Source organism: Macrotis lagotis, chromosome 8 (assembly GCF_037893015.1).
Source record: "Macrotis lagotis isolate mMagLag1 chromosome 8, bilby.v1.9.chrom.fasta, whole genome shotgun sequence".
Taxonomy (NCBI): domain Eukaryota; kingdom Metazoa; phylum Chordata; class Mammalia; order Peramelemorphia; family Peramelidae; genus Macrotis; species Macrotis lagotis.
In genome coordinates this window covers 22,173,435-22,245,523 of record NC_133665.1, presented here as the reverse complement: position 1 = coordinate 22,245,523, position 72,089 = coordinate 22,173,435, and the positions used below count along the sequence as shown (strand labels likewise).

The 72,089-nt window shown below is 35.8% G+C and overlaps 1 protein-coding gene, 1 long non-coding RNA gene and 1 other non-coding gene across 3 annotated transcripts in view; 1 reads left to right on the top strand and 2 right to left on the bottom strand.

Moving 5' to 3' along the window:
- LOC141494724 (TIP41-like protein) overlaps window positions 1–592 on the top strand; it is an 855-nt gene extending 263 nt beyond the window's left edge. The window contains exon 1 of the mRNA XM_074195937.1: window positions 1–592. This exon is cut by the window's left edge and continues 263 nt beyond it. Coding sequence (XP_074052038.1) covers window positions 1–562 — 562 coding nt within the window. The 3' untranslated portion in view covers window positions 563–592.
- Window positions 593–9,737: 9,145 nt separating this feature from the next.
- Window positions 9,738–9,844, bottom strand: LOC141496749 (U6 spliceosomal RNA). Its single transcript, XR_012471146.1, has one exon. It is a non-coding gene; the product is annotated as a U6 spliceosomal RNA (small nuclear RNA).
- A 3,559-nt stretch (window positions 9,845–13,403) lies between these two features.
- Window positions 13,404–43,321, bottom strand: LOC141495319 (uncharacterized). The gene is made up of 3 exons (XR_012470730.1): window positions 42,805–43,321; window positions 30,970–31,106; window positions 13,404–30,196 (listed from the first exon to the last, which is right to left on the bottom strand). It is a non-coding gene; the product is annotated as an uncharacterized LOC141495319 (long non-coding RNA).
- Window positions 43,322–72,089: the final 28,768 nt, after the last annotated feature.

The following is a 72,089-nucleotide window of genomic DNA, read 5'->3' as shown; positions in this document are numbered from 1 at the left end:
TGAAGAATGGCAAGAGAGCAGAACGGAGAGTGAACACTCCAAAGAGACTATTAAACCATATGACTGGACCTATACAACAGATTACAAGGGAACATTGCTTGGTGAAGCATTTAAATTAAAGGTTGTGCCTACAACAGATCATATAGATACAGAGAAATTGAAAGCCAGGGAACAGATTAAATTTTTTGAGGAAGTTCTGTTGTTTGAAGATGAACTTCATGATCATGGAGTTTCAAGCTTAAGTGTGAAAATTAGAGTGATGCCTTCTAGCTTTTTCCTGCTGTTGAGATTTTTCTTAAGAATTGATAGTGTGCTCATCAGGATGAATGACACAAGACTCTACCATGAGGCTGACAAGACTTATATGTTAAGAGCATACACTTCAAGAGAGAGCAAAATAGCAAATTTAATGCATGTTCCACCAGCCCTCTATACAGAGCCTAATGAAATATCACAATACCTACCTGTAAAGGAGGCAGTCTGTGAGAAACTGGAGTTTCCAGAAAGAATGGATTTCAACCTTGAGGCAACACAGGAAAATAAATGCATGGAATCCAAATAAAATGTCATACAATATAAGTTCTCTGTGGAACCCTCAAAAAAAAAAAAAAAAGAATCTGCATGAACTGATGCTGAGCGAAGCGAGATTAGCAGAACCAGAACATTTTATACCATAATAGCAACATGGGGGTGATGATCAATCTTAATGGATTTGCTCATTTCATAAGTGCGGACAATTCTGGGGTATCTGCAATGGGGAATACCATTTGCATCCAGAAAAAGAAATGTGGAGTTTGAACAAAGACCAAATACTATTACCTTTAATTTAAATTTTTTAAAATGGTATCTTATATTTTATTTTTTTCCCTCAAAGATATGATTTCTCTCTCAACACATTCAATTTAGATCGATCTCTCTCTCTCTCTCTCTCTCTCTCTCTCTCTCTATATATATATATATATATATATATATATATATATATATATATATATATCATGGAAACAATGTAAAGACTAACAGACTGCATTCTGTGGGGGTGGGGGAAGGGAAGTGAGATTATGGGGAAAATTGTAAAATTCAAAGATAAATAATTTTTTTTTAAAGAAAAGGAAGATCTTAAGGGCACAAACAGTGGTTTCATTGCAGCTACTCATTGAAGGTAGGAGCTTCAGGAAATAAAGTTATATTTAGGAAAGGAATAGATGTTCAATATGGTATATGGGGCATAATTTGGCTTCCTGGACCACTATTTAAGAAATAGGAATGATAAACTTTTGGTCAAGAGTCTATATATTTTATGAGGATGAATAACAACATATTTGCTGGCATACTTGTGAAAATTATTATCTTAGCTGCTTCTCATGCTTTGGGGACATAAGGAAGTTTGCACAAAAGAGTAAACCAATAATATTTAAAGCATTAGCTTTTATTTGAAGTATTTTAACTCAATAAGGTTAACCTAACATGAAACTAGCCAGAGCAAGGGTACCACCTGATCACTGTCACCTGGAGAGAGAGGAATTTCTGTTTCTAGGTTTCTATTACCAGAAGAGACTTAATTTCAGGCATGCTGGTCTACAGGTTTTGGAAGAAGGAAGTGAGGATCCTATGAGAAACATCTGTCAGTCTTGAAATACATCAATTTCATCAAACTCTTGGATTTGTCTTGGTCAATCTTATGGGATGCCTGGATTCTTTATCATCTCCACACAAAGATTGCTCTATCATGTTGGTGAAGATCCATGAGTTTTATCAGGAAGGGATTAGTTCTTGTCCAGGCAAATGAGTCTAATTAATTTCCTATCTCTAAAAGAACAGAAACACACCGGGGACTACTACCAAGAGAACAGTTATGCAGAAATGGGAGAGGAAAGAAAAAATTAGAAGACAAAAAGGTGTGAGAGAACATTATGTACATAGAGAATATACTCAACCTAGAAAATTTGTGAATGGGAAAGAGGAAGCATGATGGAGAGAATTTGGGTGAAAATCAATGAAGAAATAAATGAAAGGAATATTGTGGTGCTACTATAGATTACCAAAACAGAAAGCTGGACTAGAAGATGAATTCAGGAAATTGATCAGAAGCCTATAATTGATGTATAATATAGAAGTGATGGAGGTAGAGGGTTTTCTTCTTTGAACTTCATGTGGAACTTTTCTCCCCTCTCTTCTAAAAAGTAAAGTATCTAGCAAATTCTCTAATGATAATCTTGTTCTTTAAAAGGTGGAACAAATGACAAGGAGAACTGCTATTTTAGAATGGATTCTGACCTACCAAGAGTTGTTAGTTATTGAAGGAGAAAAAGAGAAATTTTTTTTTGGGGGGGGGGAAATGAGCACGTGTAGATTTTATAAAGGGGAAACAGATATACTTTAACCTTTACCTTAAAGTTTAGAAGAGTGTATTTGGAGGAATGATTGGTTAGGAGTATAGTTCTTAGGTAATAGGGAATTTGTTAAATCCAGACATACTAAATCCACAGGTTACAAGGGTAGTGGCAACATTACCTGAAGGGAAGGAAATGAGGGAGCAGAAGAACCACCATACTCTGATCTCCAGCAGTTAAAATTGGTACTCCCCCTGTCCCTCCCCCACTTCCAGTTTATTCTAGGAAAGTTAGAATTAAGTATATCTGCACATTATTTCCACATCTTTGTTCCCATCTTTAATCTCTCTTCTGAACTCTGGAACCACTTTACCAATTGCCTGTTGACTATCTCCACTTGGATATCCCACAAACTTCTTAAATTTGATGTATCCAAAGAGAATTTACCAGTTTTCCAAACAAATCCATCTTTTCCCCAAATTTATCTCATTCTGGTGAGGTAAACTCAATCACTGTCAATGTTTGAATAAAAGATCTCTGAAAATGACTGAATCAAACTCAAATTATTGCTGTAAAACACAGAAGTTGTTTTAAGGGAGGAATATGAGTAGCATCACACTTAAAATCAGGAGATTTGGTTTCAAAAATCCATCTAGGAAACTTATCAGAGGACAGCATTAACAGGTACTTTACAGGATTCTTGTGAGGAGTGATCAAAATGTTTGCAAAGTGTTTAACAAACTATAAATGTCCTCTAACACTATTTTTAAATAGAGGTAGCATAATGTAGAATAATAGACATAGAGTAAGCCTTAAAATCAGAAAATCCTGGATTAAAATCCTGTCCCTAGTACCTTCTGTTTGTATTTACCCTGGTCAAATTATTTGAATTTTCCCTGTCTTAGGCAACTCACTAAGATGATGGATTAATAATCAATTACCTATCTGAATTAATTGTTTCCTCACTAGGAATTTCCTAGGTAGATGAAATCACAGGTTCAAATACTATTTTAAAAAATTAATAAAGATAATTAAAATGTATATTTTATATTACGATCAAATATAAAGCTGAGGGGTGATCAATAATCTATTATATCCTAAGAACAAATCCACTGTATTTTGTGTTAATCTTTGGGCAGTAGTTTGCTTATCTTAAGGAAAGATTAGTAGTGCTTTTTTTTTCCCCTTTGTGGTTAGGGTCAATGGCTTTTATTTCAAAGCCCTTTGCACCCTTCACACAACATAAAAGATTGATATTTTTCTTTCTTTTCTCACTCAGGCATTTGAAAATAGCCCACAAAGAAACTTAAAACATGAGTTTTCTGATGTTAAAGGTGGCAAGACTGACAAGATAAACATAACATTTGCATTTAGGAGGTAGCTTAGGTGTCAGGGCCTTGCAGATTCAATGAGATAGAAAGAATACTCTATTATATTGGGGAAATTATTATACTGTTTAATTCTAACTTTATGTAATTAGAGGTTACTTGTACCCAGAATGTCACCTGACCTCTGTAACTCCCTAGGATTGTTGCAGACAGCTACAAGAGATTTGGGGTTCCCTTAGGTCCTGAATGAACACAAAGAATTCTTGTCCCATACCTAGGACTTGTGTTTTGGGTTCCCTTCATGTGATCTGTGTGTGTGAAACCTTTGTCAAAATCTCATATAAATGGAAACCTTCTAGAATGTGGGGGAGAGAGTCATCCCTTCTTTCTGGCTTGCTCTCTCTCCCAAATGACCTAATAAATTTGTTTCTAAATTTATTTCAGATTCAGGAATTTGTTCTGGTGGGCAACAGAAAATACGAGACCGAGAAGGTGGTTAGAGATTTAACTGACTAGCTAAATTACCATTTAAAGTAACATTAGAGTCATCACTCAACACTTTGGCAATTTCTGCTCCTAAAATCTTTTTTTTTTTGGTTTTTGCAAGACAGTGGGGTTGAGTGACTTGCCCAAGGCCACACAGCTATGTAATTATTAAGTATCTGAGGTTGGATTTGAACTCAGGTCCTCCTGACTCCAGGGCCAGTGCTCTATCCACTGTGCCACCTAGCTGCCCCTGCTCCTAAAATCTTTTTTTTCTTTTTCTTCTTTTTTAATTTTTATTAAAGATATTATTTGAGTTTTACAGTTTTCCCCCAATCTTGCTTCCCTCCCACCCACCCCCACCCCACAGATAGCACTCCGTCAGTCTTTACTTTGTTTCCATGTTGTACCTCAATCCAAATTGGGTGTGATGAGAGAGAAATCATATCCTTAAAGAGAACAGAATTCTCAGAGGTAACCAGATCAAACCATAAGACATCTGGGTTTTTTTTTTCGGAATTAAAGGGAATAGTCTTTGTACTTTGTTCAAACTCCACAGCTCCTTATCTGGATACAGATGGCACTCTCCTTTGCAGACAGCCAAAAATTGTTCCCAATTGTTGCGCTGATGGAATGAGCAAGTCCTTCAAGGTTGAACATCACTCCCATGTTGCTGTTAAGTTGTACAGTGTTTTTCTGGTTCTGCTCATCTCACTCAGTATCAGTTCATGCAAATCCCTCCAGGTGTCCCTGAAATCCGGTCCCTCCTGATTTCTAATAGAACAATAGTATTCCATGACATACATACACCACAGTTTGCTAAACCATTCCCCAATTGAAGGACATTTATTGGATTTCCAATTCTTTGCCACCACAAACAGGGCTGCTATAAATATTTTTGTACAAGTAATGTTTTTACCCTTTTTCCTCATCTCTTCACGGTATAGACCCAGTAGTGGTATTGCTGGGTCAAAGGGTATGCACATTTTTGTTGCCCTTTGGGCATAGTTCCAAATAGCTCTCCAGAAGGGTTGGATGACTTCACAGCTCCACCAACAGTGTTAATAGTGTCCCAGATTTCCCACATCCCTTCCAACAATGATCATTATCCTTCCTGGTCATACTGGCCAGAGAGGTGTGAGGTGGTACCTCAGGGAAGCTTTAATTTGCATTTCTCTAATAATTAATGATTTAGAGCATTTTTTCATATGGCTATGGATTGCTTTGATCTCCTCATCTGTAAATTGCCTTTGCATATCCTTTGACCATTTGTCAATTAGGGAATGGCTTTTTGTTTTAAAAATATGACTCAGTTCTCTGTATATTTTAGAAATGAGTCCTTTGTCAGAATCATTAGTTGTAAAGATTGTTTCCCAATTTACTACTTTTCTTTTGATTTTGATTACATTGGTTTTACCTGTGCAAAAACTTTTTAATTTAATGTAATCAAAATCATCTAATTGGTTTTTAGTGATGTTCTCCAACTCTTCCTTAGTCATAAACTGTTCCCCTTTCCATAGATCTGACAGGTAGACTAGTCCTTGATCTTCTAATTTGCTTATAGTATTGTTTTTTATGTCTACGTCCTGTAACCATTTGGATCTTATCTTGGTAAAGGGTGTGAGGTGTTGGTCTAATCTAAGTTTCTTCCATACTAACTTCCAATTATCCCAGCAGTTTTTTATCAAAGAGGGAGTTTTTATCCAGGTGGCCACACTCTTTGGGTTTATCAAACAGCAGATTACTATAATCCTCTCCTGCTTTTACACCTAGTCTATTCCACTGGTCCACCACTCTATTTCTTAGCCAATACTAAACAGTTTTGATGACTGATGCTTTATAATATAATTTTAGATCGGGTAGTGCTAAGCCACCATCTTTTGCATTTTTTTCATTAAGCTCCTGGCAATTCTTGACTTTTTTATTTCTCCATATGAATTTACTTACAATTTTTTCTAGCTCATTAAAGTAATTTTTTGGAATTTTGATTGGTAGGGCACTAAACAGATAGTTCAGTTTTGGTAGAATTGTCATTTTTATTATATTAGCTCTCCCTATCCATGAGCAGTTGATATTTGCCCAGTTATTTAAATCTGATTTAATGTGTGAGAAGTGTTTTATAATTGTTTTCAAAAAGATTCTGAGTCTGTCTTGGCAAATAGACTCCCAAGTATTTTACACTGTCTGAGGTTACTTTGAATGGAATTTCTCTTTCTAGCTCTTCCTGCTGTTTCTTGCTAGTCATATATAGGAAAGTTGAGGATTTATGGGGGGTTTATTTTATAACCTGCAACTTTGCTAAAATTGCTAATTGTTTCCAGTAGTTTTTTAGATGATTTCTTGGGATTCTCTAGGTAGACCATCATATCATCAGCGAATAGTGAGAGTTTTGTCTCTTCCTTCCCAATTCTAATTCCTTTAATTTCTTTTTCTTCTCTAATTGCTGATGCTAACATTTCTAATACAATATTGAATAGTAGTGGTGATAATGGGCACCCTTGTTTAACCCCTGATCTTATTGGGAATGCCTCTAGCCTCTCCCCATTGAGTATAATGCTTGTTGATGGTTTCAGATAGATACTGCTCATTATTATTAGGAACAGTCCGTTTATTCCTACACTCTCTAGTGTTTTTAATAGGAATGGATGCTTTATTTTGTCAAAAGCTTTTTCAGCATCTATTGATATGATCATATGGTTTTTGATAGGTTTGTTATTGATATAATTGAGTATATTAACAGTTTTCCTAATATTGAACCAACCCTGCATTCCTGGAATAAATCCTACTTGATTATAATGTATTATCCTAGTGATGACTTGTTGTAGTCGTTTTGCTAAGATTTTATTTAGGATTTTTGCATCTATATTCATGAGTGAAATAGGTCTATAATTTTCTTTCTCTGTTTTAACTCTTCCTGGTTTAGGTAGCAGTACCATATTGGTTTCATAGAAAGAGTTAGGCAGAGTTCCATCTTTCCCTATTTTTCCAAAGAGTTTATATAGGATTGGAACCAATTGTTCCTTAAATGTTTGGTAGAATTCACTTGTGAATCTATCAGGCCCTGGAGTTAGGGAGTTCACTAATGGCTTGTTGAATTTCTTTTTCTGAGATAGGGTTGTTCAGGTATTTAATCTCTTCTTCATTTAACCTGGGCAACTTATATTTTTGTAAATATTCATCCATTTCACTTAGATTATCAAATTTATTGGCATAAAGTTAGGCAAAATAATTTTGAATTATTACTTTAATTTCCTCCTCATTGGTAGTGAGTTCACCTTTTTCATTTATAATACTAGCAATTTGGTTTTCTTCTTTCTTTTTTTTAATCAAATTGACCAGAGGTTTATCAATTTTATTGGTTTTTTCATAATACCAACTTTTGGTTTTATTTATTAATTCAATAGTTTTTTTGCTTTCAATTTTATTAATTTCTCCTTTGATTTTTAAAATTTCTAATTTGGTATTTGATTGGGGATTTTTGATTTGTTCTTTCTCTAATTTTTTTAGTTGCATATCCCCTGAGAGTTGCTTTGAATGAATCCCATAGGTTTTGGTATGTTGTTTCATTATTATCATTATCTAGGATAAAATGGTTAATTCTTTCTATAATTTGTTTTTTGGTCCACTCATTTTTTAAGATAAGTTTATTCAGCTTCCAATTGGCTCTGGGTCTATATCTCCTTGGCTCAGTATTGCATATGACTTTTATTGCATTGTGATCTGAGAAAGATGTATTCACTATTTTTGCCTTTCTGCAGTTGATCATTAGGTTTTTATGTCCTAGTACATGGTCAATTTTTATATAGGTTCCATGTACTGCAGAGCAAAAGGTATATTCCTTCCTATCCCCATTCAGTTTCCTCCATAAGTCTACCATATCTAATTTTTCTAACAATCTATTTACCTCCCTAATTTCTTTCTTGTTTGTTTTATGATTTGATTTATCTAGATCTGATAGCGGGAGGTTGAGTTCTCCGACTAGTAGAGTTTTGCTGTCTATGTCTTCCTGTAATTCTTTCAGCTTCTCCTCTAAGAATTTGGGTGCTGTCCCACTGGGTGCATATATATTCAATATTGAAATGACTTTATTGTCTATGGTTCCTTTTAGGAGGATAAAGTTTCCTTCCTTATCTCTTTTAACGTTATCTATTTTTGCTGCTGCTTTGTCTGAGATAAGGATTGCTACCCCTGCTTTTTTTACTTCAGCTGAAGCAAAATATATTTTGCTCCAACCTTTTACCTTTACTCTGTATGTATCTCTCTGCTTCAAATGAGTTTCTTGTAAGCAGCATATTGTAGGATTCTGGTTTTTAATCTACTCTGCTATTTGCTTACGTTTTAAGGGAGAGTTCATCCCATTCACATTTAAGGTTATGATTACTAATTCTTTATTGCCCTCTGTGCTATCTTCCCTCTGTTTGTATTTTTCCCCCTTCCCCCCCTTTTATCCATATTCCCCAGTATTTTGTTTTTGAATACCACCCCCTTCAGTGTGTTTGCCCTCCTATATCACTCCCTCCCCTTTCTTTCCCCTTTCCCTGTTCCCTTCCCTTCCTTTTGTTATTTCCCCTTATTTCCTCCACTCCCCTTCCCTTTCTCTATCCCCCCTCCCCTTTTCCCCTTTTACTTCTTGAAAGGTTAGATGTTTTATAAGTTAACTGAGTATGTGTAGGTTGACTTTAAGCCAAGTCTGATGAGAAGAGGATTCAGGTGTTTACCCTCTACTCCCTTCTTCCCCTCTATTACCATAGGTTTTTTGTACCTCTTAGTGTAATGAGATTTGTCCCATTCAATTCCCTCCCTCCTCCCGTCTCTTTCCTGTCCCCCTTTTTAGGGAGGTAGTGTATTTTTTTTTAGATCATTCTATCTAAGTCATAAAAAATTCTGAGTGTCTGTCCCTTTCTAGTTCAGTATATTCTGTTGGATAGAGTCCAAATTCCTGAGAGTTATTAGACTCTTTCTCCCCAGTGGAGTTAAAGCCAGTTACATCCCATTAGATATCAGTCCCATGGATAGGTCATGGATGCCCAGCATTTCTGGCTAGGTATATTCTCTCTGTTAGAGTTACATTTCTCAGGATCCTCAGGATTTATGAGAGTCTCTACCCACCCCCATGCTGGGATATAGCCAGTTTCAACTTGCTGGATTGCATTGTTTTCCTTTTACTGCCCCCCCTTTTTCTTACCTTTTCATGTGTCTCTTGAACCTCCTGTTTGATATCCAAATTTTCTGTTTAGCTCTGGTCTTTTCATCAGAAATTTTTGGAATTCTTCCATTTCATTAAATGTCCATCTTTTTCCCTGGAAGAGAAGGCTCAGCTTTGCAGGAAAGTAGATTCTTGGCTGCATTCCAAGCTCCTTGCTCTTCGAAATATCTCGTTCCAGGCCCTTTGATCCCTTAAAGTTGATGCAGCCAGGTCCTGCGTGATCCTTACTGTAGCTCCTTGATATTTAAATTGTTTCTTTCTGGCTGCTTGCAGGATTTTCTCTTTTATCTGATAGTTCTGGAGTTTGGCCACAACATTCCTTGGTGTTTTCCTTTTAGGATCTTTTTCTGGTGGGGATCGATGTACTCTTTCAATAACTACTTTGCCCTCAAAAATATGGAATGCTTCACGAATTTGCGTGACATCCTTGCGCAGGGCCCATGCTAGTCTTCTCTGTATCATTGCAATTTTAGTATATGTGCTACCGAAGCGAGCACTGCTCCTAAAATCTTGATGAAAGTGACTGAACTCATATTCATTACATGTGGCCCCTCCCACCCACCCCCAACACACACATATATTCCAAGAAGGCCATTCAAAAACACCCATATATAGCAAGTTCAATAGCCAGCCCAAAGGTTCTATCTTTTTTTTCCTTTCCCTGCATGTGATTCAAGAGGAGCTGTTGTCCTCAGGGCTCCTGGGGAAAAATGCTGCTGCTCTATAGTCCCCACAGTTCAGCTACTCTGACTTCTTTTATATACTAACACCTAGTTTCAATCATCCCTTAGATAAAAGTGATTAGATATTTCTCAGCTAGTTCTTACTCTGTAAAGTTCCATTGTCTCATAGGAAACAGTGAAGGATTCTGGAGTTTGGGGTTCAAATCTGTCTTTGTGACTTTGGACAAATCATTTCATTTTTTCTGGAAATCAATTTCCTCCTCTGTAAAAATGAAAGGCATTGGACTTTATGATTTTATGATCCTAAAATTTTAATTACCTCTTTTTGGCTGAAAATAAAAGATTAGAAATCTTTCAGTCATAGTATGACCCAGGGGAATGGAGGCAAAGGAAAGCAGATGCTTTGGTGATGTTCCCAAAGTATATTACAAATGAGAGAGACCCTGATATTGGGGGTGGGAGGGTGGGAAGGCACTAAGATTGGGCAGTGGTCTTCTCAGGAGGTTCCTATTTCCTTCCATAGATCTTATAGCTATTATGGGAGCCTAAAATGCATAAGTTCTGAGAGGGTCTTCTTTAATTAAGTATTAGCCTTTCTCTGCTCCTCAGAACCTCAAGAAACTGGAAAAAGGAGCTAAGTTCTATGCAATAGGAAGAGCACTAAACCCTAGGTCACATTCCCCCTCTATTCAGTTAAACTAGAGTCATGACTTAAATGACTTAAACTTTATCATTCTCAGTGTTTTCTTGGCAAAGATATTGGAGCAGTTTGTCATTTCTTTCTCCAGCTCACTTTATAGATAAGGAACCTGTGGCAAATGGGATTAAGTGACTTGTTCAAAGTCACACAGGCCAGATTTGAACTCACAGAGATGAGCTTTTCTGACCCCAGGCTTGGCACTGTATCTTCTGTGCCATCTAGCCATGCCTAGCTTCTAATTTTTAATATTCTGTTGTTTTGAAATGAGGGGATCTCTAGGAAGTAGAATCAGTATTTTCCCCAAAATAAATCTACCACCTAATCTAGGACACAATCATATTTCTGGGGCATCAAGGGATTTAAAAAAAGGGAATGGTAATTACAATGGTTACAAACTAGGGAAATGTGAACCTCCTGATATTTTGGGTGTTAGAGAAGAATATCAGTTAGTGAAAATGTGTTGATCCTTGTTTTAATATTTTTCCCTTTGGGGATAAAGAACTAGTCCAAGCCTGAGATTTCATCTCTGTAGGGAGCTTTACCTGTGGAAATGCTTTCATTCATGCAGATTGGGAAAACACTGTCATTTATAGTCCTAGAAAGTTGCCTGGGGCCACCAAGAGTATAAATGATTTCCCATGACCGCATGCATAGTAATGTGAAAACCTTGAGCTCAAGTGTTTCTGACTCCAAGACCAGCCTTTTGTCAAATATAATATACCATGTTGCCTTGTTAAAAGTAAAAATTAAAAGAACTTATAAATGTACTTTATGTAGATAGAAATGCATTTTTTCATTCAGTTTATATAATTCTCAGATTTATAAGTCTGTTTTTGAATTTTTATTTATTTTATTCTGAACCTAAAAAATAAAACAAGAGGTGGTCAGTACCATAATGGTCTCCACTTACAGGTTAATGGTAAATCCCATAGAATAAAACTTCATTCTAACTAAAAAAACAAAAGAAAAGTAAAAGAGAAAAAAGAGATGATAGCATAGACTTTATTGCCTCTATTTCACATTTGGGAAAAATGGACCCAGATCTGAAAAAGTGACAGTGAAGACAAAGTCAGAAATACTAAATATCATATCCCTGGGTTACTCCTTTGACTCTATGAGAGTTTTTGGTTTGTTATTATGTTTGTGGTTGTTAATATTGGATAGGAAGCACTTCTGAGATCTTGCTTTGCATGATGCCTGGCATCTTACAATGAGAAGAATTAATCAAGTCCTTACCATAGGCTGGGCATACCTTAAAGGCTCAGAAATGACTGAGGCCATCTAGTCTAATTCTTTGCTTTTATATATGGGAAAACTGAGGCCCAGAAATGTTAAGTTACATGCTTAAGGTCATGCAAGTAGTAAGGGTGTGACTCTGGACATTTCATTTCATCCCCCTAAGCCTCCATTTCCCCATTGTAAAATAGGGTTAAAAATAGCGACTATAGCACATAGTTATTATGAGGATAAAATAAGATAATATGTGTAAAGTTCCTTTCAAATCCTAAAAAAATTGCACATGCCAGTATTTATTCATTCCACTGGCAAAGTTTTTAAGAGTTTATTGTTACTCTGCCATGATGAAACTTAAGGGCAGGACTTTAGAGGAGGTCATATATATCAGGATATTCAATAATCAATTATTGAAACTGTCAGCCATAAAATATTTCCCTACTTTTGCCCAGAGATCCCAGTGCTAGAATTGTGTCCCAAGAGTGACTAATAAAATTGAGCATTCACTCTTTTTTGTTTGTTTGTTTTTGCAAGGCAGTGGGGTAAAATGATTTACCCAAGGTCATAGCCAGGTAATTATTAAGTGTCTGAGGTCACATTTGAACTCAGGTCCTCCTGACTCTATGGCTGGTATTCAATTCACTGTGCCACCTAGATGCCCACATTCACTCCTAATATACTAAGTGAAAGGGATATAAATAGAAGCAAAAAAAAAAGGGAAGATAGATCATTTCCTCAAGAGTCTTACCTGCGGGGCTGCTAGGTGGCGTAGTGGATAGAGCACCGGTCTTGGAGTCAGGAGGACCTGGGTTCAAATCCGGTCTCAGACACTTAATAATTACCTAGCTGTGTGGCCTTGGGCAAGCCACTTAACCCCATTTGCCTTGCAAAAAACCTAAAAAAAAAAAAGAGGCTTACCTGTCCAGGGATATGGGGCTGAAGTTCAGAAAGTCAGGTGAACAAAGAGGAGGGTAGAGGGGGTAAAGGAAAATAGAAAAATAGAAAAGATAGAAGGGAATCTTCCCTACATACATATAACCATTCAGATAAACAAAACTATATGTGTGTGTATGTATGTATCACATCAATATTTAGAACTTTTTTCCTCAAAATGAAGTGACTATTGATTGGTAAATAGACAAAATGTGATTCATTAATATAATGGAATATTACTACTTTGTAAGAAACAATGGGTATGGGGCAGCTAGGTGAAGCAGTGGATAGAGTAAAGTTCAAATCTGACCTCAGACACTTAATAATTACCTAGCTGTGTGACCTTGGGCAAGTCACTCAACCCCATTGCCTTGCAAAAACCTAAAAAAAATGGATATAAAGAATATATAGAAGTTTGATATAACATATGAACTAATATAAAATGTAAATGTAATGTAAAATGTAAAAATTAAGTAATAAGAATTAGGAAAATAACAGACATGACTACAACAATGTAAGTAGAGAAGAAAAAATGAATGTTTGTTATTATAATTACCAACTGGCACTGAAGAAAAGAAAAGAAATCTTCTCATTGACAGGGCCTATGGGTATCAGATGTTACAAATACTCTTAGTTGATATGTTGGTTAGTTTTGCAGAATCGATTTCCATTGTTGCTTTAATGTTTATTATCAAGAATAATACTCTAGGTAGAAGGGTGGGAAATGGTTATTGTTTGTCCTTCATTTTTGAAGAGTACATCATGGGTGATGCCTTGACCTGTACATGAATTGGATTTATGAGCTGTAGAAATGTGTCAGCCTAATAAAGGTGATATAAAAAACAAAAGATATTAATAATTTTTAAAAGAAAGAAAACAGCTGTCATGATTTTTCCATAGTCCACATGATCAATATCCTTGTTTTTAATAACCCCCATGGTGTTTTGGGAAGAGAGCTGGTCTTGGAGTGAGGATGCAGGAGTTCAAATTCTACCTTTGATTGTATACTGGTTGTATGAGCAAAGCAGTCACTTAAGTTCTCTCTGCCCTAGGCAGCTATAAGACTAAATGTTGCAAGAAGGTGCTGATCTGTATCACTAATGAAAGTTTCCTTATTAAAGTATTTCGTCCTTTCAGAAAAACTAAAGGTCCAATCCCTATTCCTATCAACCTACATTCTTTGGGTAGATCTCCACAAAGCAAATCTTGGAAAGAGTCAACTAAGATTCTTCTGAGATGAGGGAAGTATGTCAGTTTTGTGGTGCCTCTGGCCAAGGTAAAAATAATTGAAAAAAATCCCCAAAGGTCAGAATAAAGGAAAACAGTCATTCTGATCAGTTTTGTCCAAAGACTCAGCCACACCCCAACCTGAACTCCATCAGTCCTGACCTCATGGTAGACAGTTTCCTCATCACACTGGATTGGGCAAAGTAGCAACAATAGAGGAGTGGGCTTCCCTTAGCATAGGGCTGTCCAAAATACAGCCCAAGGCATATGCAGCCCACAGTGTGATTTTTATGTGGCCTGCCTGTGGGTTTTAATTTTCTAGAGTGAAAAAATAAAATAATAATTTGCATAGAATGCATATTAGCTTTTTTAATTCCACCACTAATAAATAATTTCTTGATGTTAATTTTCTGTGGTATTTTTAAACAGTATTACAAATGGAACATATCACATGGAACTTTCAATCGATCTGTGGTATGTGTTTTGTCTATACGATGCAGAATAATCTGAATGCACCTATCTTTATACTGTTTATCCTGTTACCTTGTTGTTTTGTGTTTCCTTTCCTACTTTATGCCTTTGCCTGTCATATTACTGATGTGTATTCCCACACTTTGTAAAAAGTTAAAAGTAGCATGACTTTTCATAACACTTACTAAACCTAAGGTAAGACTACAAATTAACTAATGTATTAGTGTTCTGTATTTTTTATTCTGGGTATGGCCCTCAAATAATTATTTCACTTTAATGTGACTCTAAGATAACCTAAGGTTGGACAGCCCTGTCTTAGCATTAACAGAGGCAGGGTGGTATTGGGGAAAGAGAGAGAGAGGACCTGAATTAAAATCCTATTTCTGATACTTACTGAAACAAGATCCTCCATTTCTTGGATCTGAGCATTTTCTCTGACTTTTCTTCATTTCTGGAATGTTCTCACTTCTTTGTTCTGCCTACTGATATCCTTATCCTCCTTTAAGTCTCAACTAAAATCCCACCATCTGCAGGGAGCCTTCCTTAACCCTTTAATTCCACTGCTTTTTCCTTTTTAAATGATTTCCTTTTTATCCTGTATGTAAGGTTACTTTGTATATTATTTGTTTGTATGTTATCTCCCCACCCTGGGACAAAAAACTATGTTATACCTTTTTTCCTGTCCCCAACACTTAGCACAGTGCTTCACAAGTAGTAGAAGCTTAATAAATGTTTATTGATTGATTGATCTTGGACAAATCACTTAAATTCACTTAGCCCTCAGGTTCCTCATCTGTACAATCAGTATGATTCTTTTTACACCTTGCAATTATTACTTACCTAATGTCATTCAGTTGCACACATATTTACTAAAAGTCTACTATGGGCAAAGCATATTTGCTATAGAACAAAAAAGACAAAATTCAAACAGCACCTACCCTGATACATTCTAATGAAATTTGTATTTTACTCATTGTTGATTGAATCCACCTGAGACAACAGTGGAACTCCAAGGTTTCTCCTTCTCTGAAGACATGGAACAGAATGAAATGAAGAACTAAAGTCATGTGGTGTTCAAACCACCAGTCCTCTCCTCTTTCTTTTGAGAATACCACCATCTTTCTAGTTTTACAACCTCAGATTCAGCATTGATTCCTCCCCTTCTGTCTCACCCCTCATACTAAATAATGGATGAGTTTTGTTGATTCTGCCTTCACAAGATATCTCAAATTCATCTTTTTCTCCATTTATACAACTATCAACCTGGTTCAGATCCTTACGACTTCTGACCTGGACTGTTATAATAGGTTTCCTCTCCCACCTGTTAATTTCCTTCCTTGAGTCTCTACTTTCTCTAATTTGTTCTTAAAGAACCACCACCTTATAAATGGTATTTTATGGGGTTTTTTCCAATTACATGTCAAGACAATTTTTATAAAATGTTGAGTTCCAAATTTTTCTTCCTCTCTCTCATTCTTTCTTCTTAAATAGTAGACAATTTGATCTGTTTATACTATTATGTAAAATATATTTCCATAGTAAACACAATTGTGATAGAACAAACAGATCATAAAGGAAAAAATCATGAAAATGAAAAAAGTGAAAAAAAGACTTCAATCTGCATTCAGACTTATTCAGTTCTTTATCTGATTGTGAATGGATTTTTCTTTTGTTAGTACTTTGTACTTGTCTTGGATCATTGTGCTGCTGAGAAGAGCTGAACTGATCATCACACAATGTTGTTAATACTGTATACAATGCTTTCTTGGTTCTTTTCATTTCAGTTTTCATCAGTTCATACACTTCTTTCTAGGTTTTTCTGAAATTTTGTCTTTCATTTCTTATTGCACAGTAGTATTTCATTATATTCATATATCATAGCTTCTTCAGCTATTCCCCAAGTGATGGACATCCCCTTAATTTCCAATATTTTGATTCATGAAAAGGGCTGCTATATATATTTTTTGAATATGTAGGTCCCTTTCCTTTTTTATTATGTCTTTGGGATACGGACCTGGTAGTGATATGCTAGATCTAAGAGTATGCACAGTTTGGTTGTCCTTTGGATATAGCACTGTTAGGAACTGTTGTGTGAGGGAACATTGTAAATTATCTTCATCTGGTGTCTTTGAACATCAGAGCCTTGTTTTACTAAGTGCCACTAGAGTGGGAATGGATAGAGACTTGAAAGGTATTTAAGCATTGGTGTTTTGGTAGATAAACAGAGAACTCGGAAATCTTGTATTCCTTGTCTCCCACCCCTCCAACATTCACCTGGGGAAGATTGAGGGAGTTCAGAAGTGGAACTCAACAGATGAGTCTGGAAAGGGACTCAACATAGTACCAAAGAGTCTCCAGAATGATTGGATCATATACAATTCCACCAAAAGTGCAGTAATGTCCCAAATTTCCCACATCCTCTCCAACATTTATCGTTTTCCTCTTATATCATTAACATGATACCTCAAAGTTGTTTTAATTTGCATTTCTATAATCAAAATTGATTTAGAACACTTCTGATAGATGTAGATAGCTTTCATTTCTTCATCTGAAAACTGTTCATATTCTTTGACCATTTATCAATTAGAGAATAGATTGTATTCTTATGAATCTGATTCAGTTTTTTATATATTTGAGAAATTATATTCATCAGAGATTCTTTGTAAAGATTGTTTATCATCTTTCTGCTTACCTAATAATCTTGGTTGTCTTAGTTTTCCTTGTGCAAAAGCCTTTACATTTAATATAATAAAAATTTCCTGTTTTATATTTTATAATGTAAGATGTATTTGTAATGAATGTATAATATGTAATATATAATGTAATGATAATATAATTATCTCTTGCTTGGTCATGAATTCTTTTTTTCTCCACAGATATGAAAGGTAGACATAAAGGGTGATACCATAAGCAAATTAGAGCAGTGAGAAATAGTCTACCTTTTAATTAGGTCAGTTTTTGCTTTCTCTTTGTCTAGATCAGAATTGCTATCCCTGCTTTTTCTTTTTAACTTCACCTGAGCCATAATAAATTTGCACCAGTCCCTTACCTTTACTCTTTGTACATCTTTCTGCTTCAAGTCTATTTCTTGGAAGCAACATATTATAGGATTCTGGTTTTTAATCTACTCTATCTGCTTCCATTTTATGGAAGAGTTCATCGCATTTATATTCACAGTTATAATTATCAACCATGTATTCCCCTTCATTGTATTTTTTTCTCCTTTTCTCCTCTCCATTTACCCTGTCCCTCCTTGACAGTGTTTTGCTTCTGTCTACCACCTTCCTTGGTCTGCCCTCTCTTCTGTCAGTTTCCTCTCCCTTTACTTAATCTCCTCCCCTCCTACTATCCTGTCAGGTAAGATAGATTTCTATAGTTAGCTGATTTATACTATATTTATATTATATGTAGTATATTTCTATAGTCAGTTGACAGACAGATAGTCAAGGTATATTATTCCCTCTTTGAGCCAATCCTGATGAGAGCAAAAGATAAAGTAATGCCCGTCTTGCCTTCCTCTGTGATAGATTGTTTTTAGCCTCTTCAGTCTACCTCTCTTTTCCATCTGTACTCAGTGTACTCCTCTTTCTCACCTCTTAATTATTTTTATGCTGTTCCCTCAAATTCACCTCATACACATATCCTCTATTTCTATTCCTTCTAGGTGTACTATTAGTGAAATGATTTTTAAGAATTACAAGTATTGGGGTGGCTAAGTGGCACAGTGGATAAAGCACCAGCCCTGGAGTCAGGAGTACCTGGGTTCAAACACTTAATAATTACCTAGCTGTGTGGCCTTGGGCAAGCCACTTAACCCCATTTTCCTTGCAAAAACCTAAAAAAAAAAAAAAAGAATTACAAGCATCATCTCACATAGATCCTGACCTAAAAGCAATTCAGCTCCATAGACTCCTAGACTCCTTTATGTTTCCTTTTGTCCTTTTCCCCCCTTTTTTTGGTTTCACTTGGCTCATGAAACTAGAGATCAAAGTTTTTGTTAAATTCTGGTCTTCTTCTTACGAAAGTTAGAAGTTCTTCTGTTTCACTGAGTGAACACTTTCACCAGATAGGTGATTTCTTGATTATAGTCCTAGTTCCTTTGCCTTCCAGAATATCATATTCCATGACCTCTAATCCATTAATATTACAGCTGGTAAATCCAGTGTAATCCTGATTGTGGCTCCCTATTATATGAATTATTTCTTTCTGGACACTTGCAGGACTTTTTGCCTTGATCTGATAGTTCTGGGTTTTGGCTATAATGTTCCTTGGAGTTTTTATTTTGGGATCTATTTCCTGAGGTAATTGATTCTGGTTCCAGATATTGGGACAGTTTTCCTTGATAATTTCTTGAGAGATGATGTCTAGGTTCTTTTTGTTGTGACTTTCAAGTAGTCCAATGATTCTGACCTTGTCTCTCCTAAATCTAGTCAGTTGTTTTTCCAAATAACTTATTTTATATTGTCTTCAATTTTTTTATTCTTTTGAATTTGATTGATTCTTGATGTCTCATAGAGTCATCAACTTCCATTTACCCAATTCTAACTTTTAAAGAATTTTTCCTCAGTTAGCTTTTATACTTACTTTTCCATTTGGCCATCTGTACCTTTTAAGGAGTTGTTTTGGTCAGATTTCTGTAACTGCTTTTCCATTTGGCCAATTCTACTTTTTAGCAGTTATTTTCTTTTTTCCAACCTATTGACTTTTTTCATACTTCTCTTGCATTGCTCTCATTTCCTTTTCCAATTTTTCTTCCACCTTTCTTATATGATTCTTAAGATCCTTTTTGAGCTCTTCCATGAGTTCTTTCTGGACTTGACTATTTTCCATTTCTGTTTGAAGCTTTGCCCATAAATGGTTTAACAGTATTGTCTTTTTCTGAGTTTGTGTCCTGATCTTCCCTGTTCACATAATAACTTTCTATGGTTAGATCTTTTTTATTTTATTTTTTTGCTTGCCTTTTTCCTTTCCTTTAAACTTGAGTTCTGGGGCAGCTAGGTGGCTTAGTGGATAAAGTACCGGCCCTGGAGTCAGGAGTACCTGGGTTCAAATCCGGTCTCAGACACTTAATAATTGCCTAGTTGTGTAGCCTTGGGCAAGCCACTTAGCCATGTTTGTTTTGCAAAAACCTAAAAAAAAACCAAAAAAACAAAACTTGAGTTCTGCTCCCAGAGTAAAAGTGGCTACCTCAGGCTTCTTGTGCCAGGGGTTGTAGACTCTGGCTGTTTACCTGGTGCTACATTGATGTTGCCTTGTGGTCCATGTGGGACTCTTGTGTCTGGTTGCTGCACTGAAAGAATAGGGTGGGGATGGGGATGGCTGGCACTGCTGGAAATAATAAAGGTCTGGTAGCTTTTCTGGTGCTGATCCAGGTCCTAGTGCTGGTATTTGGTCTGTGCTGAGGCTGGTGGGGTATTTCTGCATTTCTCCAAAACTACACTGAAGTACATGGAAGGATGGGAGGGAGAGGAGTTAGAGATGGCCTATTTGCTTAGATGCCCATAGGACTGGCTTCCACCTGTTTGCCTAGACCTATGCTCAAACAACAGTTTTTCTCATTGCTTGAAGTCTGTTTCCCCTGGTTAGAATGAGACATGTAGGGGGTTCTGGTGTGGCATTTGCTTGCTTGCAGGGATGCTTCTTGCCCTGGACTGTCTTTCTCTTTTACCCAAGTGAGACAGACTGTTCTTGCCAATCTTTCTTGGGCTAAAAGATTGCTTCACCCTGTCTTTTTGCTGGTTTTTGCTATTCTAGGATTTTTTTTTTGGAGTACCATTTCATGGTTGTATGGAAGTGAATATGGGAGAGTTACAGCAAATCACTGCTTAATTTGTCATCTTGGTGCCCCTGATGTCCTAGCCACAGTGATAATCCTAAAGCACAGACCTGACCATGCCTTTTTCTGGTTCAAGAAATCCCAGTGACTCTTTCTTATCTCTCACAGTCTGATTCAAGAATGATTACCTTTTCAGGTTTATAGACTGTGACTTCTTTTTACATGCTCTGCATTCAAATCAAACTATCTTATTTCTACTTTTCCCCATATAAGATAGTATAGCTCCCTTCCTTATGTCTTTCCATGGGCCATCCTTCCATGTCTAGCATGCACTCCCTACTCACTACTACATAAAATCCCTCTTAAGGTTCATTTGCTATATCCTGTACAGGAAGCCTATACACCAACTCCAAAATTATTTTGCATCATTTTTGTAATATTATTTGTCTTTAATTCTCCATGTGTGTGCAGAGCATGCAAATTATAAGTTCCTTGAAGGCAAGGAATTGTACTTTTTGGGGTTGTTCATTGCACCTAGATAAACTTAGCACAATGTAGACAATAAATGTCAAAAGAATGAATGGTTGTGTGACAAGCAACATTGCTGTTATGAAGCTGTCTACCTTTTTATCATTTTTTTTAAAACCTATTTAACCTTTATGGTATTGGATTGGCTCAAAAGATGAAAATCAATTAGTCTAAACCCTTCCCCACCTATTTAACAGTTAAACAAAAAAATTGAGGCCCAGGTAGGTTAGCTGACTTGCCCAAAATCATATAAATAATAACAAAGAGAGGGTTTGAACCTGTCTTCTGACTTGAAATTCAGTGCTCACATCTTCCTCAGTAAAAATTCTGTCCTTGGAAGGGTCACAATTTACTTCCTCTGTGAACAGCCAAACCCTTCATAGATATTATCTTATCAGTTCTTACAACATCTCATCCTCATTACCATCAGATAGTAATTAAGTTCTGTTATTACCATCAGATAGTATTTATTAAGTTTCCTCATTACCATCAGAGAGTAATTATTAAGTTCCCTCATTACCATCACATAGTATTTATTAACTTCTCTTGTGGGAATGGATTCCTGCTGGGTACTATCATAAATGCCTAGTAAGAGTAAGATGGTGGAGTGTATTATAATAGTCATATTATAGAAAGGAGACTAGACTCACCGACATCATTCAGGGGAAGCACAGTATAATTCACCTCATTGTCATTTGGGTTTTACACTTAGGTGACCTAATCCAAAAGACAGTCATTCATAAATTTCCCACACTCAATTACCTCAAATGTAAGAAAAGTAATACTCAGTTGGAAGCAGGATCTTTTTGGTCCAGTGTTTGATTTCTCAAAGTGGCACTAAAAATGCTTTTAAAAAAAAACACTAATAATGAGTAGCTATGTCCTCAGTAGGTAAGGATGCACTTTGGACATCCCAAACTTGCCCCCAGTAACCTACTATCACATATTTATCATCAAGGAATATTATCTGAACCATTTTAAAACTCATGCATTCCTTTTTCAACTTATCTAACCACTAGGGAGAGAAAAGTACATTATTTTCACCATTCACTATATGCTCCCTAATTTTTATTTGGAACAAAACTACTCCCTTTTAAATATACATTAGAAAATTGTCCATTAGGTCCATGCATAAAACTAAGGTCAGTGGATAAAAGTTAGAAGGCATATTTAGCTAGTTATTACAGTTGTTCAAGAATGGAATGGACCTGTGTGGAATAAACTTTACACTGGTACATTGTTATACCACTCTGTGAGATCGTAAATCTAGAACTAGAGAGGACCTTGGAAATAAAATATACAATATTCATTTTAAAAATAAGGAGCTGAAGATCTAAAGACTTTAAATGACTTCCACTAAATAGAAGAGTTGGAATTTGAAACTGGATTTACTGACTCAAAATCTATAGAATTTTCCAGTATATCACCTTCTTGACCTTTTCTGATACCTAAATATAATTGATATAGGGAGTAACTGTATTTCCTGATCATATGAGTCTAGGTCTGAATTGAAGTGATACTGTTACATATTTATGCTGAGTATGAATGAAGTGTGGAACTATTCCATAGAAATATGGCTTTGAGAATAGAAAAAGATAACTTTTCTCAGTTTGATATTATACCCCATAGGAGTACCTAAGTTTTTCTAGTAATCTTATGCCAGTTCCTTGAATCTGAGAAACTTACAGATTTAACATTTTCCTTAATAAATAGATAAATTGAGTCACATTAAGTTGGTCATTTGTCTTTGACTCACATAACAGAAATAACTTCTATATGAAAATGGCACCAGTTTTAATGGAATTGAGCTTTATTCCTATCCTTTGCCCATGTTCCTTTTTCTAGGATGTCTCATTTCTTTGGGGATTAAATAATATCATCAGGAGTAAAAAGACACTCTGAATTAGAAATTTAACAACCTTATCCTGTTATTGTAGAACAGTGATTTCTGTTAATTAGAACAACATAAAATGTGATCCTATCATATTTTCTTTATACTTAGAAAATCATCAACATGTTTAACAATCATGCATTTTGAGGGGATCTTTTCAGTCTGTTTTCACAGTGGTTTCCTTTAGAGATAGTTGGGGGATGTTGATATTTGTTCAGAAGTATTTTTTCTTTAGTATTTATGAAATATGTGAAAATAAAAAGGAATGAGTTACTAATAAAAAGAATCACACTGGTTTCTGGGGGGAAAAAAAGAATGGAATGGAACAGTGGATAGAACACTGGCCCTGGGGCCAGGAGGACCTGGCCTCACTAATAATTACCTAGCTGTGAGACCTTAGGCAAGTCAATTAACTCTATTTGCCTTGCCAAAAAGAAAAAAAAAAGAATGGAATGGAACAAGTCAAGGAGTCATAGGACCATAGGTTTAGAACTTCAAGGAAATTTAGAAGTCATCGAATCCAACTCTTTCATTTTTTAGATAAGGTCATCTGACTTGCCCAAAATCCCATAGGAGGTAAATATCAGAACTGGAATTTGAACCCAGGTACTCTAACTCAAGATGAAAGGCTCTTTTGTCTACTCTATCACTTCTAACAATTATGATTTGGCTCATTAATTCCTAATTGGCACAGTGGATAGAATGCTAGGCCTAGAGTAAGACCTGAATGAAAATCGGACTTAAGACACTTACTAGCTATGTGACCCTGGGCAAGTCATTAAACCTATTTGCCTTGGTTTCCTTATCTGGAAAATGGGCTGGAAAAGGAACTGGTGAATAATTCTAGTATCTTTGCCAGGAAAACCCCAAATGGAGTCATAAAGAGTCAGACATGAATGAAATTACTGAACAACATTATTTACGTCAATGATTTTTTTTTTAGGTTTTTTTGCAAGGCAAATGGGGTTAAGTGGCTTGCCCAAGGCCACACAGCTAAGTAATTATTAAGTGTTTGAATCCAAGTACTCCTGACTCCAAGACCGGTGCTCTATCCACTATGCCACCTAGCTGCCCCAGGTTAATGATTTTGAAATGAATTTATGTTGAGTTCCTTTTCTGTACTCTTATGCTGAATTCTGGACTCCCTCGATCTTCCCTAGGAGAGTGCTGTGTTGGAGGGATAGGAGACAAGGAATACAGATCTCCAAGTGCTCCATTTATTTACCAAAACACCAGTGCTTAAATACCTTTCCAGTGTCTAATCCACTGCCACTCTGGTGGTAGCACTTAGTAAGGTAAGACTCTAGTGTTCAAGGACACCAGGTGAAGATAATTTACAATGCTCCCATACACAATGGTTCCTAATATATCCCTCTTCTTGTTTTTGAAACAAAATTATTACATAATGAATGCCACATAAGTTGTAAACAAAAGTTCAAAAATAGTACAAACAAATGTCAATTAAACAATAATAAAAACCAATATTCCCAAATTCCTTGAAATACATTTTCCCCCAACTTACAAAGATTACAAAGTTTTCTTTTTGCCAACAAAAAAACTTTTCAAAAATCAAATTCAAAACCTGAACTAAAAGAAGTAACATTTAACTTTACCTATTTCAGAGTTTAGACACTAACACAAACACAGAAAACAATTCTTTTGTATTTCAAATTTATCAAAGTGAAATTGTTGGACACCCTGGCTGGCACCAAAATCTCAAAATATAGAAACATTTTCCCACCTCTCCAGGCCAGTGGAGAGATGTAAAAACGTCCTATTGATGATTAAATACATACATACATACACACACACACACATACACCCCAAAATATTAGCCAAAAGCACAGGCTCCATTTGAAAGACAAAATCCAAATTTCCCAATACCAGAAAAAAATCTTCTTCCCCTTTTTTCTTAATTAAACCTCAAAGCTTCCCAATCAATAACCTATTGAAAAACATAGTCATTGCCCAACCCCCCTCCCCAAACCAGGAAGAAGGCATGGGGGTCCTTTGATTTCTAAAATAAGTTTTAGAAGGGGTCTTGTTCTTTTGCAAAGTTTGTATTGCATTTGAAACATAAGCTTGAGTTTCAAAGATGCAAAAAGGAAGATTTTGCTTCTCCTTCCCCACTCTCTCTGCAGAAGGTAAGAAAGGCAGAGAATGAGAAATCACTTAAGGGGTGTTATAACACCAATACACCCTGGAGTTGCCTCACCTTGTGAACAGTAGCCATCACCATATCAAACTGTCCAACAGCATGTGACACTTTCACTCTCAACACAGGGAGCCTGCAATTCACAGCCCTCTTCTATGGGAGGAAAGGTCTGGAAACCCCGGGCTGTAGGCTGAAAAGTGAAACTAGCTGTATTCTTGGTCATAGGTGTCAGGGTCTGCATCAACTTCAGGCTCTGCATCAGGGTCTCCAGCAACTATGAGAAGTCTCTAAAGTTGCCCATAGGTTTAGGGGTTTGGATTGTGCTTAACACACATAGTGCAATCAGGCCAATAGCCGTGGCCAAAAGCAGCAGCAAAGCAGGTCCTCTACATCCTGTTCATGGCACTGGTATGGATTCCTGCTGAGCAAGAAGCTTCATCCCCTGGGGCACTGCCTCAGAGACTCTACTTCCCCCTGAATCCTCAGTTAAATACTTGTTTTCTCACTTTTGCTGGTTCCTCTTTGTTTAAAATCAGCCCCCTAAGTAACAAATCAACCTATTACTTTCTCTAGAGTCCTCCACTCTGGGATGTCACCTGGTTCTCTTGATTGTATCTGCTATGTCCTTATACCAGACTTTACTCAGATAACTCCGCCTTTACTGTCTCTTTATGAGTGCCATATGTTGAGTCCCTATTCTGAACTCTTAGGTTGTGACCCACTTCTGGACCCCCTCAATCTTCCCCAGGCAAATGTAGTGTTGAAGGGGAGGGAAACAAGGAAGATAAGGAATACCATATCTCCAAGTGCTCTGTTTATTTACCAAAACACCAGTGCTTAAATACCTTTCCAGTCTCTAATCCACTCTCACTCCCATGATGGCACTTAGTAAGATAAGACTCTGGTGTTCAAGGATACTAGCTGAAGATAAGTTACAATGCTCCTATACACAATGGTTCCTAAAAGACTTAGTTTTAAAAACTTCCCTTGGGGTGGCTAGGTGGCACAGTGGCTAGAGCACCATCCCTGGAGTCAGGAGTACCTGAGTTCAAATCCAGCCTCAGACACTTAATAATTACCTAGCTGTGTGGCCTTGGGCAAGCCACTTAACCCCATTTGCCTTGTAAAATCCTAAAAAAATAATCCCTACCCTAATATTTATTAGGGATCTTCAAAATATAGATAGGCTTGCAGGTAGGAAGTTGTTTGCTGTTAAGAGTTTTCATGCAAAGACTAGATGTTCTATTTCAGGACAACTGAAGAAGAGATTTCTATAACAGGTAGGAGTTGGACTAGATGACCTCTAGGGTCTTTTTCAATCTCAAGATTCTATTATCTTATGATGCTTGAAGGTGGTGGTGCCTAGTTCTAGTTTTCTGTGATTTACTGCTTTACCTTCTGCATGCTTGGTGAACAATATTGCATAGTAAACAGCAACACTCACTGTCCTTTCAGATCACAAGTTGTAGTCCCAAGTAGAAAGAACACCTAGATGAACATTACCTGAGTTTTCATCTCAGCTTTGCTGCTACCTAGTAATGTGACCCTGAGCAAATGACTTCATCTCTGCAGGTTTCAATTTCTTTATGAGGACAGTAGTGTCTAAGAGCTCCTTAACCTGATTCATAGCCACCCAAACAACTCTATTCTTTTGTCAACAGGCAATCACAATAAAACTTATGTGAAAAATAAATTTATTACTAGAGAAATGAACATTCATGTGGCACCCAAAGAGTTCACAATCCATACAGAAGTCTGTATTTTTATAACATCAGGACAAAGGAAGGAGGAGACACTAGAAATCTCCAGTTCCTTCCCTCAAGGAGCTTATATTCTATCAAGGGAGACAACATAAACATATATCAGCATACATAAAATAATTGCAAGGTAATTTCAGGCAATGGTGTAGGTCTATTGCAATAATCCAAGCATGAAGTGATAAGGCTTGCTAGAATGGTGGTAGTGTTAGAGAAGAGATGGGAGTGTATCTGAGAGATGTGGCAAAGGTGTAACCAACAATGATGTAGAGACAAGATATGGACATGATAAATGGAGCATGTCATGGAAAGGGGAAAGGTGCAGTAAAGGTTGGAAAAGAACAAAACTCCTCACAAAGAAGAGGAGCAAGGTAATGCCACAAGCCAAATTCCTTTCCCTTGAGAACTGCTAGACTATGAAACATGATCTGCTTATCTATGTGGGTAGACAACAAGCAGTTTCTCAGCCTAGAGCAAACTGACTGGCACCTGTCTTGACTCCCAAGAGCACACAGGGAATCTAATTTGGGATGCAAACAGCACATGATGTCAGCTGGGAGGGGGCTGAGGTGTCTTTGTTGTTGACATACTCAGAACTTCCTGCATATTCTAGATCCAGTGTTTCTAGAAAATGTGGTAACAAAAAAAAAACACATTCAGGGGGTTCTGCAACAATCATTAAGACTTTTCATTGAGAGACAAGGACACAGGATAGAGCAGGGCAGGTGAGCTAGAGAAGAAACCATGCTTTGAAATGGCCAAGAAGAAAATCAGCTGGCAATTATCCAACATCCTTAGAATCATTTGAACATGGAGAAACATACATGTCTAGATTTTCAGTTTGTCCCTAGCTGACATTATTCTTCTTCTTTTGCTCCTATCATATTACCTACACTTCATTTCATTTGCCTATCTTCTGTCATCATTCATTAAAAATTGGTTCCTCAATAGAGAATAACAAAATCCATAATATATTTAATATAGTTTATTCTGTACAATTTAAAAATTATCTCAGCACATTTAATTTTCCTGAGAAACCTCCTAGATTGTCTCCATGACAAAACAGTACCCTGTCATCTAAGAGCTTTCAATATATTCATTCCAATACTCAATAAATTACTTTGACTTTCTTGAAATAATCAACTGTGACAAATGTTTTTGCCCTACTTTCAAAGTCAAATCTTTTCAACCTTGTTTTTCACTTCTTGTAGCAATTTTTTCTCATCATAGTCCTTCCTACATTGACCCGTGTTAATCCAATTGATCAACAAGTATTTACTAAGCATCTATGCCAAGCAAGAGTAGCTAGGTGGCACAGTGGAAAGAGTATCAGTTTTAGAGTCAGAAGACTCATCCTCCTGAATCCAAATGCAATCTCAGACACCTATTAGCTTTGTAACTCTGGGCAAGTCACTTAACCCCATTTGCCTCAGTTTTCTCATCTGCAAAACATGCTGGAGAAGGACAAGGCAAACCACTCCAGAATATCTGCCAAGAAAAACCTACAAGGGATCAACAAAGAGTTGGACATGACTGGAAAAAACTGACTAAACAACATCAACATGGGCCAGGTACTGCACTAGATGGCAAGGATGCAAAGCAAACAATAATAATTATAACATCTAAGATCATATAGTGCCATGCTAAGCACTTTTACAAATATTGTCTCATTTGATTCTCACAAAGTAAGTGTCTTTATCATGGCAGGGGCTAAATTACTTGTCTGGGATCTTACATTTAGTAAGAATCTAAGGATGGATTTGAACTCAGGACTTCCTACTCCAAACCCAATGTATGAACCAGTTCCTGCCCTCAAGGAGCTCATATTCTATCAAAGAAAGCAACATAAGCATGTATCAGCATACATAAAATAAATAGGAGATAATTTCAGTCAGGCATAAGTCTATCACAATAAACCACGCATGAGGTGATGAGGCTTGTTAGAATGGTGGCAGTGTCAGGAAAGAGATAGGGGTGCATCTGGCAAGGGTGGCACCAATAACAATGTAGAAATAAGTTATAGACATGATAAATTGAAAATAATCTTAGAGGGAAGGCCTAGAAGAATTAAAGGGTTCAAAATACAGGATTTTAAATGAAATTTGAAGGATGCTGGTAGAACTTGAAGGAAGAAGTGAGGAAGGGAGAGAATTTAAGGCATGAGGAGCAGCTAGTGAAAATGTCCAGAATTAGAAGATGGAACATCTTGTGTGAGGACCAGAAATGAGACTAGAGTCCCTGCATAGCACAGTACATGAAAATAAGATAAAAGAAGACTGGAAAGATAGAGACAGGGAGCTGGACATGAAGGTCTTTAAATATCAAAGGATTTTACATTCAAAGTGATAGGGAACCACTGGAGTTTATTGAGTGGGGGAGGGGTAGTGAGTGGAGTTTCATTGTCAGATTTATACTTCAGGAAGATCACCTTAAAAGCTGAGTGAAGGATGAACTGGAAAGAAGAGAGATTTATTGCAGGTAGATCAGACAACTGGCTTTTGCAATAATCTTGGTGTGAAGTGACGAGAGCCTACATCCATAAGGTGACCATGTGTCCAAGGAGAGAAGGGAGACTAGGAGAGAGAGAGATGTTATGAACGTAAGATTGTTTGGACATGGCAATATATTTTTATAAGGGAAGTGAAAAAATATATGTAAAACTTGGAAGGATTGTTACCTTGAATTAATAGAGAAAGTAGGAAGAGGGAAGGATTTGTGTGGAAAGAACATGAATTTAATTTTGGACATGTTGAGTTTGAGATGCCTATTTAGTTCTGGATGTTCAACAGGCAATTGGAGATGTAGCCTGAAGGCCAGCAGAAAGGTTAGGGCTGGATTAAAAAAATGTGAGAATAATCTTCCTAGAATTAATAATTTAATCCATGGGAGTTGGATGAAATTCCCAAGCAAAATAATATAGAAGAAGAAAAGAAAGTTATATCAGAACAAAGCCCTATGAACAGTGGTATTAAACTGATTCAGAAATGGGACTTCTAAACTGCATTTAAGGATCCTTGTGGGATGTATATTGACTTAGAAAACCACATAATTTTTATTATCAAATGATTAACATTACTTATGTTAATTATAATTTTTCTTGTTTAGTCATTTTTAGTTGTGTCTGGCTCTTTATGATCCCACTTGAGGTGTTCTTGGCAAAGATTCTAGAGTGATTTGCCATTTCCTTCTTCAGTTCATTTTACAGATGAGGAAACCAAGGCAAACCTAGAAGTTGTCTAAGGCTGGATTTCAATATAGAGAGATAAATCTTTCTGATTCAAGCTCATGGCTCTATCCACTGTGTCTCCCAGCTGCTCTGTTAATAATTAACATTATGTTTTATTGTCTTTTGATTTATTTTGTTACATTTTCCCAATTTCATTTTAATCTGTTTCAAGCTGTACTCAGGAGCGCTGTGAGCTGCATTTGGACATGACTTGCATGACAATCCAGCAATGGATTGGAAGGAAAGGTCAGATGAGAAGGCAAAAGAACCTAGGGAAGAGAGACAAATTAATAATAATAATAATAATAATAATAATAATAATATAACTAACCTTATATAGCCCTTAGTATGTGCCAGATTCTGTACTAAGAGCTTCATAAATACCCTATGGGATTCTCAAAACAATCCTGCAAGGTGGAGGCTTTTATTATCTCCATTTTACAGGTGAAGAAACTGAGACAAACCTAGGGTAAGTGACTCACCTAGGGTTAATAGATATTGTCTAAGACTGGATTTAAACTTGGATCTTCCTGACGAGGTCCAGGACTCCATCTGCCTAGCCTAGTGTAAAAGAGATATTTATGGTGCACTTCTGCAACGAGGTAAAGATGAATAAGGATTGAGGGAAAAAACACTGACTTTGGCATCAGAGGACATGGATTTGAATTCTGATTCTACCACTTGTTACCCAAGGGGTCTTTGGACAAGTCATGCAAACTCTCTAAGCCTGTGACATCATCAATAAAATGAAGAGAACTGGACTAGATAGCCTGTGAGCTTCCTTTCAGATACAATCTGAAAAAAATCTTTTCTGATTCTCTAGTTCTGTGATTCTAAATTAGCACCCAGAAAACCTTCTCCAGCTAACTATTCCAGCCCACACAGGTTTCTCATTTCTTCTGTAAAAAAATTTTTAAAAAAAGGTAAAAGAAAAAGCAAAAAAATCTCTCCAACAAAAATGTATAAGCTACTCAAAGAGAGGGATCATGTCTTATACTCCTTTTGAGAGGCAATGTGGGTCTTGGAAAGTCCAAAATCTTACCTCCTCTTGTTGGGGCAGTTAGGTAGCACAGTGGATAGAACACAGCTCTGAGTTCACATCCAGCCTCAGACACTTAATAATTGCCTAGCTGTGTGGCCTTGGGGAAGTCACTTAACCCCATTTTGCCTTGCAAAAACCTAAAAAAAAAAAAAAGATTTGTGTTTACAAGTCTTTTAGTATTTTAGGAGTGGAAGCTTCTTGAGAGACCATCTAGACCAACCCCCTCATTTTATAATCGAGGGAACATTGACCTATTACAACTCTCACTCACAGCATGTGGGACTGTTCTTAACAGTTCAGCAGATTCTTGTTGATTGACTAAGAAGGCTTGCTAAGTTAAAAATAATCACTTCTTTCTCATATTTTCACAGTCTTCAAAATTTCCATTGCCTACCCTCCTGCTCATGGGCCAGTCAACAAATATTTATCCAGCCCTTATTAAATATTCAGCTATTCCATTTGTCTAGTGCAGTGCTGGGTAGGGGTAAGAGAGCAATAAATAATATTTGATAGATTAACCAATACTGTCTGAAAGAATTGTTTCCAATAAAACAAAGAACTATAATTTTGTAGGTGTATCTATCATTCCATTAGTACATATTATAACCCCTTTCCCCCTTGACAGATTTTTGGAGGTTGCTTGGACCCCCCAAATTTATCACTTGATATACAACTTCCTGGTCATGGATGATGATTCTCCTTGAATTTTACTAGGTTAGTTCCTTGATTATGGGATACATTAAAGTTGACTTGTGAAAGTCAATCATTACATTCTTAGCATGAGCATTTTATTTTACACCACTTAAATAAGCAAATAACACAAATCAGAGCTTGATTTATCATTTTTTAAATTATCTGTACTTAAGAAAGTAATAGAGAAAAACATTAATAATAATAATTAAATTTAAAAGAGTGTGGTGACATGTTAAATTGCTTGCCTTCTCAATGAGTGGGAGAGTGGGGGGAAGAGAGAGAATTTGGAACTCAAAGTTTTGAAAATGTAGGTACAAAATTGTTTTCACATGTATCTGGAGAAAAATAAAATACTAAAAAAAGTATACGGTGAGCACATTTTGGGGAATAATTAGTTGCTAAACATTTTTTAACACATCTCTGGGTCAGACTCAGAACTCTGGATCCAATCTCAAAACTTTCCAGTTCAGTAAGAGCTGTCAGGACACATGCTCCCTTGGTTTAATTTTTGAGATCCCTCTTTACCCCAAAAGAGACATTAAAGGAACACCTTTAGATTATAGAAAAATATTGCTTATTAGTATAGCACATCTCTAGACACAAAGAACGACCATGTAAATAGACTCTAAGCCTAAGGAAGAAATTGCCAGCATGATTTTTTAAATAAAGTACTAGCATTGCAGGAAAACTAAACATTGCAGAAATAAATACTGGGGATGGTATATGATAAAGCATTTCTCAATGGCCTGTAAGCAGACCCCATTCTTCACGGTGGCAGCCTTTGGCTCCTCTAGTATGACTAGCAGAGTGAAGAGTCCTTCTCTTGTTGATTGGGCTGGTTGGAAAGGGGTGGGGGAGGGCAATTATCTCAAGTGCAAAGATATGATCCATCTGAACACCTGCGTCAAGGTTCCCTGAGCAAGAAAAATAGAGGGCTGGGCTGAGTTTATGGCTCCTCCGTCCTCTCTGCTATATTTACTATCCATGTTAACCCATTCCAAGTGTTTGGCATACATAATCAAGCGCCAAAGGTCTATTATTTAAAATCTTATCCACAGAATACAGATGATTAGAGAGTTTTTGACCTCTAATTAACTATGTTCAAACAAGTACAATGAAATTACAGAAATTTCCATAGAAAATTGACCTAAATTTAGTTCAGATAATATAAGTTAACACTATCAGTCAGTTCATCTTCTATTTACCCAAACCCAGTTATGGATTTTACAAGTTTCTGAAATGTGTCTTCTCTTTCAGGATTAAATGTCATGGTCTCTAGAGTCATATTGCTAGCTTGTGCTTGCAGAGATGAAGGAAGAGTTTTCTCCTGGAGGGCCACCCTTTGTCTTCACCCTTTGTCACCTCATGACAATTTTGATTTCACTTTCAGAGGTGCAAAACACCTCTCTGGAGATGTGTTTTTAACAGAGTGACTTATTGATCCATTATTTTTAGCATAGAAGGGAAAACAGCTGCTTACATTTAGACAAAAGGAACCTGTTTAGCTACTACTGTTTAGCTACTCCCTGCAATGGCAGGGAGTGACTTAGAGGAGGGGCCCCACCAGAATGTCAATTATATCCAAGTAAAACATTACTGTTTGGGGGATGTGGATGGGAGAGATAGTGGGGAAGGAGGCAGACAACAGGATGTCTATAGAACAGAAAAAGCAAGGTTAGGCTATAAGGAATATAGTAAAACCCTTCCTCTAAATGAATAATATTATTCATTTTTTATATAAAAATGTTTGAGAAGAATATTCTGATAGGAGCTGGGGGGGTAAGGTGGAAATGCACAATTTAGATACAATATACTTCTAGTATTCATTAGCTTCAAAAATAGACAAATAATTATAATACAAAAGATTACATGCTGTTGGCAGAAAAGTAACCAGGAACATAAGGCTTTGGAGGAGGCATTTGGGGAACCACATCATCAGGGTACAAATCCAGGGTGCAACAATGGACAGCACTTTTTTTGTTAAGAAAATTGCTGGAGAAAAAAACTGCTGTTTCTATGAACTGAGGAAACTTAGTGAAATCAAATGAAATAATAGAATATCAGACCTGGCGTTGGGAAAACCTGGGTTCAGGTTCTGCCTTAATCATTTCCTAAAGTAGGTGACTATGAGCAAATGACCTACTCAATCTTTCTGAGCCACAGTTTTCTCATCAGTAAAAGGAAGGGGTTAAAATAGATGTCCTCTAAATCTTTCATCTCCAAACCTGTGACTTTAAGAATGTTTTGTGGAGTTTTGCTTGATCTGGATCTTATGTAACCATATGTTTGATTGGAATGTCTTGAATCAGCAAGCTCTTAACAGCAGTTTGATGTATTTTTAATGTTTGCCTCTTTCTTAAAAGAGGCAGCCATTTATCTGATAGCTGCCAAGTCACAGAACTCCTAGGTTTGATGAGTATCCCATTCCTGATGATGTTTTCAGAAACTCCTACATTGTCCTTAGTCCTCTGTCTGAAGATACAATACTCTAAACTTCAAAGATTCAAAAGACCTTAGCCTGAGAGGTAGAGGTGAGTACAAGAAACCTCTATTTCTGGAGGTAGATTGGTATAATGCAAAGAACTACTCTGGAGACAAAATACTTCCATTATAGAAATGTAAACAGTTAGGAAACAGCTTCCTCACAAGAGTGCCTTATGCTAATGAAATCACAGTCCAGACTGTGTCCAGTCACAGTCCAGACTTCCAACCCAGGCAGCTTTCTGAAAGGAGACAGACTACCCAGCTTTCATATATTATTCCAGGGAAAAAAAAACCTAAAATTCATACTAGGTCAAATAAAGATCAAGAAAATCAATGAGAAAACATAGTAAATGACTTCTACTTCAGAACTGCACAAAACATTAGCTAGAAGTTCAAGGGCAATGGGAAATAGATCCCTAGCAAAGCCAGCACCATCATAGGCAATTAAGTTGATAGCTTCCCAGTGCAACCAGAGAAAGGAGAGACATGAAAATACAGCAGTGTTTTGTATTTAGAGACAGAAAGAGTGGAGGGCTTCTCCAGAAAGTCCCAAAGTAGTAAGAAATTCCTAGGGCTCTCAAAAATTCAAAGCAGGAACCTTAAGGGAGTAGTACTGACCAATGCAATGGAGCAACACTCAGATAAGAGTAGCCCAGGCATCCAAATCCCTAGCACTTTCTCTGAAGATCCAGTACTCTGCACCTCAAAGATTGAGACTCCATGGCATGTAGAAGTTAGCAAAGAAATGCAGGAGACCTAGGACAAGTCCAAGCAGGGCTGATCACTCTAATTAAAAAAACCTGAAATTCATACTAAATTAAGGATCAAGAAAATCAATGTGAAAAATATTATATATACTTGTACCAAAGGACTGCCATTTTTTGGCTAAAAACCCAAAGGCAATAAAAAGTGGGGTCACTAGCAATTTCAGTGCCAATTCAGGAACTAAAGTTGAAGGTATGTATAAGTCAAAAGAAAAACCAATTAGCATATAAAACAATTGTAGATACAGAAATTGTCAAAAAGGAGAGTAACTCTATAAGTTATTTTGAAAGCAGAATAACAAACTCAGAGACTCAAAAGAAAAAATAATTATTTCACAAAAGGACTATATGGGGGGCAGCTAGGTAGCACAGTGGATAGAGCACAGGCCGTGGAATCAGGAGTACCTGAGTTCAAATCCAGCCTCAGACACTTAATAATTACCTTGCTGTGTGGTCTTGGGCAAGCCACTTAAGCCCATTTGCCTTACAAAAGCCTAAAAAAAGTACTATATGAATACCTGGAAGAAAAGAAGCAAGAAATGAAATAAAATTTGAGGAAAGAATTAGCAGAATAAATAGCTTAGAAAAGAAAGTAGTAAGCTTTACTCAAATAAGGTACTTCTTGGAAAATTAGAACAAAAACTAAACAGAAATTCTTAACTCTATATGACATGAAGAAATAGAACAAAAAAAAAGATTTTTAAAAAAAAAGAAGAACGTGAAGTTATCTGATGATCAGAACAACTGACCTGGAGAATAGATCAAAGAGAGATATCTAAGAATCATTGTACTCCCTTTAAACTATGATCTAAAAAAATTCCTGGATATTTTATTTCAAAAAATAAAAATGAAAACTGCCAAAATCTATTAGAATCAGAAAACATAATGAAGGTGGAGGGCAAATCCACTGATCATTTCCTTAAAGTAAACCCCAAAATGAAAAGTCCCAGTAATGTCAAAACTAAAGTTCAACCAGAACTCCTACTTCAAAGAAGAGGAAAACAAAGCAAATATTCAGGTAAAAAATGAATTGTCAAAAAGCACAACACACAATACTTGACAGCTTCTAATAAAATCTAAAAGGCAAAAGATATAATTGTGCAATTAAGAATAATTTCCTCCTCAAAGCTAAATATTATCTTACAGGGAGAAAAATGGATCTTAAATGGGATAGAAGATTAATGTGTTAATGAGAAGCCCAAAGCTAAAGAGTCACTTTAAAATACAAATATAAAAGTGCAGATAATACTAGAAAGGTAGCTCTCTTTGAATTAGGAAGTACTTGAATGAAGAAGGTACTGATGATTCAGTGGGAGAGGAAATAAGCATCCCTTTGGAACATGAATGTTTTCACAGATATCAAGGGAGTTAAAACGGAAAACAAAGGAATTAGAGGAATTAGTTCTACTCTGATGATTGGAAAAGGAGAAAGAGATGGGTAAATAAAAGGAATATAGTAGATGAGAGTGAGAGAAGAGGAAAAGGAAAAAGAAGGTGCTATTTCTTATAATTAAAATTCATGAAAAGACTATGGAGGGAGAAGCCAGAGGAAGCAAGTATCAAGCAGACTTCACTTTATCTAACACACGTGGAGAGAGAGAGAGAGAGAGAGAGAGAGAGAGAGAGAGAGAGACAGACACACTGGTGTAGAAATACATCAGATAAGGATACCAAATACAGATAAGGACACATATACATTTGATTAGGAGACCAATAAGGATGGGGGAGGAGGATTAAGAGGGAAGAGAACAATGGGGAAAAAAGGTACAAGCAAAAATGACTTCATAATTCTGAAAGGAGGACTAAAATGAAGGAGAAAAGAAAATAACTAGAATTTGCTAAAATTTGAGGAATTGGTATTTGTTAAATAATTGAGGTCTATAAGCTACATGATATAACTTTAAAAAAAAAGATAACAGGGAGGAACTGCCAGGACAAGGCAGGAGACTGTAAGATATCTTCACTCTCTAGACTTCACAGTTTCTTCATCTGATGTTTGTAGAAAGTAAAGCAAGAAGGGGGATCATCTACTTTAAACTCTTCAATTTATAGATTAGTCAAATGAGGCCCAGAAAAGTGTAGGCTCTTGTTGAATATCACAGAGATAAGCAAGTATCAGAACCAAGATTCAAACTCAAGTCTTCTGACTCCAAATCTAGTGCCTCTTGCCTCTCTGATGCTATCCAGATGATCTCTGAGAAACCTACAAAATCCTCTTCAGTTCTTATGTCTATTAACTCTATTCCTTAATTAAAAAAAAAATCCATCCTTTTATAAGAAGGACAGTTGAATAAAGTTAACCTATACATCAACAGAATCTGGCAATATATGCAACACTTTATGTTCACTGTCTCTCTTATCTCTTCCCATCCACCTACATCTTTGAAGAAGGGAAGGGGAGGTACCTTTTTTCCCTATTTCTTCTTCAGAGTCAAGTTTGATAACAAAATCATATATTACATTCTGTCTTGTTGTTTTTATTATTTACATTGTTGTAATCATGTATATTATTTTCAAGGTTCTATTTACTTCATTTTGTATAAACTTACATGAATCTTCCCATGCTTCCCCAAATTCTTCATATACATTGTCTCTTATGGCATAATATTCCATTACATTGATATAACACTTTTTTAGCCATCTCTTAATTTATGGAAAATTTTTGTTAATAGTTATTTACTATTTCAAAGATTCCCTTTTAAAAAATAATTTAAAATGAAATCAAATATTTGATCTGTTAGAGATATCCTTATAAATAAATATAATAGACCAATACATTAATGAATTTTTTAAGCTTTCATTTCTTTCAGAACACAGACAAGTCCCTCCAAAGGTTGGGAGTGTGTTACCAGCTTCATAATTCTTGCTCTCTAGAAGTCATCAGCAAATTCCTTTAGATACTCAGTTTGTTTCCAAAAGGGATACTACCATGGGCATCAAGGTATGAAAAGTTTTCCAAATATATACATTCTGTTCATAGAAGAGCCAAATTAGCCACAGATTTACCTGTTGGTTTGTTGCAAACATTTAGCCATCCAGCCCTAGGTTCTTTAGTATAAATCTATTTCACAAAGCTCATAGAAACCAGAATGTCTGATGGTCAGAACTGGTCAAACAATGGCTGTCAAGTTCAATTAAAATTTGATCCTCAATTTCACTTGAAACAGGTATTTTTGTGCATTATTCCTCACTCCTCTCAGGAAACATGGTTAAGCTAAATTTCTACTAAAGCAAGTAGAAAACTAAAGTCAGAGATAAATGTAGAGCAATTCATAGCCCCTGTGGGTATGAAATAGTACAAATATTCAGGTTGCAAACACAAGAAAACAATTCTCCATCAAGTATGAGAACTGGAACAGATTACTTTGTTGAATTTGAAGGTTCAAATTAGCACTGCTGCTAAAAAACTGATTAAAGGATCCTCCCTTCCCTAAACCAGTAGCTAACCTGCTATTTTTCTCTCTCTGGGATATGGAGGTAAATTTGTTCCTTATACCAAGGAAAGATAGAAGTTTCACACTTTTCTTTCTCCTGTCATTGCATACTAGTAATGGAATTCTAGAGGTCCTAGAATTCAGTATTTTAATCTTAATAAGAATGAGTTCTTTTGTGGGTTACAGGTTACCTAGCTCAGTCAGATATACATGAACTTGTTCTGAAAATGGGCACATTATTGAAGTGGCAAAAAGATCCTTTTAAATATGAAACTTTATAGATCTTAAAGAACCATTTGATATATTTCACTGGAATTGAATTAAGAGGACTTAGTTTTAGGAGGCAGCTAGGTGGCGTAGTGGATAAAGCACTGGTCTTGGAGTCAGGAGTACCTTAGTTCAAATCCAGTCTCAGACACTTAATAATTACCTATCTGTGTAACCTTGGGCAAGCCACTTAACCCCATTTGCCTTGCAAAAAAAAAAAAAAAAACCTAAAAAAAAAGAGGACCTAGTTTTGAATATGGTTCTGGTACTTTTGCCTGTGACTTTGGACAAGTCAACTCCTCTGGCCTCATTTTACTCACTGTAAAACAAAGGAGTTGGATAAGATTATCTTGAGAACTACTTTCATCTTTAAAATCCCAAGAAATTCATAAACAGGGATAAGTGAATTCACTTATGGATAAGTGAGTTTTCCAGGTGATTAAAACTTAATTCTTTTTAATTTAATTTATTTATTTTGAATTTTACAATGTTCTCCCTAATCTTGATGCCCTCCCCACCACAGAAAGCAGTCTGTTGGTCTTTACATTGTAAAGCTTAATTCTTTTAAAAAGTCATTAACTAACCCTTTAAAAAAAAACATGAATTTTTATTGAAAATTTTCTAAAATAATTACATACTTCCTTGCCTTCTTAAGTAGAGTTTGCCAAATGTAATTGTACCTCTTCTTTTCTTGATTCAGAATCATCATCAGAAATACCAGTATTTAGGGAGAGGGTAGTAGAATGGGAAGAATACTAAACTGGAAACCTATTCTGCTTTTTGGTCAGCTTCTGATCAGTTCTATGATTTAGGGGAAACCTCTTGGGCTTCAGATTCTCCACATCTAAAATGAAAGGGATCTTTCAGTTCAAATTCTACAATTCTATGTCTTAGCCAATAACTCTCAAAGCAGATGGTATGGATCATAGGGCTTCATGGGTAATGACCCCAGAACACTTGGGAAGCCTTCTTTCTTGAAAAAGCCCCTGACGTCTGTTGGTTGTTGGTCATTTGCATCTTTCTCATGAAGATTAAGCAAAGGTTGTACAGCTGCACGACCTTCTGAGTAGCATAACACGGATGCCTTTCTGCAAAATTAATTATTGAATCAAAGGCCAAATCAACTTTCTCCCAAGTGAGTTCCTCATCCTCAAGAAAAATCTCCTTTTATTCTTTGCTGCTATCATCAATGTCCTCTGACTTGTCAGCACTATTCAAAACTTTATCCAGGATTTCTGTTTTATTAACAAAGGACCACAGGCAGCTGGCTCCCTGTCAGTCTGTACTCCCTCTTTTGTCTGCCTCAGAATGTTTATGAGGGAGAAAAGCACATTCCTCACTGCTGTAAGAATATGTGCTAAGATGCTACTCACTCCAAAGCCAACAAATTCATTACCTTCAAGAAGAAAAGAAACATTGCACCAGGGCAAGATTTTCTCTGTACTCTTCTGGAGAGTTGACTTTGGACAGAATTCCAAATTAAATCTTTAAAGCCATAGCAATACTGAAAGCATCATCCAACACCTACATGAGAGATTCTATTGCTAGAAGTGACTTCATGTTTGACCACTGATTGACTCACTTATCAACTAGTTTCAGTTAAGTCCCACGGGGCTTTCTTGGCATAGAAACTGGAGTAGTTTGCCATTCCTTTCTCTAATTCATTTTACAGATGAGGAAACTGAGGCATACATGGTTTAATGACTTGCCCAGTGTCACACAGATGAAGCCAGATTTAAAATCATGAAGATGAGTCTTTCTGACTCCTTTATCGACTGAGTCATTTAGTTCCCATAATAATTAATTTAGCAGACTTCATTTAATCCAGGTAAGCAAGGTTAGCAAACTTTTGCAATCATCCCTCAATAAGGAGGATGGTAGACCAGGTCACTCGCTGATTAACTGCCTCTGATTCTCTCCCTCCAACTTGGTCCTTATAAATAAATTGTTTTCGAGTGGAAAACAATCAAATATAATGGAAGAGAGTTAGAATTCTGTGCTCTTGTCAAAACTTACCATACCCCCTACTCTACCATTCATGTATACATAGACATAAAGTTGACATAATAAAAAAATTAATTAGTGAAACAAGGAAGAAGTACTTGTTATATCAATGACTAGAATAAAAGCTGATAACCAAATAAGGGATAGAGGAGATAAAAGAAATTTGATTACATAAAATTTTAAAAGCTTTATACAAACAAATTCAATAAAATTAAATTGAAAGGAAAAATCTTTGTAACAAATTTCTCTGATAAAGTTCTTTCTTCTAAGATAAAGAAATGAACTGATTCAAAAATTATAAGAAAAAGAGCTATTCCTCAACTGATAAACAGCCTAAGAATTGCCACCTGATCCAGTTATATCACTTAAGTCTATGCTTCATAGATCAAAGAATAGAAAACGGTCCTTTGTGCAAAAAAAAGATTTATAGAAATTCTTTTTATAGTGGCAAAAAAAAACCCAACTGGAAATTAAAAAGATACTCAGCAATCAAAGAATGACTGAATAAGTTGTGGAATACTATTGCAGTATAAGAAATGAAAAAATAGATGATTTTAAAGAGACATCAAAAAAATTATAAACTGATGCACAGGTAAGAACATACAGAAAAATTTATACTATAACATAATGTGATAAAAAATGAACAATTTTAGAAACTTTTATAAATTGGCGAAGAATGAAATGAGAACCAAGAGAACAATTTATACAATAACAACAACACTGGAAAGAGGATGATTCCAGGAAAAAAAAGATGATTAAACATACTATCTATCTCCTGACAGAGAGGCAATACATTTAGCTCAGGGTTGACAAGCTTCATATCATGGGCCAGATCCTTCTGGCCTATGTTTTTATGCAGCCTGAAAGTTAAGAAATTTTTATAGTTTAAAGTAAAGTTTTATTGTATTTTAGGTTGTAAAAATCAATTTTCAGTCCCTAGCATAAAAAAAATGGCAGGCTGAAATTGTTGCAGACCCCAATTTAAGATACAAAATTATACATACATACACACATACACACATACACAAACATAATATTGAATATAGCTAATGAGAAAATTGGTTTTGTTTAACTATGAATATTTGTTACAAGGAATGTCTGTCTTTTTTCCCAGTGGGATGGGGTTGTGAAGGAATGAAAATAAATTTCTGTTCATTAAAAAAAAATTAAGGTAGGGAAGTAATATAAATGTGTAATGTTGCATGCACTTACAGGTCAGTGACTATTTTTGGTTTTGCTAAAGGGTTTTACTTTGATGCGAGAGACACCTCAGAGTGGCAGGAACCTAAAAATGTAATGTAAAAACAAAATACAGAAATAAACTTTTTTTAAAAATCCATATGGGAACAAAGAGCAAAAGAAAAAACTAACCCTATCAGCCCCAAGACTGGATCCATTCCATAGAAAAGTATAGAAATTCTTAAAGGGGAACAGTTGATATTTAATTTTTTTAGAGTGATGGGAGTAAGGTAATATATCAAAGTTGTTTTAATTTGCTTCTCTGTGGTTGCATCTCTAAGACTGAATATTTCTCAAATAATTTTTTAACAATATCTGTTTCTTCTATAGAAAAATTTCTGATTGTATTCTTTGATCATTTGTCCACTGTAGCTTGGACTTAATTTTTTTTTAATTAACTGTCTTTCTAATTCTCTTATGTCACATTTCCATTCTGAAATAGCAAAGCCAATATTACCTGTGCACACATCTTAGTCAAATGCATTTGCTTGTAAAATATTTTGCCTTTACAATTAACATAAAAGAGGGGCAATAAGATCTTTAACCCAATCTTTTTTTAAAATGGAATTTATAAGGGCAGCTAGATGGCACAGTGAATAGAGCACCAGGAGGTCCTGAGTTCAAATCTGATCTCAGATACTTAATAATTACCTAACTGTGTGACTTTGGGTAAGCCACTTAACCCCATTACCTTGCAAAAAGAAAAAAATAAAAATAAAATGGAATCTATAAATGACTTTCTTTTCCTTGTATTTTTTTCAATTGTCATTCCATGGACATTGAATTTCTCCACCAATGCAAATCAGTGACTCATCTAACAGTGAAAATTTTCAGACTGATGAAAATGGGTGGAAGCATTCAGATTTTTTAAAACTGTCCAGCACTTTATTTACGATACCAAGGCTGCCTCTTAAGGTGCTTGTAAAATATAACATTGCATTATGACTTACCTTATCAGGGCAGCAAGATGAGTGTCTCCAGAGACTGATGATCTGTGCTACTTTAGGGTGGGGGAGAGGGGCAGAGTTTCGGTATAGTACTATGTAAACACAGCCATGTCTTATATAATTAAAGTAAATAGGATTGATTTTGTTCTTCCATTACAACTTCCCCCTACATTCCTATTGGTTGTTTCAAATTTATCTCCTCTCTTCAAAAACACATAAGAGAATAGATATGAAGCTAATATATGACATAGACATGTCCTTAGGGGCACCTTTAAGTGGCTCAGTATATTTGTTCATTCCCAGTCTCCCTTCCCCCATCAGATCCTGGAACTATTCAATGTTTTTGTCTTTTTTTGAAGGTAGCTTTCTTCTCTATTAATGAGCATCTATTACTTACACTCTTTGCAATATTCCCTTGTCATTTCTACCTCTGCTATTTGCTTTTTTTCTTCTTATCACTCTTTTCCTCTTTCTTATATCTGTATTCGGTGGCTTTCCCTACCTTTCCACACTGAACAGCTGACACTTTAATAGCCATAGCCTGGCAAATGAAAGAAATGAAAGCATTCCTTTCCTAATGGTCTATTGACTGGCCAATCATAGCATAAGAGTAGTGGGAATGACTTTTCACATCCTCTCAGCTGTTTGCATTTCCATTGGCTGCTCAGGGACTGTTTCTTTGCCAACAGAGGTGCTGTTAAAGAAAACAACAACAATAACCACCTTTCAGGTTTCAGCATTATTCTGGGCACATGAGGCTGCTGGATATCTGACTTCCTGGGGAATGGTGGTAGTGATGTAAAAGGAAATCAATGCAAATTACACAAGTTAAAATTGCACTATTTCCAACCAGAAAACTCATTCCCACAATTAAGTGAAACTAGCAGCAGCATACCTGGAAACAAGACTTCAGAGGGGGATACAAAAATAGTAATGCTTGAAGTGAATTCTCTTTCAAATTCTAGGGTTCTTCATTGGTTAAAGTGTGTCTACAAAGATGGCCACAACACTCAATGTGGTGTTGTCCTGACTCCTCAATCCCAGTTACCCAATTTTTCTGCCTTCAGTTTTAATGTTTCAGAGTTGAAAGGAACTTTAAAAATCATTTAATCCAGGAGCAGCTAGGTGGCAAAATGGATAGAGCACTGGCCCTGGAGTCAGGAGGACCTCAGTTCAAATTCAACCTCAGATTACTTAAAATTACCTAGCTGTGTGACCTTGGGCAAGTCACTTAACCCTAGTGCCTTGCAAAAAAACTAAAAAAAAAATTGAATCTAGTTCTCTTCATTATTCAGATGAGGAAACCCAAAGAATTCAAGTTATTTGCCCAAAGTCACTCATGCAATAAGTAATGAAACTGAGATTTGAATTCATGGTATCTAACAACAACTCTGGTGCTCTTTCCCATCTCAGTAGATATAAAGCAGACTCTCCTGAATACATCTCTCTTTCCCCAACCCTACTCTGATATAATTTGTCCATCTTTATAGCATCTTCCAACACTGTCTAAAATCACCACCTTATTATCAACAAATTTCCCTATATCCATGAACATTTTAGCTAATGTCCCTTTTTGTGTCCTTATTTTAAGTGAAATTTGGCTCTACCATAAGAGGACACTTACCTTATAAATCTTCTTTGGAGATCATGTTTTCTCTCATTCCCCAAATCCTACTGTTGTGTATCCTTTGTTCTTGAAGTGTACAATGATATTACTTGACTTGTAAGTGAATTGGATATAAGTGAGACAGCTGTGCCAAGTCATCAATCTTATTTCTCTCCTCCATAGTCATCAGAGTCCAGTGGCAAGGCATATATTCATATATACATATATTATATCCATAATATCCATTATCTCATTTAATTCTCACAACAAAGTTGTGAAGTAAATGCTAGGTATTATGTTCATTTTTATAGATATGGAAGCAAAAGTTCAGTAACTTGTCCAGAGGCATATGAATAGTAAATGTTGGAGATGGGACTCAATCACAATTCTTCCTGACTAACCTCTACACTTTGTTATACCATACCATCTCTAATGATTCTCAATTCTTTAGCTTTCTTAACTTCAACTACCTTATTATAGACAAGGATGATGGGTTTAGAGCTGGGCGTTATCTCAGAGGCCATCTAATCCTGCCTTCCCTTATTTTACAGAAGAGGAAATTCAGGATTAGAGAAGGTAAGTGACTTCTCAAAGACACACAAATACTAAGAATCAAAGGTAGATCTGAATTGTTTCTCTGACTTAAAACTCATTGTTTCTTCACCCTATCTCAGCTACCTATTGGCATGATCACATACTAGATATAATTTCTCTTGGAATTGAACCACCTCCAATATCCAAAATGTTAAAATTCTACTTTTTTGGCCACAATCTTCTATTCTTTCACTTGTCTCATTTTTTTTTTCACTCAACACTAGTTATTCTTTGACCTGAGCCTGAGCTCTGGTGATTCCTTTAACCCATTGTACATTCTCCTAGTCCATCTCACTCACATTGGATCCACAAACCTCCATTCTCACCTCCCTAATATATCCTGCCACTCTAATGTTTCAGAAACTATTTTCTGAGATCCCTAATCTTTTATTATTCCTAATCTGTAAATATTCATCTTTAAGCAATTCTCACAATCTGATTTTTCCATTCCTACTTCAGGGCTGCTAAGTGTCAAAGAAGAAAATCATGGGGCGGCTTGGTGGTGCAGTGGACAGAGTACTGGCCCAGGAGTCAGGAGTACCTGAGTTCAAATCCGGCCTCAGACACTTAATAATTACCTAGCTGTATGGCCTTGGGCAAGCCACTTAACCCCATTGCTTTGCCAAAAAAAAAAAGCTAAAAAACAAAAAAAAAGAAGAAAAACATGAAAGTTGACTGATTTATTCCATTATTAAATTATGTTATATAAAGAATTTTGCCCTTCCTTTTACTAAACTACCAAAATCTACCTTTATTTTGTCTCTGCTCCATTTCCCATAGCACTAGTTCCAAACCTCTTTTCTTTTCATCTTTCATACCTGCTTCCTCACTTATAGCAAATGACCTAGATTCCTACTTTCCTGAGAATATTGAAAGTCATCTGATGTAAGCTCCCTCAGCCCACTCCCATTAATCAAATTTCAGTATCATCTTCTCTTTTCCTTCTAGGGAAGGAGATATTCCTGCTACACACTAAGGTTATTCCTTTTACCTGTGCCCTTGATCCCATTTCCTTATGCCTTGCTCCAAAAATCATCCCCTCACTTTGAAGCAGTTTTAGTTTCTTTCTCTACTATTTCCTTCCCTAAAACATATTCATGTCTATCTAGAGCTTGTATTTTTTAAAAAAAAAAGCTTTCCCTTCTTCCCTTGAGCTTTCTAACCTATTCAGCTACTATTCTACATCTCTTTACTCCTCCTTAATTTCTTGGGGGAAAAATGTTTACACCTGAAACCTCCACTTCCTCACTACCCAAAGTCTCTTCAATAACTTGCAAATTGGCTTCCAGACACTCTTCACCTCCCTCCCAAAATGAAATTGCTCTTCCAAAGGTGAATGTCTACATAATGGTCACATCATATGTCTTTTCTTCACTCCTTTTTCCATAATCCTTTTGCTTTTAGACTTTCTTATCATGGTGTTGTAGATATCATATTCTCTACTTTGTCCTCTAACCTCTCTCCTTTTTTGTCTCCTCTAGGGACTTCTCATCCTTCTTATGAATGTTTACTGAGAGTTTGTCCTTAATCTTCCTTCTCCTCTCTCTTTAAACATTTTACTTAGATCATATTGTGCACTTTCATGGTTTCATCTCACATTTTGAAGCTGCACACTGACTTGTTTTTGATCTCTTGACCCACATCTTTTCCTGCCCACAGGTCCATTTCTAACCACTCTACCTCAAACATTCAGCAGATTTAAAACTAAGTTTGTTTTTCTCCCTATTAACTGTGCCATCTTCTGCCTTCACTATTTCTGTCCATTAATTACACAATCTGCCTTATTCACAATGGTATTATTTATCTTATTGGTCCTTCTCCCTTACTTTTCCCTCACTTCACATCCAACCAGTTAATCAGGTCTTACACACAGTTTTGTCACCACTATTCTAAAATTTTTCAGTGGTTCCCTACCACTGTCCTTTGGTTGACATTCAAGGCCCTGTATACTTAGCAATTTCTCTATCTTTCCAAATTTATTTCCTATCACTCCCCTTCACACTTTATGTTCCACCAAAACTGATGTTCTGTTCAGTCTCTAAAAATATACTTCACCCTCCTACTTCTCTTCATCTTGTTTATACCATCTTTCCAGTCTCCTAGGTTTACAACTTTCATGACATCCTCAATGCCTCATTTTCCCTTAGCCCACATACACACTTAGTTTCCAAGTATTATCAATTCTGTTAGGCCATTGCTAGTTGTCTTGACTTATGTTTTGTCGCTGGACTCAGGTATTCTGGAAGAGAGAGAGTGAGGTTGATGACTTTACACAACCCTACTTCATTTAAATCCAATCAACTTGCAAGTCAAGCTATCACCCTCATGGTGTTCATGAGTCCATGAGTTCAAACCTCATTGATTTTCTTTGAAAACCGAAGGATTGGGGCAGCTAGGTGGCATAGTGGATAAAGCACCGGCCTTGGTGTCAGGAGTACCTGGGTTCAAATCCAGTCTCAGACACTTAATAATTACCTAGCTGTGTGGCCTTGGGCAAGCCACTTAACCCTGTTTGCCTTGCAAAAACCTAAAAATAAATAAATAAATAAAAATAAAAACAAAAACAAGGATGAGCAACAATTGTCAACACAGTCTATCTCCACAACATCTCTCATACCTTTTAATTTCCTTCTGTTCAAACAGTCAACAATCTAGATCATGCTTTTACCAACAATTGACTTCCCTGGCTCTAGCTAGTTTCTCCTTTTTTGAATTCATCCTTCATGAAACTTCCAAAGTGGTCATCCTAAAAGCAACAGTTCTGACCATATGACTTCCTAATCAACTCTTGGGGGTCCTGGATTACTCCTAGGATAATATATGAACTTTCTCTCTGGTTTTTAAACATCTTCATAATTTGAATATATCCTTATTGTATATTCTTTCCTTTTATTGTAGATTCCAGTCTAACCTTTTTGCTAACACTCCTATGTGATAGGTTTACCTTCTTTAGGACTGCACAGTTGGTCTTCTAGATTAGGAATATTTCTTATTCTTAATATTTTTCCTTCAATTCTTATCTATTTTAGATCACTTTTGATCACCCTATCCCCACTTATTATTGTCCTCCCTATAAAATTATATTTTATTTACTTTGTATAAATTTTGTATTCACCTATATGTGATACCCTTCCACACCCAATCCCTCATGTCATCCCCTGTGTTAGGTAACATCTTTAGCACTTGGTAACTGACTGGAGGGAGAAGTAAGGGAGAAGAACCAATAAGATAAATAATACCATTGTGAGTAAGGCAGACTGGGTCATCAGTGGACAGAATTAGGGAAGTCAGAGGATGGTAAGAGATTATAGGGGAGAAAAATAAGCTTAGCTTTAGAGATGCTGAATGTTTGAGGTAGAGTGGTTAGAAAGGGACCTGTGGGAGGAAAGAGATGTTGATCCTTGTGGTTAAGGATAGTTTCATTTTTGTTTTTGTATCCCTAGTACCTGGAACTCAGTAAGTAGGTAGATTAACAATTTTTTGATAGATTAATATACCCAGAGAATGCTCTTTCCATCTCTTTATCTGGTTAATTCCTACTCATCTTCTAACCAAATTAAATATCACTTGACCATGGGAAATTCTCACTACCAAGGCAAAGCAATAACTTCTCTCCAACCCTTGTCTTAAAGAGGTTTGTGAGGATTAAGAAATTAAATTCCCAGAATTGTATAGCCAATGTTTCAGTGCTTGACTTGAACTCAGATTTTCCCAATGACAAGGTTGCTTCTTATCCCCATGTTGTATCTTTAAAAATGACACATAATGGTGTTTTGAAGTTTACAAAATGTTTTCATATGACAATTTCATATGACACTATAGTCATTAAACAATCTTGTTTGAACCTCATAAAAATCTTGAGAGAAAAGCCCTTGAGGTACTATTATTCCTATTATAAAGATGTGAAAACTGTGATTTGCTCATAGTTGCAAAGTAAGGAAATGTCATAGATTGTATTTGAATTTAGGTCTTCTCCCAAGACCAACGCTATTTACACTATGCCATACTGCCTCTCTAAAATCTTCCAGCTACTGCTACCAAGATGTCAGCCTAGACAATAATGATGTCAAGGGAGTTGCATCACATATCCCCTATTTTACTCACTGCAGCAGATAAAAATAGCATCATCTATGGAGGCTATCTTACTTCCTCCAACTTCCAACATCATCCTTACTATACCTAGATCTTTTTTAAGCCATGATGTTAATTGAATTCACATGTTTCAATCAACTCTATCTCTTGGCTCCAAGCATTTTCTCTGTCTGTCTGTTTTCCCTTGCTTAAGAATGCTGTCTCTCCTCATCTCCTCCTCCTGGCTTCTCTGGTGTCTTTCAAGTCCAACTGAATTCTACATTCTATAGGAGTCCTTTCCCAGTCCCTCACAAATTGTGTTTTCTTCTCTCAATTGTATTCTATTTTTCTTATATATAACTTAGTTGTTTGTTCGATTATCAGTGTAGGAATTAGAGATAGACAGGACCTCTGAGAGCATCTGGTCCAACCTCTTCATGTAAGTAGCATATTTGGTATTTGAGCCTAAGTTCTCACATTTGCCATTTTCTCTATGCAATTTCATATGACAGCATAGTCATTAAAAAATCCCCCCTTAACTTCCCTCACCCATGACCAGAAGGGAAGTTATCTCCTTAATGATCAGAATCTCAAACTCAAATTTAACCTCCCTGACACCCTACCTTTGGAATACTTAATGCTTAATACTTCCCTAGTGCATCCATACATTTTGACTTTAATTTCCCTCAACAGCTGGTGATATTTGATTTGGTTACTGCCCTGGGACCTCTCACCAAGCTTGAAGATGATGCCTAATTAGCTGCTTATGTTGAAAACCTGACATTTTCTGAATGTAGTTAAAATTTCTGTCAAATAAACTATCTCAATCATATTTCACTTATGGCAATAATATTTACCTGATTAGCAAATAACATATTCATTCTTTGATAATGGTATAAGTTATTTTTTAGGTCCCTCAGCTTTCCTAACCAGATGTGTTAACAGGTGTAGAAGAATAATATCATAAGATAGCAAAGTCTATGGGCAATCTATTTCACCTGATTCTTAACCAAAACAAAAAGCCTCAAAAATATATAATGAGTACCTACTATATACAAAACTCAGCATGGCAAGCTACAAAGAGGTATAAGAAACCATGGTTACCCTCAAGGATTTTTCCTTCTAAAATCTAGGAAGAGAAAGACATCAAAATGACTCTTTAATCTCATGCTGTTTTCAGTCATTTGATATTCTGTTTATAAAGTCTACATAGGAAGAAAAAAAGATAAGGTGTTATTCGTGGATTAACCAATCCAATATTCCATTGCCAAGAGTGTTTCTAAGGAATAGTTTGTGGAGGGTCCTAACTATCATCTCTGACATCAGTATTAGAGTTCAACTTTCTTTATTCCTTTTTTCCTTTCCCTTCTTTTCCTTTTTTCTTTTTTTTTCCCTCTTCCTTTCTTCCACTGGGTCTCACTATCTTTCTCAGTATGGAAATGCAATAGCCACTCAAGGGTTTGATCCCAATAATTATTGAAAATAGCATATTTCATAGTACTTCAAGCTGCTCTCTTTCTGATCTGGGCCAGTTTGCCCTTCCTTAGATATTCTGGTGTCCTCCCTCCCTTCTAGATGCTCACCATAATGGTACAGGACTCAGTAACATACTCCCATCAGTTTTAACCTGTGAGCTCAGAGCTTTCACCAGTATCAATATCTTGAATTAATCCAATTATCTTAGAAGTCAATCATGGTTCTTGTCAAATTCAATTAAATGGGCAGCTAGATGCTGCAGTGGATAGAGCACCAGCCCTGGAGTCAAGAGGAACTGAGTTCAAATCCAGCCTCAGATACTTATTAATTACCTAGCTATGTGACCTTGGGCAAGTCACTTAATCCCACTGCCTAGCAAAAACAAAAAACAAATTCAGTTGAATGAAATGAGTTGCATCTGTCAGACATCTACTATTTGCAAAGCAAAATCCTTTTAGAATCTATTTATGGTTCTTAACTGCATCAACTATTTTGGACATAAATTTCATAAGTGCATTACCTATCTCAAGAAGTTTGTTGTCGTTGTTGTTCAGTTCTGTCCAACTCTTTGTGATCCCATTTAACTCCTCCAGCTCATTTTACATATGAAGAAACTGAGGCAGAGTTAAGTGACTTGTCCAGGTTCATACAGCTAAACTGAGGCCACATTTGAACTCAGATCTTCTTGGCTCCAGGTCTGGCATTGTATCCACTGCAACTGATATTTGTCATAAATTTATTTCAACCATGTTTACAAGTTTCTCATCTTTTTTATTGATATTTCAAGATCCAGTAAGTGATGTCATTCTTAGTTTTCCATATTTTGACTATATCTTATCTCAAAGTAGACTAAAGATTAAAGCAACTCCTTCAATCCCATTTACTCTCTTGTGACCTTTCAAGGAGCCTTCTCTAACATAGGTTTTCTTTGAAGTGCATGATACACACAATCATTGAGTTATGATACATCAAGTTTTTATATAATGGAAAAACAACATAAAAGCTAAGATTTAGTTCCTAGAGGAATGATCTGAATTCAAATCCTGCCTCTGAAACATATTGTCTGGGTGATCTTGAGCATATTACTTCATTTCCTAATGGCCCCAGGAAACTCTCTAATAGTCTGTAAGACCATAAGGGGGGGGGGGGGGGATAGAGGCCAAGATCCTTATCGGGAGTTTACTGTACTCGTGAAATCATAAGACTGGTTAAAATATACATACACACACAAAATTGTGTGTTTTAATACCTTCTGGGTCATACTACTTAAGAATTCTTTGAGGACAAAAGGTCAAACCAAGAAACTGAGGTCCTTTTATTTAGTTATAACCGATATCTAAGAACCTTTCATTTATATATAACTGGTATCCCTAAATGTACCTGTTTACATTTGTCCATCTAGAAATTCTACCCAAATTCATAAAATATTCCTATAGTCTACTCCTGCTGACTTAGTTTTTTGTGACCAAAAAATATTTTATTGTCATCTACAAACATAGAGATTCACCTTTAAGCTCCATCTTATGGATAATTTATAAAAATGTTTAATAATATCAGCCCCAAGAGTGGTCTTGAGGAATCTTGCTTCATCCAGAGAAATGTCTGCTTGACTTGACCCTTTGCTTCCTATTTTTGAAGTCAATTTTCCAAATTTTGATTGTATCCTATCTCAAAGTAGACCAAAGATTCCTTTATCTTTTCAGGGTATCCTCACAAGTCAAGTCCCTCATTCTTTTTTACTTTCTATGTAATCCATACAGACAAGAATCCCTTAAATCTTGCTATGGTTTCATGACTGTACTATTAGGAAAATTCTTTCAATATGGTGCTAATCACTCTCAGCCCCCACTCTATGGACCGCTTTCTTGTCCCATCTCCTATCCAGTTCCTTTTTGAACATGGTCCTTCACCCCTTCCCCTTAGAATGTAAGCTCCTTCTTTATTTTCTTTGTTTTTGTATTCCCAGTGCTTAGCACAGTACCTAAAATACACTAAGGGCATAATAAATACTTAAACTTTATTTTTGTGATATCACATCTGCCATCAAAAAATTCTTATTCTATTAGGAGAAATAATATGTTCACATCTTTAAAATCATACACTAGATATTGCCAATTTATTGCATTTTATTAAGTGATTAATAAGTGCTACATATGTAAAAAAAAATTGGGAGGGAACTAAGCAGCCTGAGAAGGTGGGAGATCTTGAAAGAACTAATATTAAAGGTGATGCTTGAGCTGAGCTTTGATATAAATGAGGGACAAGGGTAGGTCAAGTCAGCTTGAACACACTGGAAAACTGATTGTTAAATGTATACAAAGGCTATAAATTAGGATTTGGTTTTTTTTTATCATCTAGTCTTAAAGTGATGGAGAAATGTTAATGATGCAGGTAAAACATAGAAGTGAGTACAATTGAGGTAGGGGACAGTACATTCCAAGATGAGGAACAAGACCCATAAGAAGTGATATATCATATGATGAGCAAATAGGCTAATTTGGGGAGTAAAATATGATAAATCTAGAAAGGCATGGTGGAAGTAGACTGTGAAGAACTTCAAATATCCAGTAATAAACTTGTGCTTTATTCTAGAAGCAAAAGGGAGCCCCAGAACTTTTTGAGCACAGTCACACAAATCTAGTCATACTTGTATTTTAGGAATACCACTTTGGCAGCTGGGTAGAGGATGACTTGGAAAGAAAAGACTAGAAGGAGACCAGATAGAAAGTTATAGCAATAGCTCAAACAAGAGGTCTGAATTGACTGGGAATGGGAGTAGAGAAGAGTGAGTAAATGTAAGTAGAGATAGAGTCAAGAGGAAATTGGTAGTGGATTGAAGAGAGAGAGGGAGGGAGATGACTATAAAGAGTTGAACATGGTGGGAAGCTAAGTGGCCCAGTAAAACTCCCTGGAGTCAGGAGGACTTGAGTTCAAATCCACCCCCAGACACTTAATAATTACCTAGCTGTGTGACCATGGGCAAGTCACTTAACCCCATTGCCTTTCAAAAAAAAAAACAAACCAAAAAAAAGAGTTGAACATGGTTTTCCACTGCCCTTTGCATCATCCATAATTTTGATTCTGTCTAGATCGTAGTATTCCATTATCTGCTTCCATAAAGCATCACTAGAGGAATGTTTGTGTGAAAGATGTGGGTTCTTAAAATAGGTAATATTCTCAAAGTTCTTAAATTTTATTTGATACATTCTATACATTCATTTTTTGTCCAGCTTATTGAACAGCTTTCTTAACTCCTTGCCCAACATTTGTGTCACTAATTTAATGTGTTGTTTCCAACTGCTTGGGAAATTTTTCTGTATTCACCTTGTTGTTGACTTTTTTCCTTGTGTAGGCTAGGTTGATCTTGTTTCAGTGATCTAGTTTAAGTGATAAGTTCTTTGGGGTGGTTCTGTAGTGATGCAAAGTTTGACATCATCATTGAATTGTCATCCACAAATATGAACATCTGGAGAACCTTAAAAATGATTGAAAAAAATCTCTTTTCCATTTGGTCATTTTTGAGGGTATCCTTTGTCACACTGAAAACATCCTTTGGTGCTAACACTTGGTGGTCAACTGAGAAAGTTATCATCTGAATGTAATAGAATATTACTCTTTAAATATGAACATGATCAATATATGGAAAGTTTTAACTGACAAAAAGTAATATTATTGGAACCAGAAAAAAAACAATTTATATAAAACAAAAGACTATAACAAAAAAAGTGTAAAGCCATAAAGTAACACAAAATTAAAGCTACAAAATTACAAAAACCAAGTCTGGCCCTAAAGAAGAGAGAAGAGAAGATGCCTCACATTTCTTTCCAAAGATGGATCCATAGGAGTAGAAATATAAAATATAATAATTAGATTTCTTTGAAGTATTGATCACAGTTTGGTTGATTTTCTGTTTATCTTCATTCTCCTTTCCTTTAATTTGTTGTTATTGTTGTAAGGATGGCTTTTCAGGACTGGAAAGAATGGATGATACAGTGGCGAATATTCAGAGGTAAAACAAAAGTAGCAATAAAAATTAATTTAAAAGAAAAGGCTATCTAGTCTATGTCTATCATGGATTTTATATATAGATATATATTTATATTGTTTGAGGAGAGCTTTGAAGGTTACATTTCATTCTTTGGATCACAATTGCATATTGGACTGTTGTACTTGCAAAAAATTAAAGGTGTCCTTTGAAGAAATACATTTTGGAGAATGCATAGTTTTTCCCTTTCCCTTAACTAGGAATGTTACCATCAAGACCATTGCCAGTTTTAAATAATCTAAATAACCCCCCACTATTGTTTAGGAGAGATTCTTTAACATGAGAGACATTGAAGTGTTCTATCATCTCTGAACAAGTCAGAGGGCATCAAGAAGAAGGCACCTAAAAATAATAAAAATAACAACTAACATCTATATGGTCCTTTAAGATTTACAAAGTCCTTTGCATATATTATTTAGATATCAGGGAAAGAAGAAAAATTTAAAATTTTTTTTCTTTTTAATTTTGAACTTAATCAACAGTACCATTCCAATAAGCAAACAATAAAAGGATTGCTTATGAAACTGTAAACTTGCACAGTTTGTTTTTTCACGTGTAAATTAAATTTAAAATGATAGTAATAAAACTTCCCTTCAGAACTTCTTTTTATTCTCTAACTTGAAGACTGATAGTCACAATATCTAATCCTAGAATTTGATGACAAGGATTCTCTTGTGGCTTAAAGTGTAACAGAAACCTCTCTGAACAAGCTTTAGTGAGGTCACAGTTTGGCAGAACAGGTAGGTAACAAAGGGAATAGCCTTAGGGAGAAGTCACTCCATCTGGTTCCACATCACTAGAGCTACAAGTCAGGGGAAAATAATTCTTACTACAAACAGGGGGACCTTTAGAAAATTTCTTTCTGTGGTGATGAAGACAATACCCACCAACAAGGTAATATTGGTTAGACAAGATAAAAACTATTTTGTTGTCAGAAAGACTTAATCACGAGATCTTTCCAGATTCCTTCAGCTATGAATATGCCCTTTCAAAATTACATGAAATTACAGCTTCCTGGCTTTCTAAAAACAACGCACTCCAACTCTTGGCTCCAATCATTCTCTCTGGCCCTCTCACATACCTGCAACACTCCTACCTCCACACCAATTCCTGTCCTCCTTGACTTTTTAGCCCCAACTGAAAACTCACCTTCTACAAGGAGCCTTCCTCAACTCCTATCAATTCTAGTACCTTCCCTCTATTAATTATTTCCTATTTATCCTGTTTGTAGTTTGTTTTGAATCTAATTGTTTGCATGTTCTCTCCCCCATTAGTTTTTTAAGTTCCTTGAAGACAGGGACTGTTTTTGTATTCACAAAGTTTTGTATAATATTGTAATATAGTAGATGTTTAATAAATGTTTATTGAGTTTATTGAGTTATAGATAAACTATATTAAAGTATATGTGTCCTATATGTGTATGAACTCCCCTGATCAGTTATAAGATATTTTAAAGCAGGGAATATTTTTTATCTTTGTGTCTCTAGCATTGATGAAGTGAGTAGAGTCAGGAAGAACTGAGTTCAAATCCAGCCTTGTATACTTGTCACACATGTGACTCTGAGCAAGTCATTTAACTTCTATTTTAGTTTTCTCAAATGCATACTAGAGATAATAATAGTACCTACCTGTCAGAGTTGTTGTGAGATTCAAACGATAATATTCATCAGTCACCTAGCATAGTGCTTCCCACACTGAAATTCCTTAATAAATTTGTCTTCCCTTCCTTCTCTTCCTCTGAGGAAGTTTCTTCTAGCAACTAGGACAATGTCTCACATAATAATAATAAATATGAATTTATTGATTGAGGGAAACCAAGAGAGCCACAACTAGATGGAGCACCGACCTTAGAATTGGGAAGACTCCTCTTGCTGAGTTCGAATCTAGTTTGAGAAACTCACTAGCTCTGTGACCCTGGGTAAGTCATTTACCTCTTTTTACCTCAATTTCCTCATCTGTGAAATGAGCTGGAGAGGCAATAGCCAACTATTCTAGTATCTTTGCCAAGGAAATATCAAATGGGGTCACAGAGAGTCAAATATGATTGAAATAACAACTTAAATCGATTCATCAACAAAAGCAAAAAAAGAGGCAGCAATAGAAAGAAAAACTAGGGATAACTATGAGGAGTAATGTAGAACAGAGAACTATGTCCAGCATCACCTGCTGGGAGTCATGGAGACAAACAGAAAGAGCTAGCTATACTGGAGAATTGCCTTTGTCACATATTGGGACACATTTTGTAAAGAACTATGATCTGTGTTGATGAGCAACCTCTGGTACTCACTTGGGGTTTTGAAGAACTGAAGGACCACATTGGAATATAACTCCCTTAGATCATCTGCTGAAAGAAAAAGGAAGACAAGTACAAGGATGGAGAGCAATGCTATTGATAGCTACTAGACAACAATAGTGAATTACAGAGGGAGAATAACCAACCTATTTCACACATATACATGAATCTTTGGAATGGGGTCTCTTATTAGAGGGTTCACATTAAGATCATAAGACCAAAGATCTAAAGCTAAAAGGAATCTTAGGTGTCATCTAATTAAACCGCCTTTGTTTTACAGGTGAGAAGACTGAGTCCCAGGAAGGTTACACAATTTGTCCAAGGTTTTACAGTTAGAAACCCATTGGGCTATAATTTAAGTTTAAGTCATGTCATGTTCCAAATCTGTCATGTTCCACTTAATTTTTTTTCCTCTTGTCCTTAAATAAAACTCTCCTCCTCTACTTTTTGTGAAATGTGTTTATGAAGGTGTCAGCATACTGGATGATGTCAATTATTGATTTTCCAGAGGAGGCTTCAAGCCAAAGAAATAAAAATCCTATAAAAAGAACAAAGGATCTTCTTGCTGTATGAACCTCTGACATAAGGGTTAGAGAATCAAATAGGTTTTTTGGGGTTTTTTTTATTTTTAATCAACTAACAAAAGACAGTGAGAGTTTGTGCTCTACATTCACCTCTATTATGGGGTATGTGATTAGTTATAGAAATCATCTGAAAAAATCATCTTCTTCCTTTCATTTATTTATTTTTAAATCAAGGATATTGTCAATTTATGCAGAAACAATTGTCATAAAAATTTTCTGAAAATGAGTGGCAAGCAAATTATCTCATCAGGTTTTGTTTTGTAATTTTTTTATTTGTAATCTTTTCTATTTTTTAATATACCCCATTATTACAATATATTGATCATTGAGAGCCTTTAAAATTGGGTCACCCTGTAGAATATGTTTCTCCTTTCTAAATTTAATTTAATCTAAATTAAATTTAATCAGAAATATTTAATCTTCTTGACTTTAATTTCTTTTTTAGTTTATTTTTAAATTTTTTCTACTTACATGTAGAAATAGTTTTCAATATTCATTTTTATTAAATTTTCTGCTTCCCTACTTTCCTTCCCTCCTCCCAAGGGAGTAAGCAATTTGATATAGGTCATGCAGGTACAATCATGTTAAACATTTCCAAATCAGTTGTGAAAGAAGACATCTTCAATTTCTTATGAACATTTACCAAAACCTCATGTAGTACATTGCTGTCTGAGTAAAATCCTAATATTGACAGTGTTGCAGTTAGTCTCATGGGCTTGAAATGTACCCAGGTATTCACTGGTTTGAGCACTGGCCCTGGAGTCAGGAGGACCTGAGTTCAAATGCGACCTCAGACACTTAATAATTCTCTGTGTGACCTTGGGCAAGTCACTCAACCCCATTGTCTTGCAAAAAGAAAAAAAAAGAAAGAAAAAGAAATGTACCCAGATATTTATAATATAATGATAGCTGAGGGCACACTGAGCTCCACAGAAATGATATGAGCACTCATATCAGAGTAAGAATAAGAGAATGCTGCAAAGTAAAGTGATTCTTAATGTCTCCAGTATCTTTCTTCTTTTGAACCTTAAAGATACTCTCTAGGCAAATAGTGCTATAAATTAAAAGCTGTGTTTTAACACAATTCAAAATTATTTCCTTGTCTTCAGAAAAAAACCATTGTAAATAATCATGACTTATGATTGCAGAAGTGGGCAAGGAAGCTGCACATTTTTCATTTAAATGAGAAACAGTGTGATATTAGTAGAAAGGGAACTGAATTTGGAGCAAAAAAGACTGATTCAAATACCATCTCAATAATTTAATATTAATCTGTAACTTTGGCCAAGTCATTTAAGCTTTATGTGTCTTGGTTTCCTCAACTATAAAATAAGGAGGCTACACTAGATGATCTCTAAAGTTCATTACAGTTCTAAATCTATGGTCCCTTGAATTAATAGAACATGTCAGAGAATGATTTTCCTAATAAATCATTAGGAAAATTTAAAAGAAAAAAAATCGTGGGGGGCCAAATGTGCAAGTTGGATCATCAGAATAATTAGATAAGATTTTAGTTAATATCTAGGTATGAGGTGTTCAGGGAGGACTAGTACCTCCAGTGTGAGGGCTAGCTATTTCAGGGCTACTCTTTCACCTTTGGTATCCACCTTCATTCAACTCTCTACAGCTCCAAGAAATTGTAGCATGAGTAGAGGCCACACTCTAGTAAAACCATCTTGGCAGAGGGGCTAAACCAGGTCAAGAGTAACCTACAGGCCTAAAATTCGTCAGTGAGTTAGAATGATGTCTCCCCCAAGCATGAGAAGAGTTCCCCCAGCAGAATGGGTTCATGAGAACAGTTTGTACCAACAATCATGAAGGAGTGAGTGGACAGATATAAAAGACTCCCAGGTCATCCACTGCATCCAGGACCATCACCAATCATCTTGACTTTTTTCCTGCCACAGATTTCAGTGACTCAGAAAGAAAGAATGAGGCCAACAACTTTGCATGACTCTGCCTCGCTTGAATCCAGTTCACAAGCAAGTCAAGACATCATCCCATGATGTCATTGGACTTCTAAAAAAATGAAGGACAAAAAACAACATTCAATATCCACCTTCCCATTTTTTCCTTTTCCCCCAGATTTTTCCCACAGATTAACAACTATTTATTCAAATAAATAAAGTTTTTCATAAATACTTTTACATATTTATTATGGGCTAAAGCATTGTGCCTATAGTTTTGCCAATGCACAGTAAAATGAACTCACTATGAAATAATGTATGACATCATAAGACAAATGGCTGGAGGCTAATGGTTCTAACATGGGTCTAGAAATGGCATATGGGATTCAAAAACACAGATGAAACAAAAACAAAACAATGACAACAACAAAAACCCTTTCAGGCCTCCATCAATTATTTATGAAATATTTTAAAATCATAAACCTATTTATATGCTTGCCTAATAAGACAGGAAATAGAAGAAAAATCTGAGAAAGAGACATTGGGCAGCTAAGGAAGGGTCATAGTATTCTCTCCAAAACCACACAGAGCATACTTCTCTATGACACAAGTTAACAAGTGATCTGTTATGTCTGAGAATTGCATAGAGTCCTGATTAGTGATATATATATACTTTAGCTAGCAGTCAATGGTAATAAGTACCATAGCCTTGGGATCCATGACCTAAAAAGCTTTCTAAGCTGCTAAAAAAAATGAAAAAGAAAGCAATTTTACCAGTTGTATTTCAGTTCCTATCATCTTGGAGATTGGGGGTTGGGGTAGGAAAAATAATTCCCTCATTTTAATTTGCATGGTTGGCCCATTTCCTCTAAGATAACTCAGTTGAATGATTCTTTCTGAACCACAGGACTTCAGAGCTACAAAAGGCTTCAAAAGACATTGATTTCAAACTGAGTAATCCCCTTCAAAACATCCCCAACAAGCAGTCATCCAACTTCCACTTGAAGACCTAAAGGGATGGAGATCCTGTTACCTCCTACAACTTTGGTAGGAAGTTTCTTCTCTTCTCGGCACTTTCTGGTTGCAGAACCGTAACTATGGTTATCTAGCATCGGAGAGATTATGTGATCCATTCAGGGTCATCTCTGGTCATTCTGATTCATATCTGGCCACTGAATCCAGATGGCATCAGAGGAGAAAGTGAGACTGGTGACTTAGGCCAGGACCCCCTCACTCAAATCCAAATCATGTGCTTGTCATAGCATCACTTCCCTGATGTTGTGGTCTTCTTCGAGAATGAAGGACAAAAACATCACCATCATCATGATTATGTGATTCAAATCTCTTATAATATCATAATTTTTTGAAAACACTGTTACATTATCCTTTAATCTTTTCCAGACTTATGTTTCTTCAAATGATCCTTGTATAACATGATTAATAATAATAATAACAATAATAAGTAGTTAATATTTATCATGTAGCACCAGGCACTGTGTGAAGTGTTTTATAATTGTTATCTCATTTGATCCTCACAACAATCCTGGGAACTAGGTGCTATTATTATTATTATTCTCATTTTACAGTTGAGGAAGCTGAGGCAAACATAAGGTAAGGACAAATTTGAATTCAAGTCTTTCTTCCTAGCTGTAGGCCCAACATTCCATTCACTGTGCCAACTAGTTGCCCTTCTTATCTTAGTTGTTCTTTTCTGATAACATCCTGGTTTGTTAATGTTTTCCTAAAATAATACCCAGAACCAAACAAATATTCCTCATAGTCTGACTACATCAGAATACACACAGGTAACTTGGTCATAATCATATTTTTTAACTTTATGACTTTATTAAATATAACTATGTGATACTACTGATTCATACCCACCTTGATTTACATTAAAACTCCCAGAGCTTTATCACAGGAATTGTTGTCTGAACTCACTACATCACATTTTTTTTTCTTAAACCCAGGTAGAGCTCTACATTAATTTCTATCGTCTTTCATCTTTTTGGTAGAATTTCAGTTGGGTCTAGAAGAGATCAAAGAACAAAAGATAGAATTATGGCATCATGGATAGAGTGTTGGACATGAATTTCCTATTTTCACATCCCTCTTCATATACTTCCTATATGTGTAACCCTGAACAAGTCATATAACTTAAGATCTATGAAATGGGGGCAATCATATCTCTAGCATATAAGTACAAACCTCACAAGGTTGTATCGATAGTCAAATGAGTTAATACATGTAAAACAATTCATAAGGGGGCAGCTAGGTGGTGTAGTGGATAGAGCACTGGCCCTGGGGTCAGGAGGACCTGAGTTCAAATCCTATCTCAGACACTTAGTTATTACCTAGCTGTGTGACCTTGGGCAAGCCACTTAACCCCATTGCCTTGCAAAAAAAAATAAACTAAAAAAAAAACCTCACAAACCTCAAGGCACTGTTTATATAAACATGAACTATTATTGTTTTAAACAAAATCATTTTCTTTATTTCATTATTTTGAGGTTCTATATGTTGCTAAATTCTAAGGATTCTATGTAAGATTATACACATACTTTGTATGTTTCTTTGGTTTTGATGATCATGATTTTAAAGATCATTAATTTTTTAGATTCTTCTTGCTGGAATATAAAGGAGAAGTCTGAACAGTCAGGAAGGGAGCAAGAAAAGTCAAAGAGGAAAGAATAGGATTGACCTGTACACTTCTTCATATTGGAGACTCGGGAAGAAAGGGGAATCTGAGGAAAGAGGGATTTTCCAGGGTGAGAAAGCCACTGAGTCATGAAGGATAAATCTGGAGAGTTAGAAACAAACCCAGGATAGAACATGAAGTTGTGATGAAGGTTAGAAAAAAATAATTTGGGAAGGATGAAAGAGGACAGGAGTCAGGGGTCAGTCAGGGGAAAAATAGCATTTTGTAGTTCAAGTAATTATGAATGAATTATGAATGATGGTAAGGTCTCAGGCACCCTAATAACTAATGAAAAATGAAGATGAAAATAAACTCCATTAAAGATATCAAGAGGGGCAGCTAGGTGGAGCAGTGGATAGAGCTCCTGCCCTGGAGTCAGGACAACCTGAGTTCAAATTTGACCTCAGACACTTAATAATTACCTAGGTGTGTGGCCTTGGGCAAGCCATTTAACCCCATTGCCTTGCAAAAAACCTAAAAAAAAAAGATATCAAGAAAAACTGAGAACAGAGTGTTGGTTATATCTATTGGGTACTTTTATGGATTCTATTATTCTGATTTTAATCAAGTACTGTTTAGAAATTGTTGCAATTTTTTTTCCTCTCATGGTTTTCCATAGTCAAAGAATTCATCACCTAGTGATACAATTTCTTGTTGACATTCTTTTAGTTTTGTTTTTTGGGTTTTTTTGCAAAGCAATGTGCTTAAGTGACTTGTCCAAGGTCACCCAGCTAGGTAATTATTAAGTGTCTGAGGTCGGATTTGATCTCAGGTTCTCCAGACTCCAGGGTCAGTGCTCTATCCACTGCTCCACCTAGCTGCCCCTGATAACATTCTTCACATTTAGCTAGACTAAACCTCGGTTGCAAGGAAAAATAATTGAAACCTTTCCAACAGCAGGGATTGCTTAGTGCTGGTAAATCATTTGAGAAACTAGAGTTACCTCCAGGACACAATGGAGCAATATGTAAAACTTCATGTAAAACTAGGGAAAAAAAATCCAAAATGATCCTTAGTTCTCTGTAGCTTCTCCCACTTCTATAGAAGAAATGAAATCAAGATTTGCCAAGATTGACTGTTTTTAGAACAGTATATAGGAATGGAGACTGAAACTGTGATTTCATTGATAATAATGATTTTCTGCATGAGGAAACTCCGTTCTACCTAGATAGATCAGCACCTTTGCTGCAACTGAGAGTGTTGGAGTGTTGGTTGGGGAATGATAGGTTATGTGATTTGCTCAGGGTCACACAGCCAGTACAAGTATTTTTAAATTTTATTTATTTAAGGCAATGGGTTAAGTGACTTGACCAAGACTACACAACTAGATAATTATTAAGTATCTGAGACTGGATTTGAATTCAGGTCCTCCTGACTCCAGGGTCAGTGCTCTATCCACTGTGCAATCTAGCTGCCCCCACCCAGTAAAAGTAAGAGGTGAAACACAATCCCAAGTTTTTCCTGCCTCCTAGGCCAGCTCTCCTAATGTAGAGTAGATGCTTAATATTTGTTAATTAATGGATGTATAAGAAATAATTTAATTATTGATGCTATAAATTTTGAGATCCTTATTCTACAACCAATGCTACAGAAGAAATGGAATCATATTAATGACATTTTCACTTAAGAATGAAAACAGAAGGCAAAATGAAATTAAATTGGAGAGAAAACAAAGGAGATAATGAGGTTAATTTTTATTATGTAAATAAAAGTCATTTATTTCAGAACATGTGATAAGTATTTATAAAAAAGAAGCTATGAAGACAGCTATAAGCTTGTGCAGCAACATTTGCAGTAGACAATGAAGAGATAGAAACATTATAAAAAACTCCCAGTAAGACTTGAATTACATCAGCATATATTTTATGACTTAGTGACTTCAGTGAAAACATAGATATATGAGAGGGCAATGAAAAATATGACTCAGAAATGTGAAAAGAAAAGACTTTATTAGCCTTTAGCTAATAACCTTTCAGAAACCTCATGCCTATCTATCATGAAAGCTATCCTGAAGAAGACATGAAGAACAGCAAATATCACCAAAAATGAAATTAATTTTGACAGGAAGGAAATAAACCCCTGAAAATGCAGGAATCATTCCAGAATCATCTCCACGTGCAATTCAGATCATTGACTTGTTAGAACAAAGATAAAAATCAGTACTAAATTAGAAGAATAAAAATGGGAAGATGATAGAGCATGCAATTCAAACAATCTCCACCATGATTTATTTAAAGAAACCATTGATATTGAAAAAATGAGAAATAGATAAAAGAGAAGAACATAGGTTATCCTGTTTCCTCAGGAAGTTCAACCATCATAAATTATTCACAATGAATAAATTAAAAGAGCCTAAAAAACACTTCAGTAAGAAAATACTTCATTTACCTTCCAGGGGCATCATTACATTACTTTAGATTATAAACTGATTTGAAGTCATTATGAAATAAGGTAGACAGTTCTCAATAACTATATTTTTTAAAACTTTGACTAAACCATCTTCCTGTTATTTTTATATTCTTGCTATAGGAGAAATTCTGGATCCCAGCACTACTGAACAGAGCTGCTCTCTTTTAATCTTCCTAGTTCAGGAACTTATATATAACAAGTATTATGTTAGGCAGCTAGGTGATGAAATGGTTGGAGCCCTGAATTTGGAATCAGGAAGATCTAAGATCAAATTTAGCCTCCAATACTTACTAGTAGTACAACCCTGGCTAAATCATTTAACCTTTGCTTGCCTCAGTTTCCTCATCTATTTGGAAAAGTTGATAATAATACCTCCTACCTCCTAGGGATGTTCTAAGAATGACATGAGATATTTATAAAGTGCTTTGCAAATTTTAAAATTCTATACAAATGCTAGCTACTAACAATAATCATTGCTGTTGATGATGATGATACATATGACTTCCTCATTTTAGGCTTACCCTCTCTCCCTTCTCCTCCGGGCAGAAAGTAACCTCTTCCCTCCACATGGCTTTGAGATAGGGGAAGTAAGGAAAAAGGGAAAGAGCTAACACTATTACCTGAAAAGATAGTCATCCTCTCTCTCAGTACTGATATATCATTTGGTATACCAATATATCAATATACTGTTGATCAACTCCAACATAAAAAAGATTTGATCTCATTCTTCTCAGTGATTTAGCTCTTTGCCAGCAACCTTGCCCCTACTACCCCTTCCCAATCCCCATCCCCATTTTCCATTCCTCTTTTATGTTTTGTCTTACTCTATCAGAATGTAAGCTTGCTGAAAGTAGAGACCATTTTTTTAGTTGTCTCCCTGGTGCTTCACACAGTACCTATCACACAGAAAACACTTAATAAATGCTCTATTGATTTATCTATCTAAATCAAAGACAACAAGGTGTTGGTCGGTTGTTTCTTCCTGTCTGTTGCTCTGCACATCTCAAGACTCGTGTGACACACCTGTATTCTAGAACCTCCTTTTCCCTCCCTAAGGCTTTCATTTCTATCTCTCTTCCACAAAAACGTATTAAAGCCCACTCTAATAACTTCTTTGACAATTTGTACTTTCAGAATCTTAAGAGTAAGGAATACTGTTCATTTTTGACCCTTCTTTTTCTTGTTTGTTCTCATGATGTCTAAACTTAGGTCACAGATAAGTAGCATATTTGCCAATAACTCTTAGCTCAAGATAACATTACTTTTATAAAACATCAGACTGCTTTCATATTGAGGTTTTTTTCCCTTTTGATCCAAAAAGTGAATTTTGAAAAAAAAAATGACAAAAGTATTTATCTCTTCTTCCTTCCCTCCCATCTACATCTTTCTCCTTCCATTCCAGAGATTAGGCCTCTGGTAAAATCACTTGGGCAAGACCTCAGATGAAATGGGCCACATTGAGAGGCAACTTCTTAGTGAAGGTCGTAATATCTCAATTTTTCAAAGGGTCTTCTTGTACTCTCTGTCATCACATTTTCAGTTATAATTTCATTCACCTCAAACAAAAGTTCTATTTTTCTTGGATTCTCTTTTTTCTGTTATTATTATTTAACATTTTTAATGTTGTTCTTGGCATCCTTTTATTATAAGTTTTTTTCATTCTTGAGACTATTCTTATAGGATTGCACCATGCTGCTATGTTCATCCTATGCACTGGGAGTTTCTTTTCACATTCTATATATTTCTTTAAAAAACAAGTTGGTTTGCATTTCAAACAATTTCTTCAGATAAATCCCATTTTTCTTTTTCTTTATTTCTACAAATTTTTATTCTTAAATATCTTTCATTCCTTCTAGGCTGACAATTTATCTTACTTATCTGAACCCTTTGAAATCTATATTCCAAAAATTTAAGATTCATGTAAGACTTTGCTGGATTTCTTCTCCTCTGTCCCAAACTCTAAGAATGAGCTATCACTTCCCCTAGGGTTCCCATCATTCCCACTCAAAGAACCTGATCATCTTTGATAAAATGAATTATGTCCAGAATAGACATCCCTTTTTGATTCATCCTCTTTTTGAAGGGTGAGATTATCACCTAAGGCAAGTCAAAATAAATTATCAGTTGCTCTGCTTTGGGCAGAGAGAACTCCCAAAAATACATGAATAACTGAAGTCCCCATCACTACTTTAGGTCAGGCAAATGATTTCTTTCTCTAGACCCTCATTTATTTTCTTTATCTAGTTGATCTATTTAAACTCTGATGACAAAATTATTTCTACTTCTACTTTTATCAGTCTTCACCCAAATATCTTCTTATCTCTCAATTCTGGTTCCTGGATTTCCTTCACTTCACCCTACCTTTACCTATTCAATTTCTTTTGAGTAAGGTGTACCTATACAGAACTCTAATTTGGTAAAGCATTTCATATCAAGTCCTAGTGACAACTTTGAGGTCAAATTTACTTCAACATTAGGACATTTCATTTTTCATATTTATTGTCTAATAAAAATCAATTTTAACCTGATTAGGTCTTCTGCCAAGGATGGTAAATAGATTCTAATTGCCAGTTCATACCACTGAAGAAGGCTAGTATCTGTATTCATTCTCCCATTAAAGGAATGAGAGGGAGAAAGAGTTAGGAGAGTCTGTCAGATGACAGGTCCTACCCTCTCCCATCTGTGTGTGTGATTTGTCTGTTCTCAAACCTGCTATGAATTCCTTCCTCATATTTGCCCCTTAAAATCCCCTAGTTTCCTTCAGAGCTCAACTTAAGTGCCATCTGCTCTTATGGCTGCAGGAGCAGCTAGTAAACCTCTTCCTTCTCCCTCTATCATCTTTTTATTTTATACATACTTTTATATGGACATATTGTCTTTCCAAATAGAATGTAAATTCTTTGGTGGCAGGGACTATTTCCTTTTTGTCTTTGTATACCCAGTGCATTTTGTATAGAACTGGCAAAGAGCAGATGCTTGATAACTACTTGATCGATTGATCTGTGTACAATGTATAAGAGGAAGATTGGACTTACAGCCAAGATATGTAAGTTCTCATCTAATCTAACTAGATGATGATGTTTGTCCTGTATACTCCAAGAAGACCTTGACATTAGGGAGGTGATGCCATGACAAGTAGCCTCACTTTCTCCTCCAGAATCATCTGGATAGGAATCAGGATGACTGGTGATGACCTCGAATGCAAAGGAATCAAGGTTAAGTGACTTGCCCAAAGTCACACAGCTATTAGGTGGTGCAGTGGATAGAGTTACTGGCCTTGGAATCAGGAGGATAGGAGTTCAAATGCAGCCTCAGATACTTGGCACTAACTAGAAATGGAACTTAGAACATTTACCAAGAATCAGTTTAACTAGATCAGAGGTTCTTAACCTTTTTGTGTGTCTTGGATCCTCTTATCAGGCTTATGAAGTCAATAATGTCTTTCTTAAGACTAAAATAAAAAAATGTGCAAAAGAAAATCCAGAGGATCATAGAGGAAGTCAGTAATCTCTCAATTTTAAGAAAAAGCTCACAAACTTCAAGTTATGAACTCCTGAGTTTAGATGATTTCTTAAGTTCTTTCTTGATCTAATATTCAGAAATATATTCAAGAAAGACATCCATAAAATATATGGGTCATATAGAAATTTTGTCTCTATGCAATATTCAAGAGAAGTGACCTCCATTCATCTTTCAATCTCACATCAGTCCTGTGAACCAATTCATTTCTGAAGTCTGATTCAAAGAAAATTTACTGAGTGATCATCATGTTCAAGGCACAGAACTAGGAAATGGGGAAACAAGACAAAATAGTTTCTACCTCTCAAGAAGATTACATTTCGCTTATATTTCCAACTGAAGGAACAGATTCAAAGGTATAGCATACAAAGGATTGAGCAGGCAAACCCCAGCGCAAACAAAAAGAGGGCACATTGTCTTAGGGGAATTTAAAAACAATACTGAAACCTAATTTTTATTGTTATTACATATGGAAAAATCTAAAGGATGCCAGTGATAAAATACTTCTCCCTCCCCAAAATAAATATCTTTTGCTGACCCCAGTTCTAAATAACATGGGCTCAAAGGATACATATTTGCTTTAAGAGAAAATTCAGAACAACCCAGAATTGTTCAAACTAGCTTTAAGGGTACAATTTGTACCTCTAACTCCTGTGGTACAATATATTCCTATGTTTAAATGATTAGATTCAAAATAAACAGTGATAGTACAATGATTTTAAAGACAAAAACATAACTTTAAGGACTTCAGTTGTCATTCTATATGACTACTTGGGAGTTTTTATTCATGCCATTTTAAAGTGGAAATTTTGGTTCAAACATGAAATATTTTACTATATTTGAAAAATATCTTTAAAGCAAATGCTTGTTCTTTTTTGTATTAAATGTTTGATGGGGTTTTTTTTTGGTTTTTGCAAGGCAGTGGGGTTAAGTGACTTGCCCAAGGTCACACAGTTGGTAACTATCAAGTATCTGAAGTCAAATTTGAACTCAGGTCCTCCTGACTCCAGGGCCAGTGCTCTATCACTAGGCCACCTAGATGCCCCTGTGTTAAGTGTTTTAAAAATGAAGACTCAAGAAAATGAAATGTTATATCAGTGGTAGGACTTACTAGTTCCAAATTGTACCTTTTATAAATATTTTGATTTTATTAAAATTTAAATGAGTTTTTTATTAATCTCTATGAAACATACTTAAGTTTAAGATTTTTTCCTAACTAGTTTTATATCTGTTACTTTGTGGGAAAGAAATTCTTTGAAGTTAAAAAAAATAAAAAAATGTTCTATAACAAACTGTAAGCAAACATAGATTGATGAATTTGGCTATACTGTCTATGGAACACGAATATATGAAGATCAATTTTGATGAAGTCACTGTCAAGCTTGCAGACTCAAAATGGAAAGCATAATGTTATTACTCATGACTACAGCAAATCAATATGTGGGTCTGTTTTTTCTCTTTTAAAAATCATATAATTAAAATTATTAATCATTATCTTTTTCCTTTTTTCTACAATAATAGTTTGTTTTTACTGTCATGGCTATACACTAAGTTCAATAAAAGAAAATTTTCACTGTGTTTCTTTTCTGGTCTTTATTGTTAATTTAATTTCAAGATTATTTCTGAAAATAATTTTGTCATGCAGGTGTCTGGGTATGTTAGGTAAGCAACTTATCTTTTCTATGAGCAAAGAACAAATTGATTCAGAGGGTTGTGAACCTCAGTCACTTATTAATTGTGTGACCCTGGAAACCTGTTTACTTATGCTAAATGTGGATAATAAAAGCACTTATTTGCTAAGGTTATTGTGAAGATCAAATGAGATAATATTTGTAATTAGCATAGTGGCTAGCACATAGTTGTTTAGTTGTTTTTCCTCATTTGGAGTTTTCTTGGCAAAGATAGTAGAATAATTGGCCATCTCCTTCTCCAGCTCATTTTATAGATGGGGGAATCAAGGCAAGCAAGGCTAAGTGGCTTGCTTAGGTTCACACAACTAGATGTGTTGGAAGCTGGATTTGAATTCAGGAAGATGAGTCTTTGATTCCAGTCTCTATCCACTGCACACCAAGTCAGTCACCAGTAGTACATAGTAGAAATTACATAAATATGAATTCCCTTTCTTTTTTTCTCCCTCCCCCTCTTCATCCAAAAAAGTATTTATTGAGCATTTATTAGCAAGATATATGGAGAAGGAAAAGACCTGTGACCAAATCCTTGTCTTTTAGGAGTTTATGATATTTTGAAGATGAGGCATGTACACAAATAATCACAACAGAATCTAAATAGTGTAGATATCATATTTTATTCTCCTGCTATTGTACCTTAGCAAAGGAAAAGGGACAAAAAGTGTATTGTTTTGTTTAGTTTTGTTTTAATAAGTGAATATTTGGAGAGGGGAATGGTGGGGGGAATCAAACTAAAAAAAAAAACAGATTTCAGGTGTGGACCAATGAAGGACAGCAGGGATAGGAGATAAACCAGTTAGAAATTTTAAATCCTTTTTAATCTCATGATTCAATAACTCTGTAGTCTATGCTGAGGTTTCAGACTTTCCAAAGAGCTATCTGCTACATAAATTCATTATTTCCTTCTTTTTTTTTGCAAATTTATGTTGTTGCTTCTTTTTCCATATCCAAACAAATCAGAAAAATGTCACGCCATTGTCTGGGAGCTTTCACCAGAGCATAGAACATCTAACAATTTAAATTCCCTCAGCTTTCTCAGCCAGTGCTATTTCCTTCTTCTTTTTATGCTTTCTTTCTGCATTAAGTTCACATTCAGATTAGTCACCTTTATAGATGGTGAGCTTTCATCTCACTCCCTTTCAATTTCCTGTATGATTCCCTCACCCCTTATTTCAGCATTTTAATGTTCCTTCAAACATTAAGGGGCTTTAGTTCACTAAAAAAAAGGAAAGGAACTCTAGATAATCTTTAGTAATGGCACTGCCCAGTTTGAGGTTTTTGTTTTTGAGACTGTTTCCAGGACATGTGTATGTTTTTTCTATTTCAATTTGGTCCATGCTGTTTATTAAATTCATAATGGCATAACTTCATAAAAAATTTAGTAATCATGGTAAAAGTCATCATCCTTCTATATATAGGACTTCTTGCTATTTAACAACAGAAAAAAAGAACTACACAATTGTTAACATTTTCTTTGTCAAGGAGGGTGACCTTTGCAATGGACAGGACAAACAAAAAGGCTAACAGGGAGTTTTATCCCAAGTATCACAGATCTAAAACTAAATGAGACTTTAGAAGTCATTTTGAGGGGCAGCTAGGTGGCGTAGTGCATAAAGCACTGGCCTTGGAGTCAGGAGTACCTGGGTTCAAATCCAGTCTCAGACACTTAATAATTACCGAGTTGTGTGGCCTTGGGCAAGCCACTTAACCCCGTTTGCCTTGCAAAAAAAAAAAAAAACCCTAAAAAAAAAAAGAAGTTATTTTGTATAACTCTATATTTTATATTACCTACCCCTATCTCTCTAACCCCAAACCATCTCTCCTTGAGAGCCATGTCTTACTCAAAAAACAAAAACAACAAATAAAAGTGGAAGGAATATCAGAAAAATTAAGTGATATTTTGAAGAAATCTGACATTATGTGCTACATTCCAAACTCATTGCAACCCTTTCCCCTCCCCTATACCTGCAAAGACGTCATGTGTGGGAGAAAGTGTCTTATCTCTTCTGATACAAACAATACTTGGTTTTGACTTTTGCTGTTCTTCCCATTTATGTTGTTGTAGTCATTTTGTATATTGTTCATATATTTGAATAAGTTCATATAAGTCTTCCACCCATTCTCTGTCATCATAGTCATCATCTCTTATAGAACTGTAATATCTCTACTACTTTTCTATACCACAACTTTTATTTATCCCTCTATTATCCAATTAGAATTTACTTATTTTCAGTTTTTTGTTTTTAGAGAAAGTGCTGTATTGGGGCATATATTCTTTTATCATTGACTTTACTGGGACATATATCTAGCAATATAATTTCTGGATCAAAGAATATTCATACTTTAGTCCTTTCTTAGCATAATTCTAAATTCCTTTCCAGAATGGCTGGACCAACTC